The sequence below is a fragment of the Chrysemys picta genome, chromosome 22 (genome assembly GCF_011386835.1).
Source record: "Chrysemys picta bellii isolate R12L10 chromosome 22, ASM1138683v2, whole genome shotgun sequence".
Lineage (NCBI taxonomy): Eukaryota > Metazoa > Chordata > Testudines > Emydidae > Chrysemys > Chrysemys picta.
This window is the reverse complement of record NC_088812.1, coordinates 7,968,002-8,028,949: the sequence shown is the minus strand read 5'-3', so window position 1 is coordinate 8,028,949 and position 60,948 is coordinate 7,968,002. Positions and strand designations below refer to the sequence as shown.

Here is a 60,948-nt window from a genome sequence, read left to right as displayed (position 1 = left end):
TCAGGGCTGGGAGGTCCCATCTGCTCCATCGCTGTGAGACGTCCCATCCATAGCCCCCACTGCACCCCTTGCGCTGTCCAGCCTCAGCCCCATCCCCCTCTGTCCATCCATCCTTCCTTGGACGGCCCCCTCTGTCTGTCCATCCATCCATCGCCCTCTGTCCGTCCTTCCCCGGACACCCCCTCTATCCATCCCAAGCCGCATCTGTCTCTCTAGTGTCTGTCTGTCCTTCTGTCTTTCTCTCTGTGCTGTCCCCGGAGCTGCCTGGCACACACCCCTCTTCCCAGGCCATGCCCAATTCTGGGCAGCCTCGTTCCGGCCTCTGTTCTGTGCAACAACACAGGATTGTGGGGTCGGTTTGGTTCTAGCCACGTCTTTCTGGCCACTCGGGGCGTACGCCCACCCCCACTACCTGGCTGCACCCCCATCGTCGAGGGAGGGGGCCGCCCCTCTGCACCCCCTCCTGGCCAGGTGTGGCCCTGCAGATATGCCCCACTTTCCCTTCCCCCGGCTGGGGGCAACCAGGGGGGTTGCTTAGAGCTGGGCAATGAGACGCCAAAAACCCAAATGACCGTGGGTCTCCTTTCGAGGCTGGGCCTTGGGTCCCAGACCTGGGGGAGGGGGGGAGGGGGGGACACATGGATCTTTTGGGGCCCCGGCAGGTCACTATGTCAAAAGCCCCCAACCTCCCTGAGTCAGACCCCTGGGAAATCTTGGGGTTCAGGGCCCAGTCTGGCTCCTGTGATGTGATGTTTAGTTGGTGTGAAGGAGAAAACCTCTCCCAGCTGCAGCACTTCTGCTGCTTGACACCGCAGAACCTGGTCCCTAGAGTGGCTTTTCGGACGAGAATTTGGGGCCCCTTGAAGATCTTTGAGGGGGGAGTGTCCCCTTTGCACCCCCAGGAGCTCCCTATAACACAGCCCCATGCCAGGGGCACTGGAACGGCAGTTAAAGGCTCTTGCCACTGAGCCCAAGTTCGGACGATCCAACACATAAAGGTCCAAAGGAAAATGGCTCGGGGTCCGGTCAGGCCTGGTCCGTGGCTGTGGCCTGACATCGGAGGCTGTGACCGAGGGGAAACGCCCTGGGACTTACTTGTAAAATGGTCCGGTCTGTGATCTGCTCCTGTAATGAGGGGGGATCGGGATCTACGACAGCCATGAACCAGTGAACCAGCCCCTGGAAGTGAAAGATTTCCTGGCCTGCTGCCCTGACATGCAGGACCCAGCCCAGCCCATGTTCAGCAGCCTCTGGGGGTGGCTGGCTCTCGCTCAGTCCTGAGCCTTATACCAGCGCTGAGGGGCCCCCGGTGATCTGTGGGTGCAGGTGGGGAATCTATAGAGCCATAAGGGGGGATGGTGCTGCCCCCCGCACAGCCTCGCTCTCAAGAACTCCCATGATCCCCCGGGACAGTCATGCTAAGCGAAACCCCTCGGTGCTGGGAATGAGCCCCCCTCCCATCAGCTCTGGGCCCCAGGGGCTGAGATCCCTCTGACCTCCCCTCCGCTTCCCTGACGGCCCCCCGCGTCCGGGAAGCAACTGCAGCACTGCCAGGCAGGGAAGGAGCCAGCGTGTCTGGCATTGATCAGCTTGGAGTTTGTTCGCGTGGGAAGCTTTTAAATCCTTGGTCATTTCCCTGGGTGTTTCGAGCAAAGTGGGGAGGGTTGCGGTGGGGTTAGGGCTGAGGGCTGGGGGCTGACCCAAGTGTATCTGAGACTGGAGCCCTGGAGGTGCCTCGCCCTGGAAATGGGAAAGAAAGAGGCAAAGAAAAAGAATGAAAAATGAAGGAAAGAAAGAATCCGAGTCTCCCGGGAGAGTTGGTGCCTGGGTCTGTCTTTTAACCCTGCCCGTGGTTAAAGCAGCTCCCTCCGTCACTAGGGGGCGCCAGTGCTGGACCCTTGCTGTAGGACACCTCCACTTTTTGGACCAGTGATCCAGACCCGTTAGCGTTTGGGGCACTTGCTTAAGAACCCAGTGACCTTTTGGACTCACGTTCTAGCACCGGAGGCCACGTGGCTCATTGATCTAGGCCAGGGGTGGGCAAACTACGGCCCGGGGGCCAGATCCGGCCTGCGAGCCGTTTTAAGCCGGTCTGCGAGCTCCCGCTGGGAAGCGGGGTCTGGGGCTTGCCCCGCTCCAGTGCTCCAGCCAGGGCACAGGGTCTGGGCTGCACCACGCGGCTCCCGGAAGCTGCGAATGGCCCCAATCCGGCTCCTAAGCACTCCAATGGGAGCTGCAGGGGCGGTGCCTGTGGATGGGGCAGCGCACAGAGCCACCTGGCTGCGCGTCCACATAGGAGCCGGAGAAGGGGCATGCTGCTGCTTCCGCGAGCCGCTTGAGGTAAGCGCCGCCCAGAGCCTGCACCCCTGAGCCTCTCCCCACACCCCAACCCTCTGCCCCAGCCCTGATCCCCCCTCCCGCCCCCAAACCCCTCAGTCCCAGCCCAGAGCACCCTCCTGCACCCCAAACCTCTCATCCCCAGCCCCACCCCAGAGCCCACACCCCCAACCAGAGCCCTCACCCTCCCCCACTGCACCCCAACCCCAATTTTGTGAGCATTCATGGCCCACCATACAATTTCTATTCCCCGATGTGGCCCTCAGGCCAAAAAGTTTGTCTACCCCGATCTAGGCTACTGGGGCAATGGCCCTCTAGAACCTAAATCACAATATTTTGGCATTGTTCTAGCCCACATCATTTTAGTGTCACTCTAGAACATGCCGCACCATTCTGGAGCCTGAGTCTAGAACACAACAGCATTTTGTTGTTCGTGTTTACACTGGGATGTGGTCAGGGATCCCCCGGCACTGTACATCCATGCAATAAAATGACACCGGAGATGACGGCCGTAGCATTTTGGAGGTTGGCTCTAGAAAGCAGCGGGGGCAATGCAGCCCAGGGACCAGCACTCTGCCCTGTGACTCAGAAGCCAACGGTTCTAGTCCTGGGTCTACCAGAGCCCTGGGCTGAATAGGCGTCGCTCCATAGCCCAGTTATTACCATTTCAGAGACTGTCAAACAAGGGGGTTTCCATCGAAACCATCTCTCCACTGCCAGGGAAAGGGGCCAGGGCTAGTGTGGAAACAAAAACCCAGCTTAATACTTCACATGGCAAACACAGTCACTGGTTTCCCTTCTCTTCTTTATCTGTACAAAGAGCTTTGAAGGATTTTCAGTGGGTGTTTGCCAAGGGACTGAGCAGGGTGAGGTCTCTGGATACCAGCGCCCAAACCTTGTTTAATGTGGCAGAGGGACTGGGTTATGTTAACACCTTTGGGCCCCTGTATTCCAGCTAAATCAATACAGAGCTCCGACGAGACAATCAGGCCAGACAGCCGAGGTGGACTGTAGTGTTTCAGGCAGCGAATCTAGAACACTGCAGGATGTGGGGGCAAATACTCAAGAATACCAGTGTCTAGAAAGAGCATGTCATTTTGGGTCGTTGCTCTAGAAAGCCACATTACTGTGGGCTGCGACTCTAGAATCCCGCAGCATTTGGACCAGGCCTCCAGACCCACCACATTATTGTATCCAGAATGTCGTAGTGCTTGGTGCGACCTCTCTAGAGCAGCCCTGTGTTTCTGGACTTGACTCTAGATTGTCACAGCACTCGGGATGATTATTCTGGAATGCCTCCATGCCTTGGGCCGTGACTCTAGAATATTGCCGGGTTTGGACCAGGCCTCCAGAACACAGCAGCGCTTTTGGGTTGCGGCTCTAGAACACCACATTGTTTGAAGCCCTGCCTCTAGAATGCCAGGGCACATGGGGGCCCGTTACGAGAACTCTGCAGTATGAGGGCCCATTGTTCTAGAACATAGCAGCATCACTCCCCATGGCTCTAGAGCAGGGGTGGGCAAACTTTTTGGCCTGAGGGCCACATCTGGGTATGGAAATTGTATGGCGGGCCATGAATGCTCATGAAATTGGGGGTTGGGGTGCGGAAGGGGGGAGGGCTCCAGCTGGGGGTGCGGGCTCTCAAGTGGAGCTAGGGAGGAGGGGTTGGGGGTGCAGGAGGGTGCTCCGGGCTGGGACCGAGGGGTTTGGAGGGCAGGAGGGGGGTCAGGGCTCGGACAGGGGGGTGGGGCGCAGGGGTGTGTGTGCAGGCTCTGGGCGGTGCTTACCTCAAGCAACTCCCAGAAGCAGTGGCATGTTCCCCCCTGCGGCTCCTACACGGAGGTGCAGCCAGGCGGCTCTGCACACTGCCCCATCCGCAGGCGCCACCCTGGCATCTCCCATTGGCCATGGTTCCTGGCCAATGGGAGCTGCAGGGGCGGCATGCGGAGTCTCCTGGCTGCCCCTATGTGCAGGAGCCAGAGGGGGGACATGCCGCTGCTTCTGGGAGCCACACGGAACGGGGCAAGCCCTGGACCCTGCTGCCCGGTGGGAGCTCAAGGGCCAGATTAAAATGTCTGGCGGGCCGGATGTGGTCCCCGGGTCATAGTTTGCTCACCCCTGCTTTAGACCACCGTAAATGGGCTCGTGGCTCTAGAATGCCATCCAGGCCTGTTTCTGCGACTCCCATCGCCCTTTCCTGTCTCTGCCCTACAAACGGTTCCCACCTTGATTGTTCAGTCCAGATTGGATGCTGTTCTAAGAGATCTGCTCCAGGAATCGTTTGGGGGAAGTCCTTCGGCCAGTGTTCTCCAGGAGGTCAGACCAGATGATCCCACCGGTCCCTTGGAAGCTCAGACTCTATTTTGTCCTGTTCTCACCATGTTGGTCTGTTCCGCGCCCTTCTCTCCCCGCCCTGCCCGATCTGCACCTCGGAAGCCCTGACTCTCCCTTCACAGATGCCTGGCCTGGCCCACTGGGCTCTTTCATACCAATTTTAGTTCTCGGATTTGCTTTAAAGTGCCATACATTGCTCCGAGGGCGACTCTTGGGAGAGCGCGGCAGCCAGGGCTCTCGGAAACAGGCAAAGCGCGGGGGAGGAGGAATAGTTCCATTTGCGGGAGGAAAAATAATGCCAGCTTCTGACAGATGATATGTTAGTGACGGGCAGCGTCAGCAGGGAGGGGCGCCGCGGGGGTCGGGGGGAGGAGGATCCATTTTCTACAGATGCTGGTGAAATTCTGGGCTTGAGTTTTGGTGCCTAGCTATTGACACAAGCCTGGGAATTAGCAGAGCTCCGGAACACTCCTGGGCTGCACAGCTCCCCACACAGTGAAGGAGGAGCCGGCGTCCTGTCCAAATGGTGGAACGGAGTCATTCTGGATCAAGCCCCAGCCAGGACTGATGGTCCAGTGAGTAGCACCTGAGGTAGGAGTCAGGACATTGGGGTTCTGGCTGGGCCTACTCTGGGCAAGCCGCCTCCTTTCTCTGTGCCTCAGTTTCCCCTCCCAAACAGTAGATTGTAAGGTCTTTGGGGGCAGAGGCCGTCTCTCAGTATGTTTCTCTGCAGACAATGGGGCTCTGATCTCAGTTGGGGTCTGTGCAGCACCTGACACAATGGGGTCCTCATCTGGGGTTTCTGTACAACACTGGGGACAAGGAAGCCCTGATTTCAACTAGGGCCTCTAGGGTCTGGTGTGTTATTAATAACTCACAGTTTGGGAACACGCGACAGAGGGAAAACTATTCGGATGATGGCTTTCCGTGCTCTAGCTCAACCATCAGATATGGGCTGGAGGTAGGAATAGCTGGGTGGATTCTCTGTTGTCTGCTATACAGGGGTCAGCCTGGAGGGCCTGAAAATCTAGGAATCTATGAAAGTTGCAAACAGAAAGAGAAGGGAAATTCCTCCAGTACATTATTTGTTGCAAACTTTGGCCCCGTTCTAGCAAGGACACTGTTCCCCCCCTCCCCCCGACCGCCCCATTTGTGTGAGCAGGATGTCAGTTTTAGGATGCATATAAAAGGCAGCACTGCTATTCCCTGTTAGGGCATTGGGGTCAGCACTGACTGAGGGTACGTCTTCACTACCCGCCATATCAGCGGGCAGCAATCGATTTATCTGGGATCGATATATCGCATCTTAACGAGACGCGATATATCGATCCCCGAAGGCGCTCACCGTCGACTCTGGAACTCCACCAGAGCGAGCGGCGGTAGCGCAGACGACGGGGGAGCCGCAGCTGTCGATCCCGTGCAGTGTGGACCCCAGGTAATTCGATCCAAGATCCTTCGACGTCAGCTACGCTATTTGCATAGCTGAAGTTGCGTATCTTAGATCGATCCCCCCCAGTGTAGACCAGCCCTGAGACAGGAGAGCGCCCCCTGCTGAGCCCACACCCTGCTCCCTGCAGCACAGCGCCCCCTAGCGCTGCACTGGGGCATTGGGGTCAGAGCTAACTGAGAGAGGAGAGCGCCCCCTGCTGACACCCCCCACCCCCAATTCTTTTCTCTCTCTGTGCCTCTCCTGTGGCCAGGCATCCCCCGTGAAATGGCCGATCACGCGGTGCCGGTGGCTCGGCTTGTTCGGTTCCCCTCTTCCCCCCTCGCTCTGTTTCATTTTCCCTCTTCTACTTCTTTTTTCCCCCCCCCTCGAGAAAAAAAACATTGCTCTCAGCACGAGAAAAAATAAATAGCAGTGAGCGGCATCTGAGACGGATGCAGGGAGCGGGGCGGCTGCAGAACATCCAGTGGAAGAGCTTAATGATATGATGCTTCCTCGCTAATGAGCTTCTCCTTGTGTTCACACGCAGCCTGCTGTTCTAGCTCCCCTCCAGCCCCCCCAAGCAAACAGCCAGCCCTGCCGAGGGGCTGAGCTAGTCCCCATCACCCCACGTCCCGCACGGGGGAGCTGGGCCCATGTCCCCGCTTGCTGCTGGCTTTGGTGGCGCTGCAGAGCGGCAGTGGTGGAGGCTTGGTGGCCCCTTTACGGGATGGGGGAGGTCATGGGGTGCTACCATACCCCCGCTCCCAACAACCCGGGGCTCAGGGTCCGGGCAAAGTATTCCTGGGTCCATCCAGAGGGAGCGCAGCTAAGCAAGGCTGGCTCGGAGGGGTGGGGAATAGAGCATGGAGCCTTTCTCCTCTAGGGGGCGCCCATCTGGCGGGGGGCGGGAATGGGACACAAGAGCCTTTCTCCCCTAGAGGGCGCTGCTGGTAGCAATTGAACTCTTATCCGCTGCCCCCCATTCTGCTGCCTCAGGGCCCCCCTTGCTGCAGTTCATTCTGGCTCCCAGAAGACGGGCCACCACAGCCTCTAATGCAAGCAACTCGCATTAGCTCTCTTGGCTGTGGCCTGGTTAGTCACACACAGGCGCAAATGAGCCAGGGAGCCTGAACTCCTAAGCGGCTTGCCTGGGAGGGAGGGGGGAGAAGCGGAGCGGCGGCGCGCTCGGGGAAGGAGGCGGAGGTGACCAGACGCCACCTCCCCATTTAAGCGCGGACACTTGTCCCTTTGAGCTTTCAACTCCAGACGAGTTCAGGTACCACTAATGGCAGCCACCCACACCCCACCACATCCATGAACTCCTTGGGCCTCCGGGGAGAGGAACAGCTCCTGGCTCATCACAGCAACGACAACTGTCCCCTAGAGCCGAGCAGCCCACACGCCAGTCTGATTTTATTTTTTTAAACAAAACTTTATTGGTAATTGTTTCAAATATGTTTACAACAAAGCACACTGTTAAAGAGGAAGTGGGGGCTGGGGGGAATTGTTTTGTTTTTTCCAGTGAAACAGGTTTTGTCAAAGGACACAGACGTGTTTCCCGGGGCGGGGCGGATGATATCCCCACCCTCTAGATGGGACTCTCGAGCTTCTTTGTGGGAAAGGGGGATTTTAGGGGGAGGGCTAGCCACAGGGCTCCCCCCCTCCGCTCCTGACAGCGCTCATGTATTTATAATATATATAATTTATCTATGAAACCAAAAGAAGCTCACACACCTCCGCCCCGGAGAGAAACAAGAAATTCAACCGGCTGGTGAATACACACAGAGGGAGACAGGCTGGGGGGTTAGAACAGGACCACCACACTGATGCACTGCATTGGGGGCGGGAGGGCCGGCAGGGAGGATAAGTCAAGAATCAGACAGGAGGAAAAGTAAATGAATAGAACAAGAGCCCCCACACACGCACCTCCCCCCCCCCCAATAAAGCAGGATCATGGCTAGGTATCAGCACCCCTTTCTCCCCCCCACCCCAGCTGATCTCACATTGGAGGGGCTAATAATGGCATAACGCCCCTCCAACCTGACCACAGATCTAATGGGGTCACTCCCTGGGGGGGCCAGTTGAGAGTTGGGAGGAGGGGAGGGGGGAGATCAGGGCCTAATTGGGATCCTGTGTTCCTGCCTACCCTCCTCTTCCCCCACACCCATTTTCTGGTTTCTCCTCCTGCATTGTCATCTTAAAATGTAAATCGACAGCATAAAATCGGAGGTGCAGAAAGGAGCCCCAGGCGGGTTGTGGGTAAGGGGAACCCTTCCCCCCACCAGAAAATCCTTTAAGGTTATTTCTGCAGGGCACCGTTTGGCCTATGGGGGGAGGGAGGGAGAAGAGTGTATAAGCCCCCACTGACCTGGGGGAAAATAACCAAGTGCCCCAGAATCAGATCCTACCTGCAATCCCCACCCCGACACACAAGAGGACAGGCCAAAGAAGGGGTGGGGGTGGGGGGTCGCTCACATTCACAGCCTAGATTCAAAAGGCAGCATTTTATTTCCAAAGGAAGCTAAAAATCCAAAACCCACCGGGGAGATTCCCTCTCCCAGCTCCTCCATCCCAGCCTGTAACCGACTCCCAGATCTCCCCCCGCCGGTGTAAGATACCCCCAAACCAGACACCCCGCAGAGAGCAGCGGGGGTGGGGAAATACGGTCAGTTTCTACCTGAAAAAACAAAAATAAAAACGGATCTCTCTTTTTTTTTCCTTGCTAAAACCTGGAAACATTCAAAGCTTGGAGAGTTAAAATTCCTGGCACTGGGGGGGGAGGGGAAGGGAGGTGTCACCGGGGATGGCGGGGGCTGATGTAGGGTAAGTTAGCCCAGCCCAGCCCCAGGCCTGGGGTTTTAAAACCTCTTAGCCCCCTACCCAACACACACCCCCACGTCCCCCAACGGAAAATAAGGTTTAATTTACTAATTTATTTTTAATTAAAAAAAAAAAAAAGAGCCCAAGCCCCCCATCCCCAAGTTTATAAAGTGAGACAAGATTTCCCTCCTTCTTCCTCTTTCCAGAGTGGTGGTGGGGGGCTGGGATTTTTCTCCCCCTTGGGGGGATTCAAAGTTATTCTGCCATGTCGGTGGGTGTTGGGGCATCTTTGCTCCACACCCTGCTCCCAGAAGCCTTTGCAAATAGCCATGAAGATCTGGGGGAGGATTTGATGGCAAAAAACGCCCCCCACCTTCAAAAACTAAAAGCCACCAATAAAGCCGGCCAGGATGGTGGGGGTGCAGCACGTGTGGACTGAGAGGCAGTGTGGGGGTAACCCGATCAGTGTGAGGGGGTGGAAAGTACCCAGTGGGAGCTGAGTGTGAGAGAGAGAGAGTGTGTGTGTGTGTGTGTGTGTGTGTGTGTGTGTGTGTGTGTGTGTGTGTGTGTGTGTGTGGTAATCTGTTTAAACCCCAGGTGAGGGGGGATGAGGAGAGCTGCTCGGGGGGGCTGCAGGCTTGTGATGGGGGGGGGGAAGCATGTGCAAGTGGGGGGGGATCAGGGGTGCGCATGGGAGAATTTAGACTCCTGCCCTTCTCTACTGTCATTTACTTAGTACAGGTTTAGAATAAGGGGTCTCCCGCTCCCCCCGCAAACCAGATCCAGGCAAATCCCTACCCCCCACCCACAAAAATAAAACACACAGGCAAGGAACTCTGGTCTTTCTGCTGATCAAATCCAACCCCGCCCCCACCTGCTCCGCGCGCGCCCTCCCGGGGTGGGGCCGCTGGCCCTAGAACTCAGCAAACTCCTTGGCGCACTTCTCAGTGATCGAGACCCGGATCTCCTCTTCCTCGTAGTCGTCGAAGTTACTCGTGTCACCGGGGCCTTTGCACTTTGGTATAAAAGGAGCTTCCACCTGCAAAGGGAGGGGAGGGTAGGGGAGGGGGAGGTTGGGGACGAGGTGAGGGATCAATATTTGTATACCCCACACACACTCCTGGGTCTGCTAGGGGCGCACAATCAGGCCCCAACTTTGTAACAAGGCAGGCAAGGATCAGCCCCACCCCCCACTATCCAGCCAGAAACCCTCACACTTTGCAATCATGGAAGGGGGAGCCCATGACCCCACTTAGGAGCCCAGAATCAGGGCCCCCAGCACTCTTAAGGGATATAGGATTAGGCCCCTTAGCAACCAGGTGAGGGATGCAGAATCAGCGCCTCCTCAAGTCCCCTTTTATCTAGCCAGAATCCCCTCCTCTCACTTTGCAATCAGGGAAGGGCAGGGGGTCATGAGCCCCTTGGATCCCCGTAAAAGCCCCCACTTGCATCATCAGTAGGGTTTTAATCAGGACCTTCAGCACAGCCCTCTCCCATCTGAGCTGGAAGAATAACGCCATTAGCTGGCAGCAGCAGTGCTAGGCTGTTATCCTCAGGGGGTGGGGACAGGACCATGCTTTTCCTGCCATGTTACGAACAGGTGACTGAGGGCTCCCTACTTTAAACCAATGCTGGGTGAACACATTTCCCCCTAGTGGTTGGATCCAGCCACAACACCCTGCTACAGAGTCCCAGTAACCAATGTGCTCCGATAGGCCTGGGCACTGATGATCCCAGGTTCAATTCCTGCTGACGGAGGTTGCACACATGTGGAAGTTATCCAGGCTTGCTTCTTCCCATCGCCCCCCTCCCCCCCCGCCACCGCCCTCCTACCTTCCTCTGGTAGATGGCGATCCAGTCAGTAGTAGCAAACCACTTGTGGTTCTTGATGTCATTGACCCCATTCTTGAGGTTGCCAAAGCGTTTGGTGAGGTCCACCTGCAGCAGGTTCCGGAGCAGGTCCTTCAGGTCCGAGCTGAAGTGAGACGGGAACCGGACCTGGGGGGGGAGGAGAGACAGAGGTCTGGCTTTTACCTGCCCTGCCCTCATGGCTAGATTCACAGATACACCTAATAATGTACAGCCCCTAGCACAAAGGGGTCCTGGGCTATGCCTGGGCGCTGAGGCACTACCATAATACACCTAGCACAATGGGGGCCTGACCCACGACTGGGGCTTGTAGGCACTATTGTAATATACACCTCATAATAAATAACAAGCCCTTTAAAAACACTCCAGGACAATGAGTGGACAAGAAGTGGAGGCGCTACTGAGGACTGACACAGGAGCTGAAATGGTTAATTAGCAGCCACCCCCCAGCTCTTATTGAGCATTTTTGCTCCACAGATCTCAAAGCAGGGCTGCCGCATCACTGTCCTCATTTTACATAAAGGGAAACTGAGGCACAGGGGGACGTGACTTGCCCAAGGTCACTGAGCAGGCTGGTAGGAGAACCGGGAACAGAACCCAGGCCTGTTGAGTTCCCCACTAGCTTTAAAGCTGACCGTGTCCAACACAAGTTCTTGGAGATCCTTGGCGAGAAGGCGCTGGGGTGGACAGAGGAATATTATGGGCTCTTGGTTACTATGGCGATGAGTGCTCTACCAGTGCCTGGAGATGACTGATGTGTTTAAGGAATGTTTAGTCTTGCAACGTAACCGGGCTGTGGAGGGTTTTGCAACTCACAACAGTGTACAAGAAAACCAAAGGCACCTGTTCCAGGAATCCCCATGGGGGTTACAGGGAGCACAATGGTGGTGCGGTGGGGGATGGAGTCCATGTGTTGGGGAAATAGGGGTACGTGGCAAGGGAGGGTCTATGTGTTGGGGTGCAGGGGGAATGGGGTACATGACAGGGAGGATGCCCACAGGTTGGGGATTGGGGAAGCATGGGAGGGCATGAGCATGTCGAGGGTGCGAGCACCTCTCTGATCAGTCGCTGAGACTTGGCACCCCCCTTTACCTGGCGAACCCCGCCCCCCCAAATCACACAAGTGTCCCCTCCCCCAGCACAAATACCTTGCCAGAGACGATCTTCTCATAGATCTGAATGGGCTGGTCCGCGAAGAACGGGGGGTAACCAGCTGCCATCTCGTAGATGAGGACGCCGAGGGCCCACCAGTCCACAGCCTTGTTATAACCCTGCCCAGGGAAAGCAGGCCAGGGTCACGCACCGAACATTTGGGGGTGGGGGGAACCACCTGGTGGCCAGAGATCAGATAGAGATCAGGCAGCCGACAGGCCCTCCCCAGCTCACCTTGCTGAGGATGATCTCGGGGGCCAGGTATTCCGGGGTCCCACACAGAGTCCAGGTTCGGCCTTTCACCCGCTTGGCAAAACCAAAATCCGTCACCTGGAGTCAAAACACACAGAGGGGAGAAGCTGGATCAGCCCGGAGGCTGTGACAGCAGGAGGGGAAGGGGGGAGGGATAGCTCAGTGGTTTGAGCATTGGCCTGCTAAACCCAGGGTTGTGAGTTCAATCCTTGAGGGGGCCATTTAGGAAACTGGGGTAAAAATCTGTCTGGGGATTGGTCCTGCTTTGAGCAGGGGGTTGGACTAGATGATCCTGAGGTCCCTTCCAACCCTGGGATTCTATGATAATTGATGTATTCTGGCTATGTTACATTTCTGGGGGTGTCTTGGCTTTAGGAAGGGGATGGCAGCAGAGAGAGACTTGGGCAGGGAGGAGATCACTGCAGGGAGCCAGTAGCCAGCTCTGGGATGGGATGGGATGGGATGGGATGGGGAGGGGAGGGGAGGGGGCAGCCTCACCTCGATGTAGCCCTGCTGGTCTATCAGGAGATTCTCTGGCTTCAGGTCTCGGTAGATGAGATCCAGCGAGTGCAGATACTCAAAGGTCAGGACGATCTGAGCAGCGTAGAACCGGGCGTGAGGTTCACTGCAATGAGGTGGGAGAAGAACGTGGGCATCCCGGGCAAGATTCGCCCCCTCTCAGCCAGCCCAGCACCCTCGGCCACCTCCACCTTTACCTTCCTTATAGATCCCTGACTCCATCTACCCTGGCAAGATGCCCCAATGCTTCTAGGCCTGGTGGCCCTATCTGCCCCAGCCAGACCACTAGCACACACATCCCATCCATCATTGCTAGACCTCTGACTCCATCCAGCATGGCAACCCAGGGCCAGCCCCTCCCAGACCAGCATCTCCCCCCTAGCCTCAACACACACACCCATGGACCCCCAGCTCCATCTAGCCTGGCCCCATCTAGCCCTGGCATCCCTGGCCACTGACTGTGGCTAGTGCTGGCAGAAGACCTCAGCAGCCCTCCCCATGGGGAATCCCTTCCTGACCAGCCCAGCTGGGGATCAGGTCACGCCCTCCAGGATGAGGATCAAAGCCAGCATCGCTGCAGACGCTGCTAGTGGATAAAAGGTCTAGTTCTCTACTGAACTAAATCCCAAATTCACAGCTGTGGAAACTGAGGCACAGAGTGATTCTCCCCCCTTCCCACAAGGAGTGAATGGCAGAGGCAGGAATCCCGACTCCCAGTCCCTCTGCTCTAAGTGCTAGATCCCACTGTCCTCCTGGAACCAGGGATACAACCCAGGAGTCTAACCGCCACCCAGCTCTAACCAGTAGCGACACTGTCCCCAACATCAGCTCCCATGGCAACGCTCACCTGAACCTCCCGATCCGCCGTAGGTGGGAGAACATCTCCCCGCCCGGGATGTATTCCATCACCATATACAGATTGGAGTTATCCTAGAAGGAAATGCAGCAGCAACGGAGTGCAAGGGGGCCCCCCGTCAGCGCCTGCGACACTGGGATGAAACTGCTCCCCACACCCCTGCTCCGTTATTAGCCCCATCCCTTTCAGGGCGCTAACCCACACGTCTCCAAGGAACCTGATGCACTGGCCGGGCTTCCACATAGCACACAATGCAGTGCACCCTCGTTCTGGGAGATAACAGGCTACTACTGCCGCCAGCTGCTGCTGTTACTCCTTTAGCTCAAGGGCCAGAGGGGCTGCGCTGTGGTGCCAAAGATCCCAGGTACACACCTGCAGTGGGAGTTGCTGCACAGACATAGCTGGGGAAGAGACTCACTAATGAGAGAGCGCGAGCTTTATTTGCTTGGAGTAATTAGTGCTAGAGCCCTAGAAAATTCAACCGCTCCCCACACCTCTGGTCTAGGGACAGGGACGGGCGGGCCCAAGATGGATTTCCAGCTGCGACGTCTACAATCAAAGGGGAAACCCAACCTGCCGCCAGGTCGGATACCCCAAAGGAGCAGAAGCAGGAAGTGAAACTTATCAAAAGCAGAGTGTGAAATTGACCAGGCTGGCTTCATCCTCCCCCGCGCCTGCAAAGTCAAAGAGCAGCCTCCGAAGTAACTCCGCTGAGCCCAACAAAGCCATTCCGCTAGTGAGACCCTGCCCGGCTCGGTGGTGAGAACATGAGCACGAAGCACCCGCGCACGCACCAGCGGAGACCACTGCCCCTGCCCTCGAGCCCAGGGTCAATTTCCAGCTAGCCCTGGAGAGAGGGTCCAGGTGGGGCATGGGCTGAGCACCCCATGCTGTACGGTCAGAGGCCTTTTTCTGCAGCCAGATTAGGAGAGCAGAAGCCAAGAAGCAGAAAGTCACATCCTCACATTCCATCTAAATTATATCAGAACAACGGAATACCGGGCTGGTAAGAAGGCTCCTGTCCTCACAGTGCCCAGCATCACCAGGCAAAGAAACAGATCTTAGGATGCTCAAAGGAATCACTTAGCAGCAGTGTGGCTGTGAAATCTCTACATCTTGATTGTTTCCCCTTGCTGGTCCCCACTTCTCTATTGTTTATCTGTCTGCTTCTTTGATTGTTTCTGGTACATAACTAATTTTGCCAGGTGTACATCAGCGAAGGTGGTGGTATACGACTGGGTAAAGAATTGTTTCACACTACGATAGGATTGGTCAGAGAATTATTTTGTAACACTTCAGTAAAATGATTGGTTAAGGTAGAGCTAAGCAGTTTCACTATATAAACTGGGTTCAAAAGGAAGTTCTGGGGAACCAACTCCAGGACACAGCCAGCATCAGCGCTGCCAGACCTCAACACCCTGCCAATGACACCATGCAGAACCTGGAGTCCCAGGACGAGCTGATCCTGACTGGCCAGCAGGGAAAGTTCGTCTGCTTACTGGGAGTGATGGGCATTGTATGAGTAGCATGTGTATTCTGTTCTGATAACTGTGATGAAGTGGGGGGGTTTATTGTTTTTTTCAATCGTTTGCAGAGGGGGTGGGACACAGTTTCCATGGGTGTTACTGGTTTAACGAGGTGGTGGGAGAGGGAGTTTGTTGTTACAGAGGACCAGCGACAGAACTTGGAACCCCAGCCTATGGCCTGGAGAATGGATACCCCAGCGACTGGTGACCTGGTGACCAGGAGGCCCAGCTCGGGAGTCACAGCTGGTTCTGGCCAGTGGGAAGACAATGGGCTGTGAAGAGAGGACCCCGGTGACCTGAACAGGTGGTTCCAGCCAGAAGACAGAAGACAGGAGAAGCAGCCCTGTTTACCTGGAGAGAAGACAATGGACAGAGGCGGGGCTTGGGGCCAGTGATATCAGATGCCCAGCTGGGAAGCAGGGGGGCTCTGGGCTGGAGAGGGAGAGCAGGCAGAGCCCACCTGGATGCAGGTGAGACTTGGATGTGCTGTGCTGAGGGAGGGCAGGCCCGAAGGCCCCGAGAGTTTCCTGTGCTGTCTTCAGACGCTCAATAAACCCTCCTGTTTTATGCTGGATGAGAGTCACTCCAGTCTAGAGAACAGGGTTGCATCAACCCCTTCGGGGGTGGAGGCCCGGGGGGTCCAGAGCGAGTGGACTCCCTGAGGGGGCCCACGGCGAGAGACAGGTGTGCTAAGGCTCAGAGAGGTGCGGTTCCAGGAGGTGGAGGGGCTTAACCCCCAAGAGAAAGTGGACCCCTGAGCAGGGCTGGCTCCAGGGTTTTGGCCGCCCCAAGCAGCCACAAAAAAAAAAAAAAAAGCCGTGATCGCGATCTGCAGTGGCAATTCGGCGGAAGGTCCTTCGCTCCTAGTGGGAGTGAGGGACTGTCTGCCGAATTGCCGCCGAATAGCTGGACCTGCCGCCCCTGACCGGAGTGGCCGCCCCAAGCACCAGCTTGCCAAGCTGGTGCCTGGAGCCGGCCCTGCCCCTGAGAAGGGCTGTCACACTGAAGGAGGTTCCCACCAGGGACTGCACGGGACCAAGAGTGGGCACAATCTGTGAGTCCGTGACAGTAACTGTTAATAAACAGAGGTTAAGGATATTTCTGTGCGAGGCTCTTTCACTGGGAAAAGACCCTGCAAACCCGCAGAGTGTGAGGTGACGCCCTGAGCCCATGAAGGGTGAGGCTAGGTGCCTAAATTAAGAGGGTTACGCTTTGAGCCCCAGGAGCAGGGTAAAGGTGGGTGCCCTAGCGCGGAAGGGGAATGAAGCCTGAACCCTGCTGTCTCTAAGGGGACGAAGGGAGCTCAGCCTTGGCAGTTCAGCCCATCCTTGGTCTCCCTGTTCAGGCAGTTCTGGTCTGCGTGACATGGGCCTTCCTGACCCTCTACCAACTAAACAGGCCCCAACACCCTAGTGGTACCTTGATGGGGCCCAGTCAGCACGTACCAGGCCAGCTGCCTAGCTCAGCGGGGTAAATCCAGAGCAGTCGCATTGATTTCAACAAAGTTCTCCCACATTTACACCTGCGGATTCAGCTGCGAGGGATTTATTTTATGCTGTCGTAGGAGAATCGATTGGCTCAGCGAGACAGACTGTGTAGCAGAAGCCGCTGGCCCCACTGCTACTGTGTCACCCGAGAGCTACGCAGCCCAGCCCCAGGCAGCCGGCACGGAGCAGGGGGGACATTTCCATTGTAGCAGCTTCTACGGACAAGGGGCCAGAAATCAAAACTATTTACCCCTAGAACGATGAGGGGCCTCAAGAAAACGACTCTGCCAGCACTGCCTGTCACTAACACGCCCATCACCCTGGCCTCCGGGCTCCCACAGGGGCTGCGATTTATCCTGCAGCCTCCTCTGAGCTGACGACTCTTCGTCGCTACAACCCACTAACCTCAGGCTGACAGACAGGAGACAGGTCTCCCTTCAGAGCCAGTCCCTCTTTAATCAGGCCGGCCACAGGGGGGGCTGTGGAGCTCAAAGGCACAACTATCTTTGCTCTCCCCCCTACACACAGGGTGTAGCTCACAGGCCTCAAACTCCAGGTTTAGAGAAGAGGGTCCAAGCCCCAACGCTGGGGCCTGAATTTTAGCTTTCAGAGAAACTCCCATCAGGAGGAAATGATCCCACGAGATGGTTTCAAAGTCTCTACAAAGCCAAATGCGCATGAAGTTAGGACTTCCTCTGAGACTCCCCCGCAAGCCAGACCTCATGCCCGAGGGCAGCACAAGGGAGCTGGAAACTGAAACTGACTAGGAAGAAAAGCAAAATTGACTGGGGGGGGAGTATCACTGTTCAAAACCTGGAGTCAAAAGCAGAACAGAAAAGACTGAAAAAGTGGAATGATCCAAACTGATTTTTCTTAGCTCCAAACCTGATCCCAGACGTCACGCCAGGAACATTTGTTCTCACTGTGCCCTTCGACCCCTTCAGCACAGTTCTGGTTTTAAATAGGAAACGAATCAAGGGGATTGTGGGAGTCGGGGGTAGGGGGGAGAGACACAGCCCAGGGCCAGGCTGGCAAGGGAAGGACACCTACCTTGAAAGAATACTCTAGCTTGACGAGGAATGGAAAGTTGACGGCCTGGAGGATCCGTTTTTCATTGAGGGTATGCTCAATTTGTTTGAGCTTCACTACCTGGGAGAGAAAAGGAAATCACAACATCAGATCTTCCTCAATTGGCGCAGCACCCCCTGCGCCTCCCATGCACTCCCCTCTCCTGCATCCCCACGCAGGGTTGAGCCCCAAATCCCTCCCCCGCACTGGGGATTCCACGGCCCCAGGCAGCCCCCAGCGTCTCACCTTCTGTTTATCCAGGATCTTCATGGCATAGTGATTCCCGGTCTCTTTGTGTTTCACCAGCATCACCCTCCCAAATGAGCCTGTGCCCAGGGTCTTGATTCGATCAAACTGATCCAAACTGGCCGTGTTCTGGAAGGGGGAAAACAAACCTGATAGGGTGCCAGACTGGTCCTGGGGGCATCAGGAAGGAACCTGTCTGGGACAGTGGGATCTGCATTGCAAGACTGGAGGGGTCTTTAATGACCAAGAGGGGGTCAGAGCTTTGGATTTTATAGCTCACCAGAAAGGCAGCCCCTTACTGAGCCCCCCACTCCCTGCAGCACAGCACCCCCTAGCACCGCACTGGGGTTGTTCTTGAGAACATTGATATGAAGAATTGGCCCTGTCAACACTGGTTCTCCACTTGTGAGGTACTCCCTTCTCTTCATGTGTCATTATATAATGCCTGCATCTGTAACTTTCACTCCATGCATCTGAAGAAGTGAGGCTTTTTATCCACGAAAGCTTATGCCCAAATAAATCTGTTAGTCTTTAAGGTGCCACCGGACTCCTTGTTGGTTTTGTGGATACAGACTAACATGGCTACCCCATGATAATTGATATGAAGAAGTAGATGTCACATTTCACCACCAGAGGGCAACAAAGGTAACAGCTACATTTTGAATGAGACACAGACAAGGGAATCCCTGCTCCTTGGGCAGAACCAAAATCCAGTTCCAGACAGGCGACCCGCCCAGCTCCATTCAGTGGGGGTTGGTGGCTTAGGGGCAGGGGAGGGGCTGGGAGTCAGGACTCCTGGGTTCTAGCCCTCAGTCTGTGAGGAGAGGGAGTGAAGTGTAGTGGTCAGACGGCAGGAGACTAGGCGTCAAAAGATCGCTTCCTAGTTCTGCCACCAACTTCCTATACCCTTGACCAAGTCCCTGTCCCCTCTGGGACTCAGTTTCCCCATGTGTGCCATAGCATTAATGACACAGGGTGTGCGGGAGGACTAGCAAAGTGACAGTGCTGCAGAACCACCCCAGGCTGGATTTCCAGTAGGGACAGACCCAGGGCTGACCCCAAAAGCTTTTCCGGCACCTACAAACTGAGGCACTGTGCCAAAGCACAGGGCAGCAAATGGAGGCCTTTTGAACAGGGTCCCTGTTAGCACAACCCCCATGGGAGCCAATCTGGGGCTGGGCTGGACGACCACGCTGGGGCCTTGGGAGGAGGAGACAGACTGGATTAGGAGGAGTCCCACATGGTTAGTGTTCCCCTCCCCCAGCAGACAGGAGATGAATCTCCATTGCTCTCGGCCCTCCAGTTAGGAGAGGGAGGATTGGGGCGGAGGGGGAGGGGGAAGAAAAGCACTCAGTCCCGTCCCCCAGGAGCAAAAATAACCCCAGACCCTCAGCGGAGGCAGTGTGGCAAGGTGGCTCAGTGATGCGGAAAGAGATCTTGGGGGTGATTGCAGAGTAATCAGCCAAGGGCTGCAGAGGCCTTGATTGGGGGGTGGGCGTGGCGGGGAGAAGGTGATCTGGGTTGGGGGCACAGTACCTGGGCGGGGTTCTCCCATTTCTTGAGGAAGTCTTCTTTGGCTTTGGCTAGGAACTCCTTCACTGTAAGGGAAACAGAAAGGGAGCAGCGTGAGGAGTCACGAGGGGTGGGGCACCCAGCCTGGTGGACAGAGCTCCACTTTCAGCTCCCCCAGCCCCCTGCTCAGCGAAGAGGCATGCAATCACAAAAGGGGGTGGGGATTTTGAGTGAATCTGCGGGATGGCGGTGCCTGATTGGCCACAAAGGGCGGCTCAGCTGGGGATTGGCCAGAGAGATGTCCACACAGCAGCGCTCCTGCAACACCCCCACCCCCGGGTCTGCCCCTGGACACACTGAACAGCCCCATCAGGGAGGGCTAATGCCGCTCCCAGCGCCTACCAAAGGGGCGCACTTGAACCTCAACCCCCCCGACCCCCTCAACATGGCAGTCGGGGGTGCCTGTTCCACGCCCCGCAACACACAGCCTGCACCCCACAAGGAGACACTCGTACAACCCTCCAGTCAAATGACGTTAAGAAGCGTGGATCATCTTGCCCTAATGGGAGGATACGGGATCTACTACTGCTACCAGCAAAGGGGGTGAAGGGGGAGGAGATTCCCCCTTAGCTCAAAGGGCAGAGGTGTAGCCTTCTCTCAACCATGCAGGCAGCACGCACCAATGACACCAACAGCCCACAGGGGGTACTCCACACACACACACACACACACACACACACACACACACACACACACACACACACACACACACACACACACACACAGCTGCAGAAAGCAGCCATGAAAGTCGCAAACCCCAGTTGGGCTTTGCTCACAAAGGTGTTAAAACGACCAGCCGCAGCCTTCACAGCAGCACCCGGGGAACAGCAAGTGCCCGGCTCTCTGGCATCCAACCAGGTGATCCTTCCTTCGCCAGCCGGGCTCCCCGTCCTTGCTGCCAGATCCCAGAACCACGGGAGGAGGGATGGGGATTGGAGGAATCTGCAGCATCTGGAGGGATATTTAGCACCGAGAGCCCCTTGTATCTTCGCTGCCTCCCGCTGCTCCCGACAGGGACAAGTCCCACAGCTCTTAATAGATTTAGCCCACGGGATTTGAATGGCTGCAGCAGGGAGGCCAAGCACAGAGCAGCAGCAGGGGGTGGCTTTGAACCCAGAGCTCACCCCGACCCCCACCATCACAGGCAAGTCTCCCCCACACCGGAGGTGTATAAAGTTAATGTCCTCCCCCAGGGATCACTGGTGCTCAGACGCCAGGGAGGGGACAAGCTAAAAGCCTAGATCCAGATCTGGGTGCTGCAGTTCTTGGGATCACGGATGCACAACCCAGGAGGCAACTCCCTGCCGCCCCACTCTCACCACTACAACCCACTCCCGTCCCAGAGCTGGGGAGAGAACCCCAGGGCCCTAGCTCCCAGCCCCCCACATGAATCACTAAATAGCAACACTTCTATGAAACCCAGCACCACCACTTTCCAGTCCGGTCCCTGCCTTAATGAAAGGGCTGAGAAATAGGCCAGGCGAGGGCCTGAAATGCACCAGCGAAGCAGGACAACATCCTACAGACGTGACTGACTCGCTGCTGGAGGGAAGGAGACCAAGATTATAGGGATTCCCCTGATCCCACAGGATAGGGCAGGGCAGCCCTGAAAGGGTTCCAGGGATCAGCTATTTGCTGGCTAACTACCCCCGCCCAAACCCCCTTCACCCTCTCGTCCCCACACCCCATCACCCGTGGAGCCCCACAAAGGGGGGCTGAATTCACATCTGCTTCCCCCAGCTGCGGGCAGGAGCCGCGGCTCAGTCTGTCTGACCTACTTTCACTTTGTCTCCTAATCTCTCCGGATTATTTATAGAAACAGGCTTGGCTCACCAGCCAGTGTCTCCCGCCATCAAGCCCAGCCCCGGGGCGGGGGGGTGGTGGTGGTGGTGGTAAGAAACGGGATCCTTGGATGGACATGGGACAGATAAGACAATTTCCTGCACTATCCTGGCCATACCTTACAGAACTAAGTTTAAGTAGCTTAGGAGTTCAACGGAAACTCAGAGAAGGGTTATGGGCTTTGAGGGACCATCTGAAACTATGGGGCTTTTTTTAAAGTTAAGTATGTTTCCCAGGTGTGACGAACTGGGACTGTTCTTACTGTGGTCTGTGAATGCTGACAGGGGAGTGTGGCTGGGATAGTCTGCATTGCGGGATGGGAGTCTGCCCGAGGGCGCATACCTGAGCATGTAACATGAGAACCCAGGAAGGGGTTGAAGGCCAGGTGATACCTTGGCCCGGGAAACTGAACAAAGGCTGTGGGAGGGGTCGCTGAAGGCAAAGTCTTGTAAGCTGGGTGGTGAGATGGTGGGGAGGCAGAGATTGCTCTAACCTCCCAAGGGGGGCTGGAATGCCCTGGGACCCCAAGATGGACCTAACTGAGGGGGTCCCTGTTGTCTGTGCCTGCAAGACCTGTCTTGGACTGTATTCCTGTCATCCAAATAAACCTTCTGCTTTACTGGTTGGCTGAGAGTCATGGTAAATCGCAGGAAGCCGGGGGTGCAGGGCCCTAAGTTCCCCAATACTCCGTGACAACTGGTGGCAGTGGTGGGATCTACTGCACCCCATGAACGGCGCTTCCTGCAGTAAGTGACTGGGGAGCAGTAAAACGAAGGGGGATTGACGGGGACCAGGCGTGCTGAAGAGTGAAAGAGAAACGGTTATTACCCCTGGGAGTGTGTGACCAGCGAGAAGGACTTTTGCGGTAACAGGGTCCCCCGGGGGGATCGCAGCGAGTGGTCCCAGGGGCGGAGGAGTCTGCAGCTCGACCCTGGCAGAGAGGTGGTGACCTCGAGAAGGGCTGGCACACTAGGGGTCCCCCTGGGAACTGTGGGGAGCTGTGAGCACACAGGCCGGTGAGTGGCCGGCAGGAAGATGTATGCCAAGCGGCTTAAGAGCGACCTGGTGAAGCTGTGCAAGCAGAGGGGGCTGCGCATTGGGAGGCTCACCAAAAAACAGCTTATTGCCCGGCTGGAGGCGAAAGATCGCACGAATGAACTGATCCCTGTGTCTCAGGGAAGCAGTCTGGCAAATGCAGCGCAGGCACCAGTGTCTGTCCCAGCTGGGAGTGGTCAGCTGGCTGCTGAGGGCTTCCCGAGACCCCTCCTTCCTAGGGGAAGGGTGGGGAGGAGCCCAGCAAATACCGAGGGCGCTGTAACCCCCCCCGGCCAGCAGGGGATCCTCCCGGCGAAGCTCGCCGGCCAGCAGAGGATCCTCCCGGCGACGTTCGGCATCCGTGGAGCGGAATTGGCTGGAATGGAAGAAAGAGCTAAAACTAAAAGAGCTGGGGAATCGTGAACAAGAGAGACAGCGTGAAAAGAGACAGCATCAGCATGAACGGGAGGAGAAAAAGAGACAAAAACAGCATAAAAAAAGACAAAAACAGCATGAACGGGAGAAAAAAGAAAAACAAAGACAGCATGAACTGAAACTGGCAAGATTAAAGGGCAGCGAACCCCCGGCTGCGGTGAGTGAGGGGGGACCCAGGACTGCACGGAGCTTTGATAAGTGCATCCTGGCCCCACACAAGGAGGGGGAGGACATGGATGACTTCCTGGAGGCCTTTGAGACGGCCTGCGAGCTGCACCAGGTTGATCCCGCGGACAGACTCCGGGTCCTTACCCCCTTACTGGACCCCAAAGCTGTGGCATTGTACCGCCAACTGAAAGAGGCAGAGAAAGGGGACTACAAACTATTCAAAAAGGCCCTGCTACGAAAGTTTGGGCTAACTCCTGAGATGTACCGGGAAAGGTTCCGGAGTCAGGATAAAACCCCTGAGATCTCATATCTGCAACTAGCCGTCCGCATGGAAAAATACGCCAGCAAGTGGGCTGATGAGGCCCAGACGAAGGAGGACCTAATTAAACTGCTGGTACTGGAGCAACTGTATGAGCGGTGCCCATCCAACCTGAGGCTGTGGTTGGTGGACAGAAAGCCAGAGAACCCGCGACACGCAGGGCGGCTGGCCGATAAGTTTGTAAAGAGCCGGTCAGGGGGTGGCAGGGAGGAGCCCCAAAGAAACAGGCCCGCCGCGATGCAGAGAGAGAGTCACCCTGGGACCTCCCAAAGGGGGAATATGGGGAATCCCCTCCCACGGGGAATGCCCAGCGTCAGGGACAACCGACCGGCTCAAGGGAACCCACAGAACATGAGCTGCTATTACTGCGGCCGAAGAGGCCACGTTCGGGCCCAGTGCCCCAAGCTCAAGGACGGACTGAACAGACCGACCCCGCACCGGGTTAACTTGGTAGAGGTCCAGACGAACGAGGGGCAGGCTTCTCACGCAAGAGGGGCTGGCAGCTTATCAACTGCTCAAGAGAGAGAAGGGCCCCAGGCCAGCTCCTCTAGGGGGCGGGATGCTCCAGACTCAGGGTTTTTGGTTTATACGGTGGGTGCGGGGCTGTCCCTCCGGAGAGAGTACCTTGTTCCCCTGGAGGTGGATGGGAGGAAGGTCAATAAATACTGGGATACGGGCGCAGAGGTGACGCTGGCCCGGCCCGAGGTGGTGGCCCCAAATCAGGTGGTGCCCAACACCTACCTGACCCTAACGGGGGTGGGCGAAACACCAGTCAAAGTGCCCGTGGCAAGGGTACACCTGAAGTGGGGGGCCAAGGAGGGCCCCAAGAATGTGGGGGTACACCCGTATTTGCCCACTGAGGTATTGATGGGGAGGGACCTGGAAAACTGGCCAAGCAACCCCCAGAGGGCACTGGTTGTGACCCGCAGTCAGAGCCGGCAAGGGGCACTGCACCCTGGCCTTGGGGGGGGTGCCTTGCCTGAGGCGCAGGACCCTAACCTGGTGGGGAGGGAACGCCCAGGGACACGGCTCAGGGAGGCTGCAGCTTCAAACCCAGCGGGCGAGAAAGAGCAGGTGGCCATCCCTGTCCCAGCTGCTGAGTTCCGGGCCGAGTTACAGAGAAATCCCTCCTTGCGGAAAATAAGGGACCTGGCCGACCTCAATGCAGTACAGACCATGGGACGAGGTGGCCGGAAAAGGTTCCTGTGGAAGAAGGGGTTCCTGTACCAAGAATGGGCTCCCCCAGGAAAAATGGAGTCAGGGGGGATCAGGAGGCAGCTGGTGGTACCCCAAAAGTATCGCCGCCAGCTGCTGTGCCGGGCCCATGACATTCCCCTCTCAGGGCACCAGAAAACCTGGCGTACCCAGCAGAGGCTGCTACGGAGCTTTTACTGGCCTGGGGTCTTTGTTACTGTCCAACAGTACTGCGAATCCTGTGACCCCTGTCAGAGGGGGAGGAAGGCCTGGGACAAGGGGAAAACAGCTTTAGGACCCTTGCCCAGCATAAAGGATCCTTTCCGGAGGGTGGCCAAGGTTAAAAGGGCGGCTCTAAACCAAGAGAGCCCAAAGCACAGACCTCCAAACTGAAGTGCTGGAAAAAGACCACAGCCCAGTTGGAACCCCAGGGGTATTGGGGTGGGAAAAGGGCACAGGCCGCATAAACCTTCCCACATGCGAACTGCGAGTGCCATCAAGCACCCCCGACCTAAGGGGGGGCGTGAAACTGAAGGGGCCTGGTGTAATTCTCACCAAGGAATGAGAGGGATGCGGGGGCATCCATGGGAACGGGGGTAGGTTCGAACTTCCCCGGGTCACTGGCTAAAGTGACCGTGCTCAGTTCGGTCTCGAAGGGGGGAGATGTGACAAACTGGGACTGTTCTTACTGTGGTCTGTAAATGCTAACAGGGGAGTGTGGCTGGGATAGTCTGCATTGCGGGATGGGAGTCTGCCCGAAGGCGCATACCTGAGCGTGTAACATAAGAACCCAGGAAGGGGTTGAAGGCCAGGTGATACCTTGGCCCGGGAAACTAAACAAAGGCTGTGGGAGGGGTCGCTAAAGGCAAAGTCTTGAAAGCTGGGTGGTAAAATGGTGGGGAGGCAGAGATTGCTCTAACCTCCCAAGGGGGGCTGGGATGCCTGGGACCCCAAGATGGACCTAACTGAGGGGGTCCCTGTTGTCTGTGCCTGCAAGACCTGTCTTGGACTGTATTCCTGTCATCCAAATAAACCTTCTGCTTTACTGGTTGGCTGAGAGTCATGTTAAATCGCAGGAAGCCGGGGGTGCAGGGCCCTAAGTTCCCCAATACTCCGTAACACCAGGAAATCTCTAGCGGGAGGGATATGCAAATGTAACGCCTCTGGTTATGCAAAACCTCAGCCGCTGGAAGCTGCTCCCGCAGGAAAAACCCACTGCCTGTGAGTTACCTGATTGGAAGCAGGGTGATCTCTGGAAAGCTTATTAGCAGGTGTGTAGGTTCTCTGCTGGGTTTTAAGAGGGTTTCCCTGCAATGCTTTTACCTTAAGAATCCATGTGCTTGCTAACAGCTGTGTGATACCTTATAGCCGTGGGAGACTGGGCTGTTTGTAGCCTCGGAGGAAGGAGGGCAAAGCAGGCCGGCTGAGGGGGTCTGAATTGCTGGGGAACTCACAGTGTAGGCAGGGAGCTGTGCATCCTGGAAATCCTCCGGGCAGGGAGGAGAGAGACGCAGGTATCCGCCCAAGAGAGGTGATGACTGGGGGCCAGAAGCCTAAAGTGGTTTCCCTGGCTGGACCATGAGGGGCAAATACAGGGGCAGTTGCCCTGACCTGCGACACCCCTCCCCCACTGTACTTCCCTGGCAGCATCCACACCAGATCAATGCCTTGGGAGGGGAGATCAGCCATTCTGCCTTCTTCTGGAGGTCATGGAAGACTTGTGAGTCTCTGCTAATCAATTACATGAACTGGGGGCAGCCCCAGACAGCGATGGAGGAATCTTCTCTGCACCACCAGCCTCTAATTCACTTGGCCCAACACCAATAATTTGTTCCCTTTTTTGGCCTGTCTTATCTTAGAGTCTCGTTCTTTCTCTTCAAGGCCTGGGCCCCTAGAGCCGAAAGCTCTGGGATGGGGATTGTGGCTGACAGCCCCACTCCTCCAGTCCCATGGCACTTTCTACCACCCAGGTGAAGCTCGTCTGTGAGAGAGACAGAAATTCTTTGGGGACCCGTCCAAGACGGTGGAACTGCCTGGCGCAGGATCTAAGGATCATCTTGAACTTCCCCATCTCCTGCTCCTCGTGCTATGTGCCCTCCTCTGACCAGCCTTGTCCACTAGAACACAGCACAGCACAGGCATATAAAAACACACCCTACCAAAACCAACACCTCCACTGCACACACAGCGCTCCTCCCTGGTGAGAGAATGAACCGCAGGGGACAGATGGGAGTCACCTTGCTTATGGCATGGACTGAAAAGTGCCCAAACGCTGCGGTAGTGAGGGCCGGTAGGAACGTACACAGTGCCTCTGCACTGGTCAGTTTCACTCCTTCGCCAGCAGGGGTAAGACGCCATCCTGCAAGTTCTCAGCACTGAGGCAGGACGAAGGGTTAACTGAGGCTCCAATCCCGCAGTTGAGTGTATGGACAGACCCCGGCACTAAGCCCCATTGATTTCCAGGGGGATCCCCCCGTATAATCAATTGCAAGCTCTGGGAGTTCCATTATAAGCTCTTTGGGGCAGACACTGACTCATTTCAGGTCTGTACAGAGCCCAGGCACAAGGAGTCCTCGGTTGCAATCAATATCTCTGGGGGCTACTGTAACGAAAAGACCATTTAACAAGCAGCCAATTCAAATTTGGCCTCCAAAAAAGTAAGTTTTGGTGAAGCCCCCCAATGCTTTCTATAAACAAATCTTGAAATAGTCCAACTATTTTTAAACTAAGTCCCACTTGAAACAGACGAAGGGTCCCCCACCCCTCCTGCAGCTCAGAGAACCCTAGAGTGAAACGGACTATAAGCGGGAGTGATATTGATACCACTGAGATTTCCTTTGCTCAGCAGACAGACCTACCTATCTCAGGGGTTTATATGGATGCCCAGCTCCCTAGAGCACCTTCTATGCAAAAGCAATAGCGGGAACAGGGTAACATTCTCCACAGGGCTTATAGGTCTTTAGGAGGCTGCATGCCATTGACAGTAACTCGTAAATAGTGAACGGCAAACTGGATTTTTAGAATCCTCTCGTTCTAATGACCCTGAGGTTTTGCAGCCCTTCCTTCCCAGCTCAGTGGCTTTTCAGCTGAGAGAGCCCCTTTAAAGACCCATGAACGCGTTTCTATTCACGTCAGTTTTGTCAGATGGCATGAATCTGGCATATGAAACTAATTGACTGGGTCTAATTACACAATAGACTAACACACCGACCTGCACCAGGATAAACACCAGGGGATAGCTGGCTAATGGAGATGTTTTCATACCGCTAATCTTTTGTACCACCTTTCAAAGAACTGAGCGAAACCTTCAACTCCTTAATCCTTCTGGGAGGCAGGTACTATTCCCTTTTTTATGGGCAGGAAACTGAGGCAGGAGCCATGACCTTGCCCACTGTTGCACAGGAAGTGGAAGAATTGAGAAGACCAACAAGAGTCCCGACTCTCAGCCTCTGCCCCCTCTAACCATTAGACCCCACTCCTCTCTCGGAGCTGGGAAAAGAACCCAGGAATTCTGATTCTCAGGCCCCTGCTCTAACCACTAGATCCCACTCTCCATCCCAGAGCCAGGAATCCCAACTCCCATTCCTTACTCTGACCGCTACACTGCACTCTTGCTTATCACAACGCATCCAGTTCTCTTGTATCCACTGCAGCAGCACGAGGTATTATTCGAATACCTGGGACAGGGATCAACCCCGGTACACAGAAAGGAAAATGCATGAGAAGGTCGATCCACTTAGGACCACAGATCTGGTTAACAAAGCCTTTCTTTGCGGAAGGGAAATCGAGCCTGATCAAAGCCCAGCAGGGCCCAGCCAGCACCAGGGCTCTAGGGACCTGTAATTAGGAGAGATCAGAGTTATCTGGAAGAGATCTGAGTCTCCTAATCAGAGGGCAGACTGCTCTTAAAGAGACATGACAAGTTTTAGGCCCAACTTTTGTGATTACAGAAACCTAATGCACACCAGCTTCCGAGTAGCAGTTTCCAACCTCATGCTTCACCTTAGGCCTTGGCTACACTCGCGGATTCGCAGCGCTGCGAGGGGAATAGCTTGCAGCGCTGCGAGAGAGCGTGCAGCGCTGCAGACGCTGATTACACGGGCGCTTTACAGCGCTGCACTCGCTGCGCTCAGGGAGGGTGTTTTTTCACACCCCTGAGCGCAGCAAGGGCAGCGCTGTGAATTGCCAGTGTAGCCAAGGCCTTTGAGCCTCTGCCTTTCAAACCAAGTTCAAGTTCTCGGTCCCCATCTTCAAGGCACTCCACGGCCTGCGCCAAGGGGGATCTAAATGCGCGTACGACTTTGGCAGAAAGATAACGGCTGACAACTCTACTTCCTTGGTACAAGGGCACCTACCACCATGGTGAAGTTCATCTGTGCAGGGTCTGGTGGTAGACTGTGGAACTACCTACCACATGAACCAGGGACCATCCCAAATCCAGACGCCTTTCTTTGACCTACCAGAACCTCTCAAACAACAAGACACTCCACTTCTCCTTCCAGGGAGAAGATGAGAGAACAAGCCACGTGACAGATGTGCAGTCACATCGCTTAATGCACGACTGGAAGGCATTCAGATAAGAGCAGAATAAGAACCTAGCGAGAACAGAATAGCCTTGTTTCTGAAAGCTTGTTGCAGGATCAGGGCCAGGTCCGTAAGAAAAACAACTGTGTTGCAGGAAGGCCAGGGTTACAAAAGGTAACACCATTTCCCCCCTATTTGGGGGAGGGGAGCTAGTTTGACAAAACTTTAAAGCCCCTGCTCCCAAAACCAGTGTTGGGACCCCAGCCTTGCAAATAAACACAGGAGAAATCAGAAACAAAGTGAAATCGACCAATCTAATTTCACCACGCCCCAGAGGCACAAAGGGCATTAATGGTGAAGAGCAGATTAGAGGTTTACAGGGACCGTCACCTTGGAACGCAGCCAGAATTTAAAAGCAGACTCATTCCTCTTGCCATTTGGAGAGTAACTGACGGGGGGTCAGGGCTCCTGAAGCAAAAGATTCCACAGCAGCCAATACTAAGTGCTTTAAAAATGGTCACTAAAAGGATTATTTCATCCGCCACCAAAATGCAGCCACCTCTGGGGTGAAACAGGGCAGCTGTTTAAGGACACTGTACAACACCAAAGAGATCCTGAAGCTACAGGCGAAAACTCAGGGAGGGAGAATGGCACCGGGGTTAACACCCACACAGGTTGAGTCCTTGCGTGCCCCACGCCCCAGCGACGATTGTCCAATAGGAACGAATGTGCTGACAGCTCCTCCATGAGTTTGTTCCACTCCCCTCCTCCTTCCCTCTTAGCCCGGCATCATCACCTGCCAGCATCGATTTAGATTTTTAGCCCTGTGAGGCCAGTTCCCCCAGGCCACTAGATGCACGTTAGCAACCTGCCTCAGCCCCACTAGCTTTCTGCATTGGACGCCATAGCTGGCCATGGGAGGGTTTCCACAGGGATGACGCCTGACCAGGATGGGGGGCGGGGCAAGCTGCATTCACCGTCTCTAGTGCAGTCCCGGGCCTTATTCTGATTCCAGCTACGTCCCGCCCATCTCATGCCCCCCGCTGCTCCAGATCCCGATCTCCTGCAGTGTAAACTCCATCTTCCCTGGGTGGAACCGAGGAGAATCCACCTCCTCCCCGTCCCATCCCCCCAGTGCTGCTGGCTGAAGGGTTAAACCCAGCTCTTCCCTGCCACTGGGAACCCACTGTCTCTCTCTGGTGAGCACCAAGCAGGTTTCCAAAACAAACTGTTTTATTTCCTTTAATGAGCCCAGTGGGGAAAGAGGCCCAAGGGGGCACGTGATGGGGCTGGAGCGTAAGCGATCCAGGGACGGCTCCTGACGCGAAGGATCTAATACAACGCGGTCTGGCGCCCACGGCCTGCATTACACCCAGCACCCTGCTAACGATTGCAGGGGCCAGTGCACGACCGTCCTGCCACTCACACAGGCTGGGGAAGAGAGCTGAGTACTGAGACCTTCACTGCAGTGACCCGGGTGGACAGGCCAGGTGTCTGTGGGAGCCAGGGATACGGAGTCCTGAACCCTGACATCCTCCTGCTGGATGGTCGCCGGGCGCTATGAGCTGCCAGGGTTTCACCTCCCATGGGGATTGGTTACAATGATGTCGAGCCTATAATTCAATGGCGTCGACAGGTTCCCACCAGGCCCCGCCCCATTGAGCTAGGCGCTGTACAGACAGAAGCCACGCTCCCTGCCCCAAAGAGACCACAGGCTGCTAGTAGAAACTGGCATAGATAGGCAGCGCGGCCTAGCGGCTAGGGTTCTAACCTTGGGCATGTCACTGCCTCGCTCCAGGCCTCAGTTTCCCCTCCCCACTCAGGAGTATTTAGACTCTGCGCTCTTCAGGGTAAGGACTGTCTCCCACTAGGAGTATGTACAGCACCCTGCACAGTGGGGCCTTGAGCTCAGTCAGGGCCTAAGAGCTACTGTAATGTAACCAGATGCCGGTAGAGGTGAGGGTTTGGGTCTCAGAGGGAAAAACTCACAGATGGGTTAAGCAGATCTCAAAGGAGCCAACCACTGACCAGAACTGGTTTGTGCCTTGCGATTTCCCCTGAGCCACAACCCAGGAGGGCAGGGAAAATCTGGGTGACAGCAGAATTCACCTCCTGCCTCTAAAAGACATGGGATGAATTGCGGCTCTCTCCCCAGCAGAGCCAGTGCGAAGCCTAACACAAGCCACTGGTCTCTGCTGGGGAGAGGCCCTGGGCCCAGAATAGCAGGGGGACAGTGGGTTGGGAGGAAGGGGGCACGGCAGAGCTGTATGGGGGGGTCAGGATCACCGTGTGCCTGCCGGGAGCCATCAGCTCCCCTTTGCAGAGAGGAAGGAGGGGACGGACGCTGGCACTTCAAGCCATCAGGGATAGTAAGGGAGGGGAGATGACCACACGTCCTGCCTGGGATCCCCTCTCCAAAAGCCCCCCCCCCTTACCATCCATGCTGTGGCCCACGGAGGCCGCCGGCTGCGGTTAGGAGGTCATGGCAGGCGGAAAGGGAGGTCTGGCCTGGCGCCTCGCGGGGGACTTTGTCCCAGGCAGCAGGAGCAAACACGACCTCTGCTTCGACCCCGGCTTCTCCGGCGAGCCGAGGAGAGACCCGAGCCAGCACAGGGCCCAGTGCAGCTCCAGGGCGTGTCTGTGGCGCCACCTCTCCCTCGGCTGCATCGGAGGGGCCGGGTTTATGCCAGGCTGGAGGGTCCCATCACGCTGCCCGGATCCTCCGGTGACAGCTGCCTTCAAGCTCCCTTGGCGCAGGGGGTCTGTGCCCGTTAGCACCTATTGCCCCTGGATACAGCAGTATCCGCCCCCAAGGTTAGCCTTGCCCTGGACTCCTGGGTTCCTGTTTGCTGCTAGAGGTGGATCTGTCAGCGCCGCCAATCCCACCTGCCTGGGGCTGGAGGCAGCAACGAGGCGAGGGCAAACCCCCGAAGTGTCCCTTCACCGCCCCGGTAAGTGGGGCAGCCGGTTCCGGAAAGCAGCGCCTGCCACCAGCCCTTCCGTGGGTTCTGAGCTCTCGATGCGAGGACGCGCACCAGGGAGGGGGTTGGGGAGGACAGGGACAGAGCCAGTCATGTGGTGGCAGTGCAAATAAAGCGAGACAACATTCACGCAGCGATGCTCCAGGGGTCTATTTATACACAACAACTGCAGGCCCCCCCCCCCCACGCTGCTCTAACTGGGTTCTTACCCCATCACCCATAACCCCTTGGGGCATCTGGACACTGCCCTGATCCACTACTGGAGGAGGAAGAGAGGATCCCCCAACTCCTCTCCCCACCCACTTCATTATAACTCCTTATCCCGCCCATGACCTATGGAAGCCCTTCTCTATCCTCCCATCCTGAGGATCTCAAAGCACGTTAGGACACCTAATGGCAAGCGACCAATCCCAGTTTACAGGTGAGGAAACTGAGGCAGAGAGAAGGAAAGGAATCTTGCTGAAGGCCCATGGCAGGACAGTGGCAAAAGGGGAACAGAACTCAGGAATCCTGGTTCTGCGCACCTCCTTTGCTAAGCAATTCACCACCCCTCCCTGCCTCGTGCTGGGAATAGAGCCCAGGAGTCTCTGTCTCCAAGCCCCCCGCCCCTTTCCTGCTCTAACTCACTAGATCATGCCCCTCTATAGGGCACCCCACAAAGCTGAGATGCTAAACAGGGATCCTTCATCCAGGCTACTGGACACAGACACACCATGGGGTTCTCTCTGGCTTGCCACTGCCAAGCCGGCAATACCTGGTGTCACCACTAGGGGTCTCCCCTAAGTTCTGGCCTGGAGTGGCATGGAAGGCACCTGACCTAACCCTACTACTGTCCACACACAAACGCCTCTGACCCCAGTTGGGAGGTGCTAGCCGGCCTAGCTGGGAGTAGGCTCTACTTTTACTCCGGCTAAACCCCTGTGTGCCGACAGTCCCCCAATGCCTTCCCACAATTCCCCTGCAGGGCAGACAAGTTCTCCTGCGGTTGCCAGGGAAAGAATCTGAGCGTCTCAGCACAAAAGAGCCCTGCGATTTCCCCCCGGAACAAGCACAGAGCCAGTGAGGACACAGTTACTCAAACGGGTGGCTGCTCAGACCCAGACTAGGCTACCAGGGGGTTGATCAGCCTGGCTAACTCTGGAGCAAAGACCCACCCATAGGCTCCCAGGAACTGGCTTAGCCCTGAGAAACTTGCCGTTGACCAGCGCAAGACCAAAGCTCGCCAGGTCCAGAGCGAGTCCAAGGGGCTGTGACAGCCACTGTTTTGGTCAACACCAAGGATTGAACCGGGGACCTGCGGAGCTAAAGGCCGGAGTCTTTACAGCTTTTCATCACAGCCAGGCTCCGTAGCTGGGGTGGGAACAGACTCGCAGCGTCTATGGGTCAGGGACACACAGGGCCGGCTCCAGCTTTTTTGCTGCCCCAAGCGGAAAAAAAAAAAAGTTGCGATCGGCGGCAGCTCTACCACACCGCTTCGTTCTTCGGCGGCAATTCGGCGGCTAGTCCTTCCCTCCGAGAGGGACTGAGGGACCTGCCGCTGAAGACCTGGACGTGCCGCCCCTTTCCGTTGGCCGCCCCAAGCACCTGCTTCCTGCGCTGGTGCCTGGAGCCGGCCCTGGGGACACACAACGCACACGAGGTTACACTCGCCCCGCCTCCCCCAAGGGAGGATGGGCCAGGGTGGTTAAAAGCTCCAGCGGATGCCAAGATAGCCAAATGCCTCCTGCTGCCTGGCCATCCCCGGGCATGTAACTGTACCCTCATGCCAAGAGAGAAGGTCAAAGACATGACTTGAAATCCCTTCCTGCCCCCTCTCCTTCATATGCTGGCTCATCCCTAAGCACGTTCATTATCTACGCATGGGACTCATGGCAGCCACCTCAGGGGCGGGTCATGGCAGCTGGTCAACACCGCACAGCAATGCTGCATGGGGACTGCTCACCCAGCTCCCAAATGCAGCTGCTTCTGGGGTGGGGACAGCAGCTGGTTAACAGGCACATTGCGATGCAGAAGAGTGAAGGATCCAAGACACTGGGAGGTGGACTTCGGAGGAGGTGGCGAACCCTTAACCACGCTGGGATTTGGTCAGGGTTATTGTGGGACCTGCTCCAATGCCCAGTTTGGTAACGAGGCGTCTTGACATTGCTTTGGATAAGCCAGGAGCGCTCAGGAGGCCTGACTGACTGTGTGAGTTCAGCCAAGTCACTAAACTGGGGCTGAGGACTGTGCTCGGGGGCGGAGTTCATTCACAAAAGTGCTGACAAGTTCCTTGGCTAGAGGCTGGCGAACATCATGAAAGATGAGCTGGCCACTGTGGCCCCCTGGACTAGTCAATCCGAGGGCTGGCAATCCCAGCGCTGGGCATCCCGTCTCCTCCCCCACTCCTGCATTTCTGACGAGAAGCCCGACTTTCTCAGCTCTGGGATATTGCCAGGATCTTTCCCTCCTTGGCAAACGCCGCCCGGATCCCCCCATCCAGAGAGCGCCAGGCTACAGCCGGATCCTGTACGGGGCTCCTGGAGTTTCCGATCCCGATGCCAGCACGCTGCCCCACCCGCACCGCCCACTATCGGAACAGATGAAGGACAGAACTTCTGCCCCAGGCCTGGAAAGCTGACGGAGCAGCAGCCCCGATCGATGTCCCAGTGGCCAGATGTAATGGCACACTCAATAAACACAGCTCTGGAGCCGATCCATGTGTGTGAGGGGAGGGGCCAAAGCTAAAAGCAGGAGAGCGCCCCGCCCTCTTCGATCAATCGCACAGCTGCAGACCAGCTGGGAGCCGTGTCAGGCCGGCTTCGTTTCCAAGGAGGGGAAGCTGCTTTCTGCTGCTCTGAGACAAGGGAAGCAGCAGCAGCGGATCTGGCAGGGGAAGTGGGGACTGGACTAGCATAAGGGGAAATTCGTCCGCCACCGGCCAGAGATCGGTTAGCCAGAAGGACCTTCGCCCACAAGGGAAAGGCTGGAAGCTCCCTCCCTGTGGATGCTTAATACCAGAACAATCCTGTCCTACCCCCCTGCTCCGACCACTGGACTGGGGCATTGGACTCAGCACTGACGGAGGGGAGAGAGCAGCCCCCCACGCTGCTCCCTGCAGCGCAGCGCCCTCTGGCGCCACACTGGAGCATTGGCGTGCGGGCTGACTGCAATAAGAGAGTGCCGCCTACCGAGCGCCCATCCTGCAGCACATCGCCCCCTAGTGCAGAACTGCTTGCGAGGCGCAGTGCCCCCCCCCCCGCCCCGCAACTCAGCCCCCCCGAGCTGCACGCTGGGGCATTAGCGTCAGCCTCCCCCACCTCTGCGGCCCGCTGCGGTTCCTAGGAGAGCTCCCAGGCACGACGGTTGGGAAACGGACCCCACTTCCTCCTCAACCCCCCGCAGAGCATCCCGCTTCCCGGTGGCTTGGATATTCACCACCAAGGCAACAGACCAGCGTGCTCTGCCACCTGCGGGCGAGGAAAGGGGCGATCGCAGGCAGCAAGGGGTTAATGCCAAGAAGCAGCGTCTCGGTTACCCAAGGTCAGAGAGGAGCCCAGCTCTGTTTCAGATGGTTAAAACTCCTCCCCTCAGCTAGAGTCCTGTGAGCTCCCCCCCCCACAGCGCCACCTAGCTGCAGCGGGTAAACAGAGCGCAGACCAGGAGGGTCAGCTCATGGGGGGGGGGGTGCGAGGGGGTTGCACATCTTTGCGACACGGATCCTAGGTGGGAATCAGGCTCCAGGTCGGCAGAGCAATTTATTCTAACTCCACGGCACTTTGAGATGCCAACTGGTTTCACGCCGGGGCTGCTGGCCCGGTTCCTAGTGGGAATTGCCCCGATTCCTAGTGCCAGTCCAGTAGCAGCCTCAGATGAGGAGGAAGCAGGGTCTGGCACCAGGGGCCCCTCGCCCCAGCCACCGGGAGGGTCCCTCCAGGGCAGACAGCGCACGGATGGCAGACCTGCTGGGGTTCTCGGCTGGGAGAACCAGGGCTGCTGATCTAGTGTGAAATTAACCAAGGGCAACAATACCAAGCCTGGATGTCTGAGACAAAGAGGAGGGTGGGAACCAGCAGAAGGAGATTTGGTTGCTACGGGACAGTGATTTATGAGGAGTCTGCTCACCTCCAGCCAGTCAACAGTTACTCCAGATCACAGCTGGATGGGCGGCTGTGGTGTAACTAACACACACAGGGTCCGTCCCCTTTAACAGGCAGCAGCTCGCAAAGAAGGCAACACCTCCATAGGGCCCCTCTTACTCCCTCCTGACAGTTTCCAGACCCAGCATGGGTTTGCTAACTGCTGATGCTCCACCCAGGAGCTTCTGCCGCGGTGCCCGCAAGGCGAAGCAGAGCAAACCCGCAATACCCTGCGCCGGTATCAGTGCCTTGCTCTGCTGGGTCAGAGAAGTGGGCAGAAGCAGCGTTAACCAGTGGATCAGACCCTGGCCTGGGAATCAGGAGACCCGGGTTCTAGTCCTGGCTCTGCCACTGACTTGCCATGAGACCCTGGAGATGTTGCTTTGTGCCTCAGTTTCCCCATTCATACACTGGGGATGATAGCCCTTCCTCATAGGCAGGTTCTAAGGATAAATGCATTGACTGAGGTGCTCAGATGCTACAGTGATGGGCCCTCAGAAGTACCTTAGATCAAGAGAATAAACCCATGAGTCCTGGTTCCCAGCCTCCCTGCTCTAACCACTAGACCCCACTCCCCTCCCAGAGCCAGGGAGAGAACCCAGGAGTCGGGACTCCTGGAGCTACCAAGCTGTGGCACGTGGTCCTCCCTCACTAGGCTATCAAGTAGTCAAAGCTTCCCCCCACACACCATGCCCGCTGGATCTGGAGGCAGTGCTCGGAAGGCCGAGACAGCAGAGGGTTAAAGGTGCCAGAGAAGCCGCTGGCACCAGGTGCTTTACAATCTGCTATTTTAATCCTGGCTACCCTGCCAAGGCACTATTGTTACAACCTTGTTTGAACATCCAGCCCGGGGCCTGGGATTGGCGGGCGGGTCAGAGATAGCTCATCCCTGCATCCTCCCTCCCCTCCCCCGCCGAGCTATCCCAGAGCCCCCAGAACAGACGGCAGAGCCACTTAGCGTCGCGTGGGGACTTCCAGATCCCCCATGGGAATCCCACCCACCCATAACTATGGCCAGGGCCACTTAGTCGGGATGTGATCTCGACCCAAGCGGCTGTGCAGTTAATTCAAGAGTACGAGCTGATCAACGCCCAGGTAACACTTGACAGGCTGCAAATAGGGAGGGGGCGAGTTTTCGTCTCTGATGAGTCACGGCTGGGAAGGGGAGGATAAAAGGAGGGAATGAGGGAAAGGAAGAGGGAGCGTGAAAGAGAAGGAGGAAGTGAAAGTGGATGAGAAGGAAAGAGTGAGACAGGATGTCAGAGGAAGTGTAAGTGACACATGAGAGGGCACAAATCTATCCCAGCAGTACGGGGAAGTAGCCATGACTATCCCACGGAGGGGAGCCAGTGGGTCCTTGTCCCACTCAGGGCAAAGGGATCCGAGCTCCCAGCCTCCCACCCACACCAAAGATCTGCAGCGATCAAGGACCAGGCATTTGGCCTGCAGCTTCCCAGGCGCAGTGGGAGGAACGGGAGGTATCACACACCAGGGACTGGCCTTTGGAATGGAGGGAGAGTGGGAATAGAGAGGGGAAGAAAGACAGAGAGGGAGTAAAGGAAGAGAAGAATCCATAGACCCCACTCCCTTCCCAGAGCTGGGGACAGAACCCAGGAGTCCTGACGCCCAGCCCCCTGCTCTAACCGTTAAACCAGTATGAAGACTGGGAACCAGGACTCCTGGGTTCCATAGCCAGCTCCGCCCCCAATTTGGCGAGACTTTAGGCAAGTCACTTCCCCCTCTGTGCGCGTCAGTTTCCCCCCCCCCCATCACAAAACAAAGACAATCTCTCCCTTCAGAAGGGTTGTGTGTGTGGGGAGATTAGCTACCATCGGCACAACAGCGAGAACCAATGGAGCAGCGCACGCCGCACAAACTGGTTTGGACGCCCGGCGCAGACACTCAGCGAGGAGAGAAGTCACACTCGGCTTGGCGGGTTTAGCCCTCCTGACACAAGAGCTGCCATCTCCAGAGCCCACGTCCCACCCCGTGCCTCCACGGCGCCACCATCAGCTCAGCATGGCAAGAGGCTCGCGTGGCCGGCGCAACACGGCCGATGGCTCAGGACGGGCAGGAAGACGAGCCCCTTGACGTCAAGCTGCTGCCAGCGGTAACTGGGAACCGAGAGCTCCTAAGGCCTCATCCGGTGGGTGAGCTTCCCCCTCATCTCGACCCTGCCCCACAGGGAACCTTTCCGGGGGGAGCTGGGCAGACCAGACTCAATCCGTGGTCTCCCCACAGAAGCCACCACAAACTTCAATGGCGCCCGGTCACAGGAGACCCCCTCCGCCCGCATCCCCACTAGGACTCGGATGCTGCATCTCTTTTTCCCAGCACCGAATCACGGCAGCCCGACCCCCCGGGACTGGGGCTGCATGTGGTCCTGTTCCCAGGGCTCCCATCCCAACTCACTCTGCTCATTCCAGGCGGCAGTGTGCTCGGACACATGGGCCGTCTCGCTGCCGGCAGGGGCCCCCGCCTCGCTGCGCGGCCCCCAGTAGAAGATCCGCCCAGCCAGACTCTCCAGCTTCTGAAGCGGTGACATCTTAGCGCCTTTGTTCCTGCTGGGGTTGGGGCAGGTCATTTCTGCTCCATGGCTCATATTTCCCTTCATTTATTTATCTCCCTCTCTCCCCGGCCCTCACCACCAGAGTCGACGCGAAGCTCGGCCCCGATCCAGGAATCCTCCGGCCTTGGCCATTTCCCAGCAGCGGAGAAGACAGCAGGATCAGGGACTAGAGGAACGGCTGATTGCTCTTGACTTCTAACCGGGAGAGAGAATTTCCATCCAACAGCTCCCCCGCCCTGCAGCAGCCCCAGAGCGTGGCTGTCAACTCAGAGACCGGCGCGCAACTCTTCAGGGCCGGCCAGTCACATCCATGCACACTCCTCCCTGCCTCTCGCTCGAGGCGGGGAAGACCCAGGGACTTGGAAACGGTTTCTTCTCTCCCACCTCTGTCCGGAGAGCTGGCTTCCCTGGTGGAGGGAATGGAGCCGGAGTAGGGGAGTCTAGTCACTTACGCAGCCAGCCAAGTCAGTTTCACTTCCTGGAGGGTGAGGGGAGGACAGATTCTGCTTCAGAACTGCTGGGATGGGTTTGCCAGAACAATGGCCAGTGGCAAGGGGAAACACCCACACCGCAGGGCTTAAAACAGCGCCCTGGCTCTCCGCTCCTCTCAAATCCTTCGGCCGAAAGCAGCGGGAGAGGCTCCCTCTGGCTTCACTGCCGATCCTGCATGCATTGGGGGGCAGACCCCTGGAAAAAACACCATTCTACAAGTACAGTGCCCTCCGGGCCAAGCCACTGGGGCTGCAAAGGAAATCGGGGGAGGGGGAGGGGTGGACTTGTGGCTCACGTGAGGCCTGAGTCAGAGGGGTGCAGGTCCTTAAATCCACTGCTGGGGGCCCTGCTCGCAGAGACGAACAGCAGGGGGTTGCAGCGCATCGAAGGGGGCTCTCCAAGAGGCGTTCAAAGAGACCCACATTCGGAAACCCTCGGCAGCACCCTGCAGCAGCACCCGAGGGAGGAGATCTCGAAGCACCACGGGGTTTGACTCTCGTGTCGTGCAGTCCCAGGTGGTACCGACCGCCGGCAGGGGAGGGACCCAGGACTAGTCGCCTGGAGGTTTCTTTACTTTGCCTTTCCCAAACAAGCGCTGCTGCGCTCCTTGACCTTGGGAGCGGGAAGCCACTTTCAGCAGAAGCCAGAGAGAGCTGGATAGCGCTCTGGGGGAGAAGCAAGAGGGTGGGCTGGGGAAGGAGGAGGCCCTTCCTTGCGAGTTTCAATTTCCAAACAGCTGGGGTCTGCAGAGACCGGGACTCTGCAGGCGGGAGGCAGGGGGGAAGCCGGAAAGGAAGCTGCTCACCGTGGGTGCAACAGACGAGGGGGCTACTGTGTCAGCCCCCCAAAGGCGCGGAGGAGATAATGGACCAGCCGGCCGAACAAGTGCACCCAGAGGAAGAGCTGGATCCAGAACTGGAAGTCGAAATCTGAGCCTTCCTCAATCCCACGAAGGTCGCCGGGTCTGAGCTCCATGCCGCCACCCCCAGTGACGCAGACCTCGGCTCCTGGCCCCCGGGATCCTGACTCAGGCTGCCCTCCTTATCTACACCACCCGAGGTTCTCCCATGGCTGCACGGCTTCGAACCAGACCTCCGGGACCCTGGGGGGAAGGAGGGGGTAGGACCTCCGGAGGAGAAATATCTGGACAGTAGCAGGGTGGGAAGCAGCCAGTTTCACTCCTGTCGCTTCCCAGGCTCAGGGCTCAGCCTGCCCCGGTGAGGAGCGCGCTAGGTATTGTTTCAGCAAGCGCCCCATGGGAGCAGCCTCAAAGGGGGAGGGAGAGCCAGGGCTGGGCACGCCGCCAGGTTCACACGAAGCCCTTAAAGGCATCGGCTCCCTGCTCCACACCTGCTCTCAGCTGCTCCAGACCAGTGCTCCCCGGGAAACTCGGCACACGGGCCCATGCGGCAGGACAGGAGGGTGAAATCCTAACCTCCGCCCTGGATCCCACGGAACCTGGCCCAGCAGCTCGGAGCATCCCGGCCAACTCCCTCATCTCAGGAGGGGTTTGTGTGTCTGTGTGATCTACAGCATCTCTAGGGCAGCCGTTCAAACCCAGTCCAATGGGAAATTAATTTGGCAGGTCTCAGTCCAATTCCCAGAGGGAGAGACCTCCCCGTCACAGAATCATCCCAGACAGGACTCCTGGGTTCATTCTCACCATTAGACCATGCTGCCTTCCCAAGCCAGGACTAGAACCCAGGAGTCCTGACTCCCAGCCCCCGTTCTAAACACACACACACACACACACCACACACACACCATCCCAGCCCCCACTCACTGCATAAGAGGAACGGCCATGTTAGCTGCTCCTATCCCTTTCGGAGAGAGAGGCTGGTGAGGGGCAGATTATCTTCTGGGCTTCCGTTCAAGCCCCTTTCAGGCCATACGGTCATGGGAGGGAGATGGTTTTGTGATGGGGAGGCCCCTCCCTCAGGGAATTGGACTGACACCCGTCAAACACCTTTCACATTGCAGTGGGTTGGAGCGGGGCTACTAGGAGTCAGGACTCCCGGGTTGGAGGGCTGAGAGTCTGATCTCACCGGCTCATCTGGTCTTTGTCAATACAGCCAGTCGGGGGCAGGGGAGGCCAGCGCTGCTCCCGCGTGCAACAGGATCGGCTTCTTTGAGCTGCGCCTGGGTGAACGGAAGCCTTGACGTTGACCGGCCAACAAGGGCAGATCAGCTGAACCGCTGGGCGGGCAGGTCTGCACCAGCTGCTGCACGCTCAGCACCCCGGGGGTGGGTCTTGAGACAGCCCCTCCCTTCTGGGACCTGTGCTGGAGCTTCCCCCCACTCCTCCCATCACTATAAGGCCTAAAAGGGGGTTGATTGGAAGCCACTCTCCATGGAAGGGACTGGAGCAGGCCATCGGTGCCTTTCCTTCCTTTTCAAGCTGTTCAGGTCAGAACAATTCCATTGCCAGCCCCGTCCGAAGGCACCAGCAGAGGGAATTAACTGGCTGATCGGGGCGGGGGGTAACAGATATGTAGCTGAGTCCGCACTCCCGAAGGGCTGCCCCCCCCCCCCCATGTGCCAATCCGACAGGCTGGCGAGAGCGGCGCCCAAAGGGTTAACCTTGTGCAGGGGCAGCTTTGGCAGGACCAGGGGAATTTTCTGCCCTCTCAGGTGGCGGGTCCCGCAGGCTCAGCACGAAAGGTTTACAATATTCCAGCATGATCATTAAAAATCATCCACCTGCAGCCAGCAACGAGCAGCAGCAGGAGGGACAAACGGACCCAGCAGATGGCATTTTGCCCTCCTCAGCCGTCAGAGCACCATGGCCTGGCCACAGGTAGGGACCCCAGGGCAGTCAGCCTCATAGTGCAGCACCAGTGAGAGCCCACCTTGGTACACCCGGTCTACCCAGGGGCTTGTCTGCTCTGGCAGCCTGAAGCTCATTAGTCGTTCATTTCAGCAGTGGAATCCCTGCTCCACCCCAGAAGTGGGCGCATCGGGGAAACATTGAATGCTCCTTGCCTGAACAGCCCTGTGAACCCAAGGAGGCACCACTGGGAGTACAGGCCATTTAACCCAGATAGGTTCATTCTGGCCTAGCAGGCAAGCCACCCCGCTTCAGAAGCCACCGCAGGGACTCATGATCTTTGAGCAACTGAAGCCCACCCAAGCAGGTGTACAACATACACATCTCGCCCTCCTTAACCCTGCTTCTGCTCCCCCAACAGCAGCCACCTGGGTCTGTGAACACGCAGGGAGAAGGGAAGATGTAACACACCAAGGGCGGTGGGAGGCAAGAGACAGCATAAAATATAGATCTAGGCTCCGCACAGAACCCTCCACTCCCTACGTTCCAGCCAGCTTTCTGTCACCATTTACCAGGGGCTGGGGCGGATTCTCCAGCACAGGCAACTTTCAAAACAAACGTGGATGCTTTTCTAAGAGATCTGCTCTAAGTCAAACGGGCAAGTCCTATGGCCTGTGCCACGCTGGAGGTCAGACTAGCACAGTGGTTTTCAACCTTTTTTATCTGCGGACCCCTAAACAATTTCAAATGGAGGTGCAGACCCCTTGGAAATCTTAGACACTGTCGGCAGACCCCCAGGAGTCTGCCGACTACAGGTTGAAAACCACCGGATGAGATGAACACGGCGGTCTCTGCTGGCTTTGGAATCTCTGACAGGCGGCCTTGTGGTAAAGGCAGGGGACTGGGATTTGGGAGATTTGGGTTCCATTCCCAGTTTGGACACTGACTTCACGCAACCTTGGGTGAGTCATTTCAACCCAGCTCCCTGTCTGTAAAATGGGGCTATGAATCCCTCCATTGTCTGTCTGCTCTCTTTAGAGTCAAAGCTCTTTTGGGCAGACTCTTTCCAGGTATCAGAGGGCCTCGGATCGGGTCATCACGTGCTACTGTAATACAAATAATACAAACCCATCCAATTCTTAACCAGGTAATGACTAACCAGAAGGAACGCAGGAAACCAGCTGGGATGCTCACATCACAAACATACCGACGCAGGAGAGAATTGCACTCATTTTCAGCCCCAAAACTATGTATATTTACAAACAAAGAGTTCCTCAAAAACCAAATGCAGAGAGCAATTTTACAGGATTTCAAAAGAAAATTCAGTAAACAAAAAAAAGTTTGCTTGAAGATTTAGAGAGACGTTACTGGTTTAAAAAAACATTATAATAAAAACGATGTTTCCTTCTTACATTACCAGAATCTGGGTTTTTTAAACTTAAAGCTTGTTTTTAATATAAATCCCTCTGCACTTATTGCCTTTGCAGGTATTTCAGCATGGGCAAATGGGGGGAAAAACCCACCATAGCCAGTCAATTTCACTCCGGTTCTAGTTAGTTTAACTTCTGGTACTTAAGTTACTCCATATTGCTACACTGAACTGTGATCAGTAGATGGAGATACCTCAACAACTGCTAGTAACATGGTGCTGATTCCTTGTTTCCAGTTGCTAGACTGCATCAACCCATTAAAGACTTTCTTAATCTGAATTTGAAATAATGTCTGTCAAAGGGGATACTGTAGAATTAGAAGGTTCAGAGAAAGGCAACAAGAATGATCTAGGGCCTGGACACACTCTCCTATGAGGAGAGATTGAAAGGATTGTTTACCTTTAGAAAGGAGACCAATAAGAGGGGCATAATAAATATCTATAAAATAATAATTGGGATGAAGAAGGGAAATCAGGAGCTTCTGTTCTTCCTGTCTCATCCCACAAGAGCCAAGGGACACTCAAATAGAATTAAAAGGTAGGGCATTCAAAACCAATAAGAGGAAACACTTTTCAATTAGCCTGTGGAACTCACCACCACATGAAGTTGAGACCAAAACCAGCCTGGACATTCACATGGATAAAGACTATCCAGGGCTATAATTTAAATTACAACAATAATTCTGGAATGGATATTAAACCTTGTGCTTCAGGGTTTAAGCTGAACTACTAGACATCTGGATGAGATCTATGGCGGTGGAAAGTTTTTGCCCCACTGCTACTGTGGGGTTCTTTACCCTTCCTCTGCAGCCTCTACTGCTGATGCTACATGGACCTCAGGGCTGACCCAGTCTGGCAATTGATACGTTGAGGTTATTTTTCCATGGTGGCTGTCGCTGCCCCGGGACATTAGGGGATCATGAAGGAGCAGCTGCTTGATGGGATGGCACAATGGGAACAGAGGGCCGCATGGGGATCTCCTCAACCCCACACTATGAAAAGTCTGAGATAAGACCGAGCTCTTAATTAGCACTTTTCATCCGCAGCTCTCAAAGTGCTTTATAAAGAAGGCTCAGTATCACGAGCCCCATTTTACAGATGGGGAAACTGAGGCACAGGGGGAAGGGACTTGCCAAAGGTCATAGCTGGGAATAGAACCCAAGTCCCCGTGCTCTATGCACTAGGCGGCACTGCCTGCCAAAGCAGCTTGCACTGTCACAATGCTGCACTGTTTGGTTTGCAGGGGAAAGTTTAAAAAACAAACTGTTCTCTTTGCAATTTCTTAATTTCCAAGGACTTTGGGGTATGTAACAACCTTCTTTTTACAAGCCCTAAATTCAAGGTCTAAATCAACCCCAGCCCTGTCTACACAGGGGCATGCCCCCTCCTCCACCCCTCCCAAAAAATTCTAACCAATTTTAAAACCAGCTGGAGCCAGACCATTAACCAGGCTCCGACAGCTCCAACCATCGGTTAAGGTGGGCCTGGGCCGTGCCATGACTCCAGCCACTTTTCGGAACCGGTGAGAAGTTTGGGGGGGGAAATTTTCACTGGTCTTCAAATAAATCTCTCTAAAAATCTTCCCTTGCAGCGAGACAATTCATAGGTGCACTGAGTTTAAGGCCAGAAGGGATCGCTGATCATCATCATCATTCTAGACTGACCTCCTGCATAACCCAGGCCAGGGCGATCCACCCAGTCACACCCGCATCCAGCCCAACAAATTGTAGTGGAATAAGGGCAGATCTTTTAGAAAGAAACATCTAGCCTGGATTTAAAGACTCCAAGCGATGGAGGATTCACTGCATCCCTTGGTAAGCTGTTTCCATGGTCAATTCCACTCCTTGTTAAAAATTTGCTCTTTATTATTCCCAGTTTGAATTTGTCAAGCATCAACTTCCAACTGATGAATTGTCTTGCCTTCATCTACGAGATGAAAGAGCCCCTGCTATCAGAAATCGTCTCCTAGTGTATTTATCGATAGTGATCAAGCCACCTTGTCTTTGGGTACTTCTTCACTACCTGCCGTATTGGCGGGTAGCAATCGATTTATCCGGGATCGATATAGCATGTCTCGTTAAGACGCGCTATATCGATCCCCGAACGCGCTCACCGTCGACTCCAGAACTCCACCAGAGCGAGCGGCGGTAGCGCAGTCGACGGAGGAGCCGCGGCCGTCGATCCCGCGCCGGGTGGACCCCAGGTAATTCAATCCAAAATACTTTGACTACAGCTACGCAAATAGCGTAGCTGAAGTTGCGTATCTTGGATCGATCCCCCCACCCAGTGTAGACCAGCCCTTTGTTAGACTGAACACATTGAGCCTCTTACCTCTCTCACTCAGACCTAGTAGCCCACTCTACTCCCCACCCCCCATCTGATTTAAAGCACAGACACCAGAATGGGACACAGTTCGACGGTGAAAGGCTAGAAACAGATTGTGCAACTGGCCAGGTGAATTTCCCTGTCCCACACTCCGTCAGATGCAAGAGAACATTAACCAAACAGCATCAACTGTGAACATCGGTAACATTTTTAGACACTAGGACACATTTATATGAGTTTTATGTTGACAGCGTCCCTTGAATTTCCTCAGCCTGCCTGTCGCAAGAGACGGAGGAGCCAGAATCCTCTTACACTGGGGCTGGAAAAATGATCTTAAGTAATAGCATAACATGCTTGTGAAAAGGGTATCACATCTAGCATGTGGCCTGCATAGAGGATGACAGCTTACTAGTGCTGCCAGCTAATAGCGATCACCCCTTCAGGTGACGTGGTAGAGGACCTCATTTGAACACTGAGAATCCTGGGTTTAAACACTGTCAGGACGGGGTTTGCTATAACATCACCCCTGCTGAGAACTAAAGGACTGTCCTAGAAATCAGAATTCTCGCACTGGAGTAGTTACAGGGGACAGATTCTCCCACATGTCATGCTGGTGTTACCCCCAAGGTACCAGGGTTATGGAGGCACCCACAGCAGAGTTACACAGGTGCCACAAAAGAATTTGAACCCACAGTTTTGACATTTACTAAGAGTAGACCATGAAGCAAACCCCTCAAGGCTAACAGCTGCACTCATCTCCTCTAGACAATTTCAGTCTCTTGTCCCTTTTCCCCTTCCGTTCCCCCCACCCCCCGCAAATCAGTCTGTTCCTTGGTCCTGCCCCTGACTCCACACATCTCATACACTTCCCCTCGCATCCTGCTCGCCCCTAAGGAGGAAGCAGCTGGGGGGGGGGGGGTTTGAGTCCCAGGTACGATGGGACCCAGATTGTGACTCAAGAGACCGAAGTTCAATTCCCAGCTCTGCCTACAGCTCCTTGTGTGACCTTGGAAGAGTCACTTCCCCCGCCCTGCTCGGTGCTTCTGTGAAATAGGGATAATACTCCCTTGCCTCACTGCGAGGATCGAGTCTGTTAATGACCGTGGGGGGCTCAGATCCTACGTCAATGGGAGCCAGACAAACTCCTAGATTGGTCCACACACACCTTCCCACCCCCCAATACAGACCACCGGCGCTTAACAATCCCATTGGAAGGCACTGCCCTCAAGATCATGGTTCAAATCACGGGAGGAAAGAAGAGACCATTCCTGCCCCACCCCAGCCATATACCCGACATCCCGAGCCGCAAAATTCATTCCAAGACTCACCACCCTCCATCAAGAAATGCAGTCAAGGCCCCACCCCTTTCTGGGAGGCTCCTCCCACGGCCCTACGCCAGGACATCACGGAGATGAAAGCATGTTCCCATGGCAACCACCAATTCCAATTTTTTAAATTCAACCCCCTTAATTTTCCTTCTTGTAATTGTTTAGTGAATTTAGTGCTGGGATTGGGGCCTGACTCCCAGCCATGGAGAATGAGGTTTCTGGGTCCCCCCTAAAACAGGGGTAGGAGGGCATCCCACCACCCCCGCACACAGATGGGGGCTCGGTCCCGAGGGCCCAACAAATTCTTGGTCTCCCTGCCAGCCAGGGGCCCAGTCAGTGCCGATGGGGTGGTGACACTGGACATCCATGCCACTCGGACTGACCCGAGACCCAAACCCTTTCCAGGGGCCGGTGAACGGGGCATCACAGGGGACCTCGGACCAGCCATGACCAGCCACCACGGGGTACGAGTGAGGGAAGTGACCCATATCCTATGGGGCAGAACAGGGCCCGGGGCGGGGGAATATCCAGCACCCCCTAGAGGGGAAAGGCCCTGAGTCCTCATATGTGTCCCATTCCCCATCCCGCCAGGACCTTCGCCCCCAGCCCGGCTCACCTCCGGCCTCCATCTTGCTGGCCCAGCCTATGGCCTCCTCTGCGCTCGGCCTACGGTTCCTCGGCAGGGCCAATCCACCCGGGCCCTGTGCCTGGCACTGCAGGGGGCGAGAGAGGCACTCGCTCTCAGCCAGGGTGGGGGCCACCCAGGATCTGAGCCCTCTGGGATTCCATAGACGGGCGTGGGCAGGCCAGGGGAGCCAATGGGGGGTGGGGGTAAGGGCTTGGCCCCATGAGGGCTGGAGGTCCAAGGACAGGGGATCTGCCCCTGCACAGGGCTGGGAGGGCGACAGATTTAAAGCCACAGGAAAATCAGAGCGATACGAGGGGGCAAGCGGTCACCACTTCGAAGCCACACATACCTCACGGGCTGCAGTTCGGGGCAGGGGCAGCATGTGGCGTCAAAAAATCCTTTCCCCTCCCTCCAGACGGTGTGTTTGTGTTTGTCCTACTGATGGACGGGCCATTGCTGTCAGAGAGACGGCAGCAGCAATCTCATGTGATGCGGGTTTGCCAGAGGGCGATCGCTGCTCTCTGCCTCAGGAAGATCCGTGCCAGGCTGGCATTCTTCCCCTGCCTTTCAACCAAACTCCCTCCAAGAACCGAGCGTTTCACCCAAGCCAGCCGATTTCCCTCGCTAGCATCCACCTACCCCTCATGTTTTATTTAACCAGATATTTCGTGTCATAGAGGGAGCCTGGTGCAATGGTTAGAGCGCTAGCCTGGGACTTGGGAGATCCTGGCTCAATTCCCTGCTCTGCCCCAGACTAACCTTGGGCAAGTCACTTAGTCTGTGCTTCAATTTCCCCATGCTACAGAGGGGATGATAGCACTTCCTTGCCTCACCAGGAGGGTTGGAGGATAAATCTATTACCAGTTGTGAGGCTCTTGGATACTATAATAACCGGAGCCAGATAAGGCCCTTAGACAGAAAGCTAACGCACGTCCTTATTGTCCATACATTTGTATCCCCTCATTTCTTCTTCGACAGCATTAAAGCAAAAGCAGCTCAGCAGCTCTTAGTCATTTTACGATCATTAATTTTATCTCCCGATCCATCAACGAGCCTTAATGCACCTCTGCTTTTACTCCTGAGGTCTGCAAAAGCCCCGTTTTCCCTTAACCCTTTTTGGGATTTTCTGCTCCAGCTGCCTCTCCAGAGATCTCCTCCACCTTTCCTCATCACTCAAGAGTCAGAGTTGAACCCTGGCGTGATTCCATTCTGCCTCCCTGAAATACCCACCACAATTCAACTGGGATTCCTTCATCTTCACTTCCTGTCCTAAATTCCTAGGCCCACTCCCTCCCAACCCCTGTTACACTGGAGCTGCTACAGGGGACCCAGGTCAGCAGCTCACAGCGTGGAAGTGAGAGGGTGCAGGGGGAAGGTGCAGTGCAGGCAAAGGGGAGGTATCGCCGGTTTGATCCCTCCCGGGACTCACTCAGGCATGTCCCTAGAGGTCAGAGGCCCTGGTGGCTCAGTTTGCCCAATGCCAGCAACCGCCTCAAGGCTCACACGGACCCTGATTCATCCCAGCAGAGCCAGAGTAGGGTTGGCAGCTGTTTACATAATAATCCCGCACCACACCCAGGGGGCAGATTGTCCAATTGCCACCCCAGGCAGAGCGACTCCCAGCTCAGCTGCACCCTCAGGCAGCCAAAGGGGAGGAGACAAGCACCCACTGCCCTTGCACTGTTGCTCAATGCAAGCATCTTTGATCTATGCCCAATATGGCCCAGTTTGCCCAGCTGAAAGCAACTGCTCCAAGATGGGGAGAGCTTAGATACTTGCTCAGGGCTGGTCTTCACTGCACGGTTAACTCAGGTGCAGCCCGTAACTCGAGTCGCCTCCAATCCACCCACAAGTCGGCTGGCCCGAGAGAGGCTATGGGCTACAGAGCGAGTTAGCCCAACTCGTCAGCTGCTAAGACAACTGCTCTGTAGGGTAGACACAGGCCAACCTCTCTCGAGTGCCACTAGTCCTCCAACAGCTTCCCACGATTCCCTGCTCCCCTCCAGGTGGCCAGACAAACTCTCCCAAAACTCACTGGGAAAATCCATCCGGCGGCTCAGTTTACTGCAGTTCTAAGAGCCACGGAAGGTGCTCCCAGGAGTCCTAGCGATGCACACGAGCGGGGATGCAGAAGCTCGCGTGTTCGACTGCAGCGGGGCCGCTCACTCTCGAGCTTGGCCAAATGAACGCAGTTGCCGAGACAGCCCCTCCACGGGTCTGAGCCAGAGCACCCTCCCCATCCCCCAGCACACAGCCCAGCAGCGAGCCCGGCGGGTTTTCCATTACATACAGATGCCCCATCGAGAGCTGCGGAAGGTCCCCATTTAACCCCAGAACAGGACAATGCAGGCAGCACAGACCTCCCCACACTCCAGCCTCCTCCAACATGCATCAAACCCTGCAAGGATGCAGACCAGCTCCCCTTGAGGGCCCCAAGGCCTCCCCACATGTGCCCAGAACACACTCCACTAGGAAAGAAGCTTCCCGCACACACCCTGCTCAATCCTTAATGAAAGGCTCGGATGAGCCTAGAAATTAGAGTCACTTCGTGCCAGTTGTTTCCCCACATCTGAGCTCCTAAGATCTCCAGCTGATGTTTAGTGTTGCTTATGACCTATAAAGCCCTCCATAGCCTGGAACCAGCCTTCCTGTGCGGTCCTCCCCCAATCCGTACCGCCCCAGCTGCCGGCAGCAGTGTCCCCAAGCTATCAGGAAGGGGGTGGCTGGCAGGAAGTTCTCTTCTACGTCACCAAGACTGCGGAAAGTGCTCCCCAACCAGGGCCGCCCGGGGGGTGGGGGAAATGGGGCAATTTGCCCCAGGCCCTGCAGGGGCCCCGCGAGCCCTGGCCCGGCGGCGATCCGGGTCTTCGGCAGCATTTCAGCGGCGGGAGGCCATCAGTGCTGCCAAAGACGCGGAGTGACTGAAGGACCTCCCGCCACCGAAATGCCGCCAAAGACCCAGACCACCGCCGGATGAGTACAAGCGCCGCAGCTCCCCCGCTTTGCCCCAGGCCCCCTGAATCCTCTGGGCGGCCCTGTCCCCACACCCGCCCAGTGACCATCTGGGAAAGTGAGAGATTTCCCCCCCCTTCAAATGAGAGGGTCTGAGGAGTGGGGTGGCCACCTCCGAGGTACAAGAAATGGGACACCCGGTATGACCCTGAGCCCATAAAACTGGCCAGCTGGCCCTGCATACTGGGCCGATTTCCCAGGACAGCTACTTCAAAAAAAAGGGGAAACCTGGACCAGTGGCAACCCCAGCAGGAAGAGGGCTGAGTGTTTGCTTCCTAGATGAAAGGGAAGAAGGGAGCCCCGGGCGGTGGCTGCCGGGCTCAGTTCCGGCTGGACCGATCATGTAACGCTGCCGGGTTTGAAGCTGTAGTGTTGATGGTGTAGTACAGCCTAGAACAGATGTGGGCAAACTACGGCCCGTGGGCTCCTCCCGCCCAGGCCCTGAGCTCCTGGCCTGGAAGACTAGCCCCCTCCCCCACAGCCTCAGCTCACTGCGCCACCGGTGCAATGCTCTGGGCGGCAGCGCAGTTGCAGAGCCGCGGCCTGACCCGGTGCTCTGTGCTGCGCGGTGGCGTGGCAGGCTCCAGCCAGGCGGTGCGGCTGCCTGTCCTGGTGCTCTGGGCGGCACGGCTGTAGCACCACCAGGCACCATGCTCCAGGTAGCGCGGTACGGGGGCAGGGAGCAGTGGGGTTTGGAGAGAGGACAAGGGAGTTTTGGGTGGTGCGTGGTCGTGGTCAGAGGGCGGGGAACAGGGGGGTTGAATGGGGGCAGAGGTCCTGGGGAGGCAGTCAGGGGTGGAGGGTAGGGGGCAGTCGGGGACAGGGAGGGGCAGGGGTCCTCGGGGGGCCGTCAGGGGGAGAGAAGCAGGGGGGTTGGATATGGGGTAGGGGCCAGGCCACGCCTGGCTGTTTAGGGAGGCACAGTCTCCCCTAACCAGCCCTCCATACAATTTCGGAAACCCGATGTGGCTCTCAGGCCAAAACATTTGCCCGTCCCTGGCCTAGAACCTTGGACAGGTGTCTTTTTAAAATCAAAATATGTAAGGGCGGCGCCGGCCCTGTCCCAGGCACATTTAATAATTAACTTGCAAGAGGAAATGCCCGTCTCCCCGGGGAATCTCTCGGTGGGAGCCAGCCGATGGCAGGAGCACACGCACGCTGGGAGATCAGCTCCCTGGGCATCGCTCTATGGGTGATCGGGGGGTGAAAGTTCCACTGTGCCAACGCTGAGGCTCCAGCAGATTTCCCCATTTGCAAGTTTCTGATCCCAAAGCGCCCCCTACAGGCTAAGGCCTGCAACCAGCACAGCAAGGCACTCAGCGGGGTACGCTGCTCAGGGCAGAAAGACATGGCCACATGGTAGATGCCTCCCGGGTTCACACTATGATGCGGCTGCCGAGAGCTTGTTTGCCACGGGAAGGACCCTGCCAGCCCTGTGGGGACGCCAAGGAGAAGAGCCTGGCGTGATGCAGGGGGCTCCGCGGGGAGCACGGCAGCGTCAGGGAAGGCAGTAGCCATTTCTCAGCTGTGGTGAGCAGTGCTGAATGCCAGGGGGGAAATTCAGGACTCCTGGGTTCTATCCCCAGCTCTGGATCGAGTGAGACAGAGCAGGGGGGACAAGGAGTCCCGACTCCTGAGTTCTCTTCCAAATCTAGGCGTCACTTCACTTTCGTCTCAGTTTCTCCATGTGGAAGCAGAGCCGATCCTGCCTCGTCTTTGGGAAGACGCTGTGTCCTTTCCATCCAAAGATCCCAATCTAAGCACTAAACCACATCGGTTAGTATCTTCCCTTAAAGCCATCATCATCCCCAGCCTGCCCCCGCACACCCAACAAACCAGGGCTCACCAGTCAGAAACCAGCCTGGGAACTGACCTCCAAGCCCAGTGCAAAGAGGCCCACAGGTGGCAGTGCCACAGCCCGTCTGCCCCAGCACAGAGCACCCCACAATCACCTCCTCACCACTGCCTGGCCCCTCCACCGGGAGCAGACCTGGCTGCCAAGCGAAACTGAGCAGTGGTGGCAGAAAACAGACATTTTCAGCAGATGCTGTTCAGTTCTCTTGGGACGCTGGCTGCCCCTGGTGGGGGTGACGGACAAATCACCCCCTCCCCCAACCTGGCATCTCAATTGACACAGGAACCCCCTAATCCCAGCCTGGCACAGGCTAGACTCAGAGAATGTCACTAAGGGGTTACTGCACCTGCCTCTGAACCAGCTGGGAGATAGGCGACTGGCACGTGCACAGTGGTATACTGGGCAATCCAGCGTGGCACTGCCCGCAGCCCTGACTCTGCAAACCCTTATGCCACATGCGGAGCGTTACTCATGGGAGGAGAGTTACGCCCCTGTGTCCTTGCAGGATCGGAGCCCAAGTTCCTCACGGAAAACGGATATAAAACAACATAAAAAGCTCAGACGGTGCTTTCACCGAGTCAATGGGCCAGAGGCGCAGGTAGCGTGAATCGCATGGCTGTATTGACTTGAAAACTGCATCACACCAGCCGAGGATCTGGCCCCATTGACGCCAATGCCCGAGGGTGATTTGCACCTGCCGGGGAGCCGGCCCTGTATCTCCAAGGCTTAACTTTGTTTTCTTAAGTTCCACCAGGCCCAAGGGAGCAGCCGACTGTGGCCCAGCAGCCCTGGCGCAGGCCATCGCCCAGGGGCGCTGATGGGAGCATCCAGCTCGTGCCAAGGTCACCGTTCGCCGCACACCAATCCCAGCGTGCTCTGCCTTGGGGGGAAACTCCGACCCGTCCAGGCCTCGTCCCAGCCCTTCTGCTTCTCAACTTCACCTTTCCTATTTTGGCTGTCACAAGGAGGAAGCCAGGAACACCTGTGCTCACAGGCAGGTTAGCAAGGCAGCCCAGGGGGCGGCTCAGCCAGGGGAGAGCTTCATCGACCTTCATTACATGGAGAGTCTTTAAACCACAGGGACTGGCTCAGACCCAAGGTCCATCTAGCCCAGGATCTTCTGACAGCTGCCAGCACCAGCTGCTTTGGAGAAGGTGCAAGACCCCTGTCGAGATGAGATCACCTGCCAGAGGGGAGATGCCTCCTTGCCTCCGGCAGAGGGCGGCTCATGCTCTGAAGAGGGAAGGTCAATAGCCTTTCCAGCCACCTTGGTTAGTTTTCTTACCCCTCACTATCATCACTCTGTCCACCTAAACATCTTATTGGGTTCTGAATCCTGGTCATTCCAGCTGACCTGCTACCAGGTCGGCTTTCGGCTGGCCAGCGCGCAAAGAGTTTGACTTCTCAGCCTCATTTAGGGACGGGACATTTTTTTAATATCTCCAAAATCCTCCTAGGACGGTGCTAATAAAGCAGGGAGAACAGCCCTGCCCCTTCCACATAGATGCGGTGAAGGTAACTGTACTCACATGTGAGGTGCGCAGATACTACAGTAATTAGGACCATATCAACACCCTATACAGAAGCACCCCAGATACTTTCTCTATCCCATTCATAGAACGTCACCCGTGGGATTAGTCACAGGCATTTTGATGGTGCGCCTTCAACCAGAGGCCAAGACACTGCTGAATGAAGGGTAGGTCTCTCTCTCTCACACACACACACACACTTCCTGCTCTGAACGGAAAGGTGATCCCGGTAGCTCCACAACGCACAGAACCACTGCTCAGCTACAGTGCAGCCAAGGCAGGAAAAGGCAGCAGAGCTCCTAACGCCAGTTAAAGGGATGGGAGGGTGGGTCTCAATCAAGCTCCCCTGATCTGACCCTCCGCCATGCCATCCGGGGTTATTTTGTGGCTAAGGTGGAGGAACGGGAGTCAGGACTCCGGGGTCTCTCTCCAGTTCTGAGAGGGAGGTCTGGTGGTCATAGTAGGAAGGGTTGGGAGCCAGGACGCCTGGGTTCTTTCCCCAGCTCTGAGAAGGGGATGAGGTCTAGAGGGGAGAGGCTGGAGTCAGGCCCTCTGGGTTGTATCCGTGCCTCAATTCCCCATCAGGAAAAGGCGAATGATACTTCCTTTTACTCAACCTTTTGCCCGTCTTGGTCTATTCAGGCTGCAAGCTCCTGGCGCAGGGGCGGCCTCTTACTGCACCTGTGGAGTACCTGGGACTGATCTCAGCATGGAGCTACCACAGTTCAAAAATCACCGCTGGGCACAAAGTGGGGTCTAGTGTGTTAGAGCAGGGGGTGAGGCGGAGGGTCAGAACTCCTGGGTTCTGTTCCCAACCACAGGAGGGCAGTGGGGTCCAAGGGTTAGAGAAGGGCAGAACTAGGCGCCAACTGGGACTGGCCTCTGCCACCAACTTGCTCTTTGACCTCTGGCAAATCACTGCACCTGGGAGCCTCAGTCTTCCCCAACCTCCTCCCCCGTTTGTGAACGGCCACTGACCCCCCCCCCCCCCCCCCCCCACACACACACACACACTCCTACGCATGCTGGGGCCTAACACTGACAGATGCTGTCGGGTGCGGTGACAGCTCTGGGTCTGATCGCAACAGATGCCCTCTTCCCCTCACAGGGGCTTGGCAAGATGCAACCGGAGATCCACGGCACCTCCAGCCTTCTGACCATCCCCACCCCTGGAAAACGGAGGAGCCCGGTGAGCCTCAGGGAAGGTGGATCCTGAAATCACCAGCCCAAACCAAGGCTCACTGCCAAGGGAGACCCACCTTCCTGGCACAGCAGAGCACATGTGGCTCGTGTGGGACTGATGACAGCAAGATATGGCAGGTGGGTGCCAGATTCCATCCCAGCTGCAGGATTGCTCTCTATTGGCCATTAACTGGGGCTCCACTCCAGCGCCCAATGTCTTGGCTACACCCAACGGCGGGGTCTGTATGTGTTTGTACAGGATTCTCTAGTGTTATAGATACTGCCTAGTGGGTAGAGCACCACACTGCGCCTCAAGACAGGGTCTATTCCTAGCTCTGCCACTGGCTGGCTGGGTCAACATGGGCAAGTCGCTTCCCCTGCCTGTACCTCAGTTTCCCCATCTGACCTTCTTTGTAAAGCGCATTGAGATCTATGAATGGACAGCGCTGTTGACGAGCCAGTGATTATTATGTGTGTGTGTGCAAAGCTCCTAACACAAGGGGGCCCTGATCAGGGCTGCTAGGTGCTACTGCCATACAAATATAGTCACTGGGGGCGGGGGGAGAGAGTGGTCTAGGGCGTATTTGCCTCCTCAGAGACATTATCTATAAGGCTCAACTGAAGATTGGATATGGGGCTAGATGGACCCAATGGTCTGATCCGACATGGCAGGAGGGGGAGAGGGGAAAAGATTGGTCTGACCCAGTGAGGCAGATACCAGGCTAGATGGGCCCTTTGGCTAGATCCAGCATGGCAGGAAGTGTGCGTACATGGGAGGGTGGAGGGGATATCGGGCTGGATGAGGCATTGGTTTGGTGTGGCAGGGAAGCCAGTGTTAGATGTGCCCATTGCTCAGATCCAGGGAGGCCACACTAGCCAACGGCCTTCCTGGAAGAGCACACAACCAGACAGATCAATGACCTGGCAAACCCTGTGTGCGTGAAAGGAGATTCCCCTGTGGCACAAACCTAGGAGGGAGGCTCTCAGATAGAGCCAACTGCCTAGTAAACGTCCCCGCGAGGCTCGATTTTAACCGATTATTTTTGTCCTTAGGAAAATCACGGCACCGACGTTCCTTTTTACAGAACCTTTTCCTCTTTCCTGAGCTCCCTCCTGGCAGCACCTCGGGCTGCCTCGGCTCTGGCTACGCGGCCTCGCAGACTGGCGCAGGGATTCAGCTGCCGGCAAAGCGAGGACTACCTGCCTCAGCACCAGCACTCTACCCTGCTCCCAGACAAGCTACCCCCGGGATCTGTCCGATCGGCTCCTCTCCTTATCCAGCCGAGGATTCAGAAGAGTCTCTCTGAGCAACGTAACTTTGAGTTCCACCCTGCATCTTCCACGGGGGCACCGTCTGTCTGTCTGTCCTGAGCTCCGGACCCTTCCTTTGTTTTTAAAAGAGCCAGCTCTCTATTGTCAGCGCCCGAGTGCAGCCTGTCACACCTGCCTAAGAGCGATTACAACAAAAGCAAGTTAGTTTCAATGCACATTTGGTACTTGAGGCTCTTGGTGAAGCAACCAGCAACTGGACACCATGAGAAAACAAGATCTAACTCCTTTGTGCCCCTCTGGAAACATCAACTCCCAGCCTTTTATCTGCCAGGACCCTGCTCCCACTTCACATGGGAAGGGCAGGGAGATCGTGATCCAGAGCTTGGGATCACCCCCCTCCTTCACTTTAGACAAAATATTCTGAGACTTAGACCAGTTAGGTGTATTTTGAGGGCTGAAGCATATTCTCCAGCAGACAATAAAAGCATAAACCCAGCCAGCAGTCTATGGCTAATCCTCCCTCCCATCCCGAGACCCATGCTGCTTCCCAGAGTGGAACAGGAACAGAGATCTAGCAAGCGGAGTGGTGAGAGCACCCACAGAGGTGTCAGACACCACTGGATGGTCCCATTTTATACTGCCAGCGTGCTCCTCTCCCTTTACAGTACCAGCCTCCAATCAGCAAACATTCATTTACTAGCAAATTTGGGGGAGCCGAGACCCACAAGCCCCAGGGCTCGTGCCCCCTGAACCGGCCGGACAGGTTGCAGGCAGCGCTACCAGTTGGACTTGCATCCAGGCAATGCAAAGGGAGAAGGGATCAGCTAACTGTTCTCAGCTTATGGCTAGAGAGGGGGTGAGTGGATGTGTAGGAGTGGGAAGATGAAGGAAGATGGGGATCCCAAAAAAACCACACCCCTGCAAATGCGTCCAACACCTGGTTGGCGAGATCAGGATGCAATACCCCAGGGCGCTGGTCCTCAACCTTTTTTCATTTGCAGACATCTAAAACATTTTGAATGGTGGTGCAGGCCCCTTTGGAAATTGTAGACAGCCTCCGCAGACCACAGGTTGAGAACCATTGCCCTAGGGTCCCCACAGCCCCAACCTGCCCCCACCCCAGGGCATAGGGTCATAAAGAGACACCTCAGGTGTGAATGGAGAGGGGTGTCCTAGACAGACCCCTCCAGACACACGATGAGGTGCGGTAGGTGGGGGCGCAGGCAGCAGCAAAGTGCAGCAGTGTGGGGCATGGAGGGACAGGGCAGGGGTGCACAAGGATGAAAGAGGCTCTAGGACTATGGGCTCACGGGGCGTGGGGGGGGTGGAGGAGATGCACCCAGGCCGGCACAGAGCTGCTGGGTGTCCCAGGCAGGGAGAAGGGGGGGGGCACCGCCCTGCAGCAGCCCGATCTCTCCGCACTCACCCGGCCCGTTCTCCAGAACTGCTACGCCTTGCTCCCCCAGGCCCGGGCGCACTGCTCTCCCCAGCCCCCACGACCCCTGGCCGGTACCTCCTAACGCAGGGCGGGCCCCGTATTCACACGCCCCCCAGATCCCCCCGTTCCGCTCCCCGCCCCGGCTTGGGCCCCGAACTCTCTCCATCCCTCCCAGGGCCCCGATCCCCGCGCCAGGCCTCCCACTCCCCGCTCCCCCCCCCGGGTCCCGCGCTGCCCCCGCTCCCCCCGGGTCCCCGTTCCCCGGCGGGTCCCGCGCTGCCCCCTCTCCCCGCTCCCCCCGACACTCACCGCTCTCCAGCTCGCCGCCCTTCTTGGCCGTGGCCGCGTTGCCCATCGCGGCGCTGGGGCCCGGGCGGGGCCGGCTGCGGCTCCCGCTGCCCCCGCTGCTCCCTCCGGCGCCCGCTGCCCGCAGGAGGCTCGGCTGGGCCCGGCCAGGCCCCGATCCCCCCCCCGCCGCCAGGCGGAGCCGCCGAGACCGGTATCGCCTCCCCTCCCCCCGCGGCGGCGGCTCCTCGGGCTCCGGACCCCGCCCCAGCCCCGCGCACCATTGGCCGCCGCCGCCGCCAGCCGCCCGCGCGAGCCCGGCGCCGATTGGCCGAGCAGGGCACCCCGCCGCCCCATTGGCCGACTGCCGTGACGCGCGACGCTCCCCGCTGCTCCCTCGACGTAGCCCCGGCCCTGACTGGGCCCGTTCGCCTCGGCCGGCCGATTTCATTGGCCGACGGCCACGTTTAGCCCCGCCCCTGGCCGCTGATTGGCCTCGGAGGGCTGAGGTCGCAGCGTTCTATATTTAGAACGTCGGGCCAGCCAACGTTCGAAAGAATGTTCAACGTGAGGGGCGGGGCCGTGGGAGGAAAGGGGCGGGGCCTGGGAGCTAAACGCGGGGGAGGCAAGGAGAGAGGGACAGAGATATAGACCCATGGGATGAGGGTGGCATGGGGCCAGGGGGAAGGGGTCTAGGAACTACCCTGGGGTGGCATAGGGACAAAGGAGGAGGCCTAGGAACCACCCTGGGGTGGCATGGGAATGGGCAGCGGGTCAGGAATCCGCTTGGGGTGGTATGGGGACAGGGAAGTGGGGCTAGGAGGCAGCGTGGGGGGTCATGAGGACAGGGAGTGTAGGCGTGACAGAGCCATTTCACACTGACAGGGAGCCAGCAGAGGAGGGATCCACGGGGTGACCCATTTGTGGGTGTTGTCCAGGGGCACCCTGGTGGCCCCTCCCCCTTCACTCAGCCTTTCTTGGCAGGGGGTTGAGCAGCTGACACCTTCAGCCTGGGAAGAGGAACTGCTGTTAGTTTTACCTGGCCTGCTGAGATCTGCTGCCTCTCCAGCTTCTGCCCCTGGGATGTGCCTCCGTGGCCCTGCTGTTTTAATAAGCATCATTCTTCAAAGGACACACAACTGGGGGCCAGTCAGCATCTGGGCTTCTGCTGTGGTGCAGCCCCGGGGGGGGGGGGGGGGGAGGAACGGGGGGCAAGGTTCTTCTCCCTGGGCCTGTTCCCCCACCCTGTCTATTCAGACTGTGAGCCCCTCACAGCAGCACCCAGCCCACTAGGGCCCCAATCTCTGTCAGGGGCCCATAGGTGCTATTCTAGTACAAATAAATAGTATGGTGGGGCCTCAGGCCCAGACTCAGAGCCTCTACAACTTGAGTGAATTTAAGTCCCACTAGGTGGGAGCTGCAACAGATTCTAATGCTCTGAGGATTGGATGGAGGGTGGGGGGAGACCTAACCCATAGGACAGAGGGGCTCTTCATCTACACCCCACAATGCACCCTCAGGGTGATTATCTGGGGGGGAGGGGCAGGAGGAGGGAGAGATTTCCCTAGCCCTGCCCCCCCCCCCCCCCCCCCCCTCTCAAACATGTCTACCGAGCAATTTGTCTTTGTCTTTCACGTGATGTGGATGGCAGGGCAGGATCACCCCCTTTGCCTGAACCCCCATTTCAGATCACACAAGACATATATCCCCCACCCCATAAACAAGTATAAACTTAGCTAACTTCATCAAGGAGCCTTTACCCAGGAGCTGCTGCCACCTGTCTGTTTTGAGAAAGCATCTGTGTAAACAGAAGTAGGATCCTCCCCTCCCCCCCTTGGAGTCCCTGCCCGGTCTCTGCAGCACCCCCTCCCTGGCACGGGGACTTAACACCCCCAAAGGAAAGAACACTTGTGGGATTCCCTTGATAAGACATTGGCAACATAGCAAATTGCTGTTCAAGCCACATAGTTGTCACTGAGGACAGAAATTTGCCCTCCTGATCCAGCAAGCTGATTGGCATGGGCAGTGTCTTCCAGTAGCAACTGCTACAACTGAGATTGGGGCCCCACTGTGCCAGGTGCTGTACTTCCACATACGCCCCAGAGAGCTCGATCCAGGCTGCTGCTGGGAGCCACAATAGAATCCAGCTCCCCCTTTCCATCAAGAAAGGCTGGTCCCATAGTTAAAGCACGGGGCGGGGACTGTATGTTTCTCACTGCTAGTGCAGCACCCATGTTGATTCCAGCCGCAGCCTGGAGTTGCTACTGCACTATTAAATGAATTGCTTAAGCTGTATTATTTTAGTGTCACCAACTCTGGTAATTTTAGCGTGACAAGCGGGATAGTTGATGTTTAAAGCCCCTGCTCCTGGACGCGTGGGATTATGCAAAAAGCTCAGCTTTTAGTTTCTGGCCTTCACTGCTGCAGGGAGAGGGTTGAAAAACATGACCTCTAAAGTCTCAAAAAAAAAAAAAAAAAAAGGCATCAGGAAAAACAATAAACATCATACTCTTTATTTTAAGGAAGCTCATGGGGTTTTTTTAAGCTAAGCTCACCCTTTTGAATGCTTGCAGTTAGCAATACTTTTCCCTTGACACTGCTTAGTGCTCCGGGCTTTCTAAAAGCAACTCCTCCGTTTAATAGAAGCTGCATCTTCCCAATGAGGGGGCTGGTCAACTCTCCCACTCTGGAGAGAGGAAAGAGACAGGCACAAAATATTGGAAAGCAAAGTCAGACCACCAAAACATTGTGCTTGAT

At 56.5% G+C, this 60,948-nt stretch overlaps 1 protein-coding gene across 4 annotated transcripts; it reads right to left on the bottom strand.

The window, feature by feature from the left end:
- Window positions 1-7,511: 7,511 nt before the first annotated feature.
- LOC101951867 (cAMP-dependent protein kinase catalytic subunit alpha) lies at window positions 7,512-58,448 on the bottom strand. Of its 4 annotated transcripts, XM_065576246.1 has the most exons (11): window positions 58,216-58,448; window positions 47,607-47,703; window positions 19,432-19,493; window positions 17,896-18,024; window positions 17,632-17,730; window positions 13,560-13,642; window positions 12,692-12,818; window positions 12,176-12,271; window positions 11,938-12,060; window positions 10,754-10,918; window positions 7,512-9,959 (listed from the first exon to the last, which is right to left on the bottom strand). In XM_065576246.1, exons 2-11 carry the CDS (start codon window positions 47,617-47,619, stop codon window positions 9,834-9,836), a joined length of 1,023 nt encoding a protein of 340 aa, XP_065432318.1. In that variant the 5' UTR covers window positions 47,620-47,703; window positions 58,216-58,448; the 3' UTR covers window positions 7,512-9,833. The 4 variants fall into 4 exon arrangements, with proteins under 4 accessions (XP_065432318.1, XP_065432320.1, XP_065432319.1 ...); XM_065576248.1 differs by lacking the exon at window positions 47,607-47,703; XM_065576247.1 differs by lacking the exons at window positions 47,607-47,703; window positions 58,216-58,448 and adding an exon at window positions 38,493-38,719.
- Window positions 58,449-60,948: the final 2,500 nt, after the last annotated feature.

What these genes read in the sequence shown, in the direction of transcription:
- LOC101951867 (XM_065576247.1), bottom strand. Translation starts at nt 38,694, where the DNA reads ATGAAGGGAAATATGAGCCATGGAGCAGAAATGACCTGCCCCAACCCC. An exon ending in AGCTAGAGTATTCTTTCAAG is followed by an intron (nt 13,643 to 17,631) that starts GTAGGTGTCCTT and finishes ATTTCCTTCTAG; the next exon opens with GATAACTCCAATCTGTATAT. An exon ending in AGAAGATCGTCTCTGGCAAG is followed by an intron (nt 10,919 to 11,937) that starts GTATTTGTGCTG and finishes CTCCCCCCCCAG; the next exon opens with GTCCGGTTCCCGTCTCACTT.